The sequence below is a fragment of the Lucilia cuprina genome, chromosome 4, assembly GCF_022045245.1.
Source record: "Lucilia cuprina isolate Lc7/37 chromosome 4, ASM2204524v1, whole genome shotgun sequence".
Classification (NCBI taxonomy): Eukaryota; Metazoa; Arthropoda; class Insecta; order Diptera; family Calliphoridae; genus Lucilia; species Lucilia cuprina.
The window spans coordinates 38,606,388-38,663,887 of record NC_060952.1 but is presented as its reverse complement, the minus strand read 5'-3'; the positions used below and the strand labels follow the sequence as shown (position 1 = coordinate 38,663,887).

Sequence of the window (57,500 nt, the reverse complement as noted above, 5' to 3'; positions counted from 1 at the left end):
TATTACTTAAGTTATATTGGCTGTTTTAAAACTAACCCATTAACGCTTATTAAAAATTATCGATGTTAGTACTCGAGGTAAATTTCGGTGTCTCGAGGGCCACTTCTTTCTATGAATAGAAAAAATAAATTTTTTTTAAGAAGACCTCAGTTCCCTACTTACGATTGAAAATTATGATTTCAATACAATGTATACAAAATTTTAAATGCACCATTAAGTCCTGAAAAAACGTTTCTTTCTCGTATTTAGTACATTAATACATTTTAATTGAAAGGTATTTCTACCAAAAAATGGTCAACGGGTCAAATATAACTTTATCGACCTAGTTGCATTAAACATTTTTGTTTTCGTCAGATTAACGTCGTTTTCTATCCTTCATTTCAGAAATATTTACTCTTTTTAATTATTCCCGCTGGATGCGATGCTCGATTTAAATCTATCAACCAATATTGCCAATCCAATTATTTTTACACACTCTATAAATTATAAATAAATAATTACACGTATTTATCAATCAACTCCAAAATAAAATGGATTTAATTAATAAAACAGTACAAAAATACCTTAAATTTGGTTTCTTTTCTTTGGAGGTAAACAAAATTACTTAGTGTTACTTCCCAGCAAAAATTTTCAATTGTAATTACTTACATAACAACATACATTTCAATGACTACTAGATAACGCCTGGATTACATAGAAGTAGTCTCATAATGTCTTACTAATAATGTATTATATAAATACTTTTTAATTCTGTATACATTTTTTCAGGCGATTTATAATTGCAACTTTTTCTAATTACTTGTAATCGTTTGTGGTAAGTAATTGCCTCCAATGACATCACCGTGTTAAAATAATGACTTAAAATGCTATTGTGTAAGTAAATTTTAGCATTTTAACTCATTACATGTTAATGAAAGTTTTTACTGGGTTATGAATAAAATAAATGTTATTCTTTTGGAAGAATTTCGTTTTAGTTTTGCTGGGTTCATTTCAGTTTTGGTCAATTCACATAAAGATAAGAACCGCTGTGTTACGAGTCTTGTCTGTTAGGAAGATAGGTGTTGGACCCTTTTGCGTAAAAACTCATATTACCCGCTTCACACAGTTTAAATATGTGCATTAATGATATCTCTTAAAGTCTCATTCTAATCAACTTTTTCAAAAAATGTGTAAACATACGAAACTGATTCGAAACTATAACAGTAAATCTGAAATTTGCTAACATATCCATATACAGATGTTTGGAACTAAAAAAGATGCCACCCGTGGTTGGCACAGTCTACTGCTTTTAAAAATTTTAGGGATAATGAAAATATTAACCAAAAATGTTTGACAAATGTAATGTTTTTTTTTTAAACACACTCCTTCATAATTAAGTGCAAACCGAAAACCAGTTTAATGCATTTATTTATTTTGGTTTTGCATTTAAAAAGTGCATATTTTTTTCTGTTTATCCTTTTGTACACGATGACGTTGGTGTTTAGTTTCTAAAATTATAAAAATATATACATACATATATTTTTTTTATAAAATCGTGCATATGTATTAGTTTTTTCAACAAAAAAATATTTTCGCTTTTATTTGCAAAACGTGTGCATACAAGTAAATAAATTTACACACTTTTAAATACAAAAACATCTACAGAATTTTATACAAATATAAAATGCAATAATACTTTATGGCATGACAACCCTTTTCCTGTGTTGATTTTTTCGAAAAAAATATGCATCATTACACATTATAACAATCACATACATAAATATTAGGGAGTTTGCTTTTTTTACGAATTTCAAAGATTATCGGTCGAATTATTATTTTGCTTTGAACTTGGAGATTCGAATTTGATTTTTGTCTGTAAGCATGAATTTGAATTAAGTCTCTGAGCAAAATCAGTTTTATTAGTATTTAATAACAATTAAAGTAGTAGACTCTTTCGGAAATCAATAGATAAGTCAATTTCATGGACCTAATGGTATTTTGCCAAAAATGTTAAACACGTTTAAATAAGATTTACCCTTTGCTTATTAATAGTGGAACTAGGAGCTATTGATGAAACGCAAATGGCCCTAACTATCCAAAAATTCAAAATCGATTTTATTGTTGATTTTAATGTGTTGCATCAAAAGAAATTAGGGCCAATCTTTAGGTGAAGGATTACGGATTAAATTAAAATTAATCTTCGAAAGTTGTTTTTGAATACTCAATCAAATGGTTTAAACTTGAGCAAGAAATGCTCAGCTGATGCCAAAAAAAATAATAAAATTTTTATTAAAATAAACATTCAGTTATAATTCAGGTCTGAGTTGGGGAACAACTCTCGCGTCATCGTTTTTATTTCTTAAGGACGGTCAAGCTTGTGCTTGTTGTTGGGCTTTCGACAGAATTGCTGCTCATCCCGCACTAATTTAAAGCACTACTTCGTAGTGCTTTCGTTTTACCTCAGAGTGAGGTTATGTTTTTAACTGGTGGAGACCATAAAATACTGACGATATAACCAGGTGAAGACCATTAAAACTCAAATGTACTGGCGGAGACCATTAAAACTCTAAAACTTTTTTTGGTGGAGACCATTAATACTTTTGATGAAATTAAGTCCGGATGCTCCAACTTCTTTTGATAATAAACAGTAAAGTTTTCTGTTATTTTGTATGGCAACACTGAGAAGCTTAATCTTGTACTCAAAAACACCAAAGGGATTAACATCAGAATACATTCGTCATTCAGCTCTGGGTGGATAAAGACCAGCGTGCGTCGTTGTCACTATTGTTTAAGGTTAATCAGGCTGTACCGCGTTACGATTCTTCGAAGTTTCATGCATTAACCATATGCATTTTTTTTGAAAACCTAAAAATTTCATTGATACATGGTAGAGTAACAAATAAAACTCGTTTAAGATTTTGGTGGAGACCAGTAAACTCAGGAGCGGAGTTCCAGTTTCCTATACGAAGGTATAGGTCGGATTGGCAGTTCTTGGGCGAGGCGCTTTTAAGCGAAAGTCGTAATTGGTGATGGTGTTATGAATATTTCAAGGCCAAATAATCCCTCCTTAGTGGTTCATACTGTTAAGGGGCAACTTTAAATTAAAACAAACATTAGAATCCATTTATTTTTATATTAACTAATCTAATTATTAATTGGTATTTGATTTTCAACTGAAAAATCGGCTCTTAGACTGCCATAATTATCGATTTTATTAACAAAATACAAAAGGCCTTATCTACAAAACCTTTTTAATATTAAAGGTAAAACGTCGATAGAAACAAACTTTTCAATTAAAATAGTTTATTGCTTCTACTGTAAAATATTGGTCGTTTGCGTTTATAGTGACGATATAGAGATCCTTAAAGCCTTTTAGCAAAACAAACCTCATAGAGAAGCTTTTGCAAATCTGTAAACAGAAAGTACCGTGTCTAATGCAACATATAAGCAGTAAGAGTGCTATATTATATCATATTTGAATTTCAGAAAGTGGACCATACCATATAAATCGTTACTTTTGCTACTTTAATTTAGTGATTTTTTGAATTTATTGTAAACAGTTTTATCATATATAAATAGTAATATATCCTGGATGGTGGTAGTACTTATTTTATCACGTTTTTTAATGATTTGACTTCTTCTGAATTTGCTTATGAACATTTTCGGTCCTATCCGTCTAAGATTTTTCAAAGATCTTGGTTTCAGTAAAAGTTGTTATGTCGCCTTATATGAAGGCTATGATCCAATATAACCCGATGACAGATTTGACGAAACTATAGTTCATATTCTATTGCTATAATTGGCATTTTTGAGTCAGTTATGTTAATGTTATTCTATAAGAAAATCTATTAATATGAGATCAAGCCAATTATGGAACGATTCTTAAAAGATTTGACAGTTAGAATTATTTTCCTAAAAAAACTTGTTTTATAAATTTGTACTATCACTTTCAAGATGTTATTTAGTCAAATTTCGTTGCTATTCGTTAATGCTGAGGAAAGTTATAGTTATCTGCGTTAAAGCCAATGAATTATTGACCGATCTTCTTAATATTTGGGGGAATTATGAATGTTATTCTAGTTTAATGAAATCCTCATAAAATTTGGTAGAGAGACTTTGGTTCATCTAAAACATTTTTATGTAGAATTTGATTGACTGATGCCTTCAAACCAGCCTGTTTTTCAGGAGCCACTTGTACCGGGGCTATGCTAAAACATGAACCGATATGGCCCATTTTCAATACCAAACAAATTGTATCATCCAAAATTTCTGCTTCTTAGCGGATAATAATATCGATGATGCACGACATTACAAAAATCTAAAATAAATATATAAAGAACCTCCCTAAGGCACATACCACTTCAAATTTTAATATGTATGTATGTTTGTACATTTGTGCATTCTCATGTACTTGCTGCACACAAACAAAATCTGCAGCTTGCTCACCGTTTTTTTTATGCTGCATGCATCAAACATGATGCACGTATTACATATAAAACTTTTAGTGCAACAACAATAACATTTGTAAAAAAGAAATGCATTATGTAGACTTTGTTGTTATTATGTTATTGTTTGCTGTTGTTGTACATAGAGGATAATTATGTTTGAAGTATAATGATAATGATCATCAATGTCATCATTAGCAAACATCATTATCAATGTGCAACACATATGCTGGCTACATGTTGAGTTGAATAAAGCTCATACGCGTGTTAAATTAATCTTTTTTGATTATTTTCAATATTTTACTTCTGACATACCCTACACTAGGTGGTATGAGATTTTATAATGTTTGTTCATAATCAGCCAAGATATGTAAAAGACTGAGGCTATTCCTGGAGAAATGGTTATATATAAAATCCCTAGTATGTAAGTATATGTCTTTGTGTTATACCTAGTACCCTTCGAACTTGTCCAGCGTAATGACATCTCCCCGAATTTGAATAATTTTTGTGAAAAATTTCAGAGTCTATTTTTTAGCGTCAAACTTTAACAAAATATAAAAAAACGGATATATAATTATTATAAATTGCATTTAGTATTTTAATTTTATCCTCTTACATATATATTAATACATATAGCCAATAGGTACAAACAATTAGTTTTAGAAAATTTTGTCAATATACATAATTGTAATTATATCGAAAACAAAAATTATATCCATTTTTTTTTACTTAAAATGGTTATATTTTCATAAAATATATTTAAACAAATTTTGCTCAAAAGCGATTTTTTGCAATGATAAAGAAGATTCGGTTTGCTTTCACCAAACTATTTTTATATGAAAAGTTTACGAATTTTTTTGTTCGGATGTGAAAACGAGAACACCAAGAAAATGTGAATACGGTAGCTAGAACATACAATTATACGGATTTAATTGTTCAATTCACAATCAAGTTGTATATTGTACCTACTAAAGTTTAGTAACAGTGATTGTGAACAGATCTTTGCAGCAAGTCATAAGTTTATGTTCTCAATGAAAAAAAAAAAAACAATCAAAACAAATACACATAACAATGTCAAAACAAAAAAAAAATCAAAAAATATTAAATTAATTAAAAATGCGAAATAAACCAAATTAATTTCTTTGAATTTTCATTTCTTTTATTTTCTTTATTCCACATTTTAAACTAATAAATAAACTGTTTTTAATAAAATTTTAGTTTTTTTTGTTTTTGTAAACAGCTGTTTGTTTTTGATTTCAGTGTTACCGCTTTATCGTTTTTTATGCTAAAATCGTTTGAATTTTTGTTTATATGTTGAAATAAACAATTGGCAACACTAAAATATCTTACAACATTCGAAAAACATATGAAAAATTGTCGTATGAGTTGTATAGAGCTTTTGCATAGAAAATACCAACAACATTGTTATGACTATTGTAGCAGCTGCTGACATACAACGCATACCACGCTACAACATCGATTGTGAATTGAACAAATATTTTATTAATACGGGCGTGGTTCCTAGCCCACTTGCAGATTCTAAACAAAAAAAAAAAAACTCTTCCACACATACAGGAAAAAGGCATACTGTGAAAATTTCAAGAAAATCGGTTCAGCCATTTAGTAGTCTATAAACGCTCATTAATTTTTATACGTATAGATAAGAAACACCTTGATATTTATAACGCAACAGGGGTTTTTTATTTTTATATTAATATATAAACCAAACAGATACAATCACTTAGTTCCTTTATCTAGGCGGCAGCTGCTGCCACGGCACCGGCAAGAGAACCAGCCTCAACTACCTTCGTTGCTTTCTCAATTCCACCGGCAACTGTTTTAAGATCGCCAGAAACACTAGTAACATCTTCTGTGACTTTTTCTATTTGTTTCACTCCCTTGTCCTGAAATCAATTTATAAATTAAATAATATCATTTTCTGGAATACTTATGTATCAACAATTATTCATACCAATTCATGTCCAATATTTCCGAAGAAATGATGATGATGGGCTTCAGCAGCTTGTTGACCCAAAACGCACAAGACCAAAATGGCCAAAAATGCAAAATATTTGTTGAAGTTCATGATGTTAAAGAATTGAAAACTTAACTGATACCTTTTCGAAAGCTCAATGTTGTTTATATAGAGAATTTGTACAAAACGTATGTAGTTATTTTGATTTATAATTGATGCAATTAATCACAATTTTTTATGTTTATCACATGGAAAAATTAAAAGAGCAGTAATATAATTTGATTGATGTTATATTTTTTTAAAGAATTATTAAATAAAACCTTAAAACCTTATAAGAAACTTATCAAATTAAAGTATTAGAAGTATAATAACGAGTTGTTACGGTAATGTAAACTTAGTTTCTGAATTATAATAAGAGATATCCTAGCATATTCTGAAATCGATTATTCAAGTTTCAGAGTTGCACAAACTCTAGTCAATTTCTAAATGCTTTGGCAGGACTTAACACAATTTTGCTTCATGGTTCCCTTGAGGAACATGTGATTTCTTTGGCTAATACTTTAATACTTTGCCTGTACAACCACCAACACATATTTCATGTCTTTAAAGGCTTCAATATAATATCCCCGACCTTTTGTTCATATCCTCTGATTACTGCACTATTACTGACTATTTTCTCTGAACTTCACAACGTTTCAAAAACAACAATGAAATGTTTAATATTTCCTATACAATAATGTCGACAACATGGCGAAAATGGTAGAAGTTATAATTATGATGAGAATAAAAACATTCATTCCATTAAAAAATCGTCAATCAGAAGTGCAAAACGGCAAACAAAACCAGAAAGGAAGTTTCAAGAATTTGGCGTAAAACTGATATGCTGCGAAAAAGGTGGGGTCAGAGTGATAAGACGCCAATAAACTCTACATGAGCTGAGCCCTCGCGCTACTCCTAGGGGGTAGCAAAACCCTTTTGTCGTTCGTTAAAGATGTAAGGGATACAAAAATTCACTGACCCGTTTGATAAAGTTAACATTTTAGCCGAGTTATTCGCAAGCAATTCTTGCTTAGCGGTAAGCGAACAACCACTGCGCGAACTCGAACTCGAAACTATGCAAATTATGTTCTTTCGAAAGCGTGCCGTTTTTAACTGATCTTAACATAAACAATAAACTTCCTGCAGAGGTATTCCCTGACACTTTACATATAAAAAAGATTTAAGTTAAATGTCCACAAACACTACTCGCTATCAAAACCTATGAAAATGAAAACCGGGAACAAATATTTATTGTTTAACTCTACATTCGTATTCAAATACCTCAACCTCAAGACTGAACAAATGCAAACCTTTCAAACTTTCGCATTTTTAAGGATAAATTTAATTTTTGAGAATAATTTCTATTATACTTAAAACAAAGTGTGTTTGAAAATGTTAACTTGTTCCCCATAAAAACAACTAACACTTTTGTAGCGTTCGAAAACCATGGTTTTTTGCAAATATCTTTGAAATTAGAAATTACCCAAAATTAAACATAGCAGCTATTATAGGGTTTATTAAAAGCTAAGACTAACGCCTATTGAGAAACATAATAAATATGTTTAATATTTTGTAAATGCCCCTATGTTTAAAAATTTAAAATTTTAAACATTTTCTGTATCGTTTACGTTGGTGAGTATTGTGAATCGAACCTATATGGAACTAATGTGAAAAAGGTCGCTTTAGGATATTTAAACGGTTAAGGTCGTTTGATTGCGGGATACTTATTCTACGAACAGATCAAACTTAGCTATCGTATCTAATAACACTTGTATTTTTTAAAAATAAGAAACACCTTGATATTGATAACGCTACAGTGTTTTTATTTTATATTTATATTAATATATATGAACCAAACAGATACAATCACTTAGTTCATTAATCTAGGCGGCAGCTGCTGCTACGGCACCAGCGAGGGAACCAGCCTCAACTACCTTCGTTGCTTTCTCAATTCCACCGGCAACTGTTTTAATATCACCAGAAACACTAGTAACATCTTCGGTAACTTTTTCTATTTGTTTCACTCCCTTGTCCTGAAATCAATATATAAATTATATAAGATCAGTTTCTGGAACCCTTTTATATATACAATTATTCATACCAATTCATGTCCAATATTTCCGAAAAGATGATGATGATGGGCTTCAGTAGCTTGTTGACCCAAAATGCACAAGACCAAAATGGCCAAAAAAGCAAAATATTTGTTGAAGTTCATGATGTTAAAGAATTGAAAACTTAACTGATACCTTTTCAGAAGCTCAATGTTGTTTATATAGAGAATTTGTAAAAAACATATGTAGTTATTTTCATTCATAATCGATTAAATATAAATAATTTAGCATAATTAAAAAGTACTTTCCAATTAATCATAACTTTTTATATTTGTCATGTGAAAACATCTTCTGACGTTTAAAGAGAAACAAAATATTATGTGATTGATATTATATTTTTTAAGAATAAGACCTTATTGAATTGCATCTTGCCTTAGATATACATACTTAAGCCATTTATTATTGAATAAAATTCTGGACATTTATATAAAAATTTGAAGGGGGCTTTTTCTAGGAGCTTGGGTCAAATGAGACCCTATAGTTATAAATTGTATGGGGTTCATCAATGCTAGTACAGAACTTGGTTTTGCAGCATTTTGTCGAGATACGACTATATTAAACATAATGATGAAATTTAAAGCCCCATTCGGAGGTTAAGTTTTATGGGAACTAGATGAAATAATGGACGGATCTTAAACATTTTCAATAGGCTTCGTCTCTGGACGGACGGGCGGACATAGCTGAATCGAATAGGTATACTTTGAGGTGACCATTCATTACAAACATCAGCCCAAATCCAATATATACTCCATACTTAAGTGGTGTAGGATATACAAATATCGAGTTCTCACGGTACAAACTATGCGTCTCTATTTTGAATATTAGTACTTTGTGAAATTTTTCGAAATTTTTTTCTTTTTGCAAATTACTGGTTGTACTTATGTGCACAGAAGAATTTATTGCTATCTTTATTGGTTCAGGATTTAGCAAAAAGTCCTATGTGTTATTATACCCTACACCACTTTATTGGGAACACTGCCGATTTTTGTAATGATCGGGCTTCATTTGACCCTATCCCCCATACAAACTCCCCATCAGAAAATGACTTAAAGGTCAAAATTCACTTACAAACAGTAATAACACTTTTAAATTCTACATAAATTATATTGAAGAAGACTTAACTCCCCCTACCAACATTTTTAAGGAAAGGGCCATATTTTGCCCTTTTAAAAAATCTCTTTTTTTTGCCAAAAAAAAGTAAAAATATTACGAAATAAAGTTAATATTTGGTCAAATATACCCCATAAAGTCTCTGAAAGAGATCTTCAAATCTGTCATAAAATGGAAAAACTTTTCAATATAGAAACTGTTTTCCAAAATGTCCTATGTGGAGTTTTTTTTTGATTTGCGCTAAAAACTCGATATTGAGTAATTTTTCAAGAAACGCATTAAATATATTAGTTAACGAATCTGAGACATATTTTTTAAAAGTATCGCCATATGTCAAAATAACAGCTAAATTAAAGTGTCTTTTTGTTATTCCGTATCGTTTATATTGGTGAGTATTGCAAAACGTTATTTCGCGAACTTATGGAACTAATGTGGAAAAGGTTGCTCTAGGACATATACCGGCGGATAGAGAGGCAGATAAAAAAATCACCACTACACACACTCTATTGTCATTTTTTCATTGAAATTGCACTGAAAAAAAATATTTGGTTATTTTAAATTTTAAAGATTAAATTGCATTACTGTTAAATGCGAATATTTATAAACAATGTGTAATCAATGTACTTAAGAATGATAATTTCTTCACATAGAAACAACATTTCTAATTAAAATGTACAAAAAAAGTATGAAACAAGATTAACTTATTTACTTTCATTGTTATGCATTCTAGAAAATTATTTAGAGTGTACGTTGTTTTTGTAAATTATGCTCTTGCTTTTGCAAGTTGTTTTTGTTTTTTCAAGTTGTGTTTGCAATTTCTTTAACAAAGCGACATCAACCTGCTTTGTTGAATGCTGTCAAGCAACTAAATAAAATATTTGTATTTTTGATGCTCTTGTTTAGAGGTTCGTATGCGATCGTGTTGTGTACATGTAATTTGCCGAAAATCTTCGTTGTCAGAACAATACTAGCGCCGACGTTTGCTCTAGGATATCTAAACGATTAACGTAGTTTGGTCGCGGGGCACTTATGAACCATTTTATACTTTCATTTAATGTTATTCGATCAAACTTTAGCTATTGCTCCTACAATCCATTAACATAGATCATATTTTAATAATTTCTTAAATTTTGTTCTTATTATAATAATATTTTTTATAATGAGAAACACATTGATATTTATAACGCTACAGTGTTTTTATTTTATTTTTATTTTAAAATATAATCCATAGTTCCATAACATATAATCATTTAGTTCCATAATCTAGGCGGCAGCTGCTGCCACGGCACCGGCAAGAGAACCAGCCTCGACGACCTTCGTTGCTTTTTCAATTCCACCGGCTACTGTTTTAATATCACCAGAAACACTAGTAACATCTTCGGTGACTTTTTCTATCTGTTTCACTCCCTTGTCCTGAAATCAATAAATAAATTATATAAGATCAGTTTTTGGAACACTTATATATAAACAATTATTCATACCAATTCATGTCCAATATTTCCGAAAAGATGATGATGATGGGCTTCTGCAGCTTGTTGACCCAAAACGCACAAGACCAAAATGGCCAAAAAAGCAAAGTATTTGTTGAAGTTCATGATGTTGAACAATTGAAAACTTAACTGATACCTTTTCGGAAGCTCAATGATGTTTATATAGAGAATTTGTAAAAAACATATGTAGTTGTTTTGATTCACAATCGATCAGATATAGATAATTTAGCATAATTAAAAAGTAATTTCCAATTTATCATAACTTTTTATATATGTCATGTGGACAAATCTTCTGACGTTTAAAGAGATACAAAATATTATTTGATTGATATATTTTTTTAAGAATTATGGAGTAATGCAATACGCATAATTGGGACGAGCGATGAATTTTTCGGAACGAATTTTTGTCGTCAGATATAGAACACACTAAATTATATAAAATAATCCCTGCGTCATAAAAACTAAAAAGAAAATTTTCGAAAATTCGAACTTAAGTTCAAAAAATTTTTAAAGCCATTAAAACCAGTTCTGGTGGCCCGAATTGTCTGAAATTTGGCAGTTTGTAGTACACTTGATGACATTGCAATGCTATGTTGGAATATTTAAAATTAAGTTCGAAAATTCGAAGTAATCTTCGAAAAAATTTTGAAGCTGTTGAAATAATCTCAAAATTGGGGATATTCAGAAAAATATAATTTTAGTTCTATTCGAGGTCAATTTCTTGCATTTTCTAATTTTGAAATAATGTTCGAATAAATTTTAAAGCTGTTAAAATTATCTCAAAATCGTGGAGATTCACAAAAATATAATTTTTGTTCCTTTTACTTACTTTTTCCAATTTCGAAAAAACAAATTTTGAAACGAATTCGCAGTACGAATAATTTGATTGTGTTCCATTCGACGAATTTACGCAACAAATTTTTTTCGACTAGTTCGTCGTGCTTTACGAAATTGTGCGTATACCATAAAACTAATCTGAATAAAAATAGTAGAAAAATGTCGAGTTCTCACGGTAACGTATATTACTTAACTTAATTTCAGAATTATTATAAAGTAGTGTTACACAAACTATAATAAACTACTAAATGAGAGATGCCACGAAAATTATTGCAATATAATTAATTCATGTGAGGGCTTTAAATTTCGCCCTTATTTCTCCAAAATGTAGAGATGAATATTAAAGTAATTTGTGCAAAATTTAAAAAATCTTGTTCTGTTAGTTTCTCAGATGAACTAATTTTTTCATTTATAGAGAGTGCCTCTTCCCTCATGGATGTTTAAGTTACTCGTGGAAAATTTTACGATTTTAACTTCAATGGTTTCCAAGAAAAAATAAATTTTGTATTAATTTTATATGGGAGGTGCCTTGCCCCCTAATTCCAGTCCACCTACTTTTTGTCCTTAATTATCATATTGACACTAAACTGTCTCCAACAAAATTTAGAGTCTTTAAATCCCAGCAACAAAAATTATTGATTTGGAAGCAGTAAATATATGTAACTACTGCATCCCTAACTGCTTCCTCAATTAAATTCTTAAATTATTCCCTTAGAAAAAGATTTTCAAAGACATATATTCGGCAATTTTGTGTCGACGATAAAATCAGCACAAATATATAGGAAATTTGTAAAAAACGTATGTAGTTATTTTTATTCATAATCGATTAAATATAAATAATTTAGCATAATTAAAAAGTACTTTCCAATTAATCATAACTTTTTATATTTGTCATGTGAAAACATCTTCTGACGTTTAAAGAGAAACAAAATATTATTTGATTGATATTAAATTTTTTTTAAAAATAAAACCTTATAGGAAACTAATCAAATTAAAGTATTTAAAAACAAGTCCATATAATACCCAGCACCTGTTACAAAATTAAAATGTGTTTAGTTTTTATAATAAAACATTTATATTGAATTGCATCTTGCCTTAGATATACATACTTAAGCCATTTATTATTGAATAAAATTCTGGACATTTATATAAAAATTTGAAGGGGGCTTTTTATAGCAGCTTGGGTCAAATGAGACCCTATAGTTATAAATTTTATGAGGTTCATCAATGCTAGTACAGAATTTGGTTTTGCAGCATTTTGTCGAGATGCGACTATATTAAACATAATGATGAACTTTAAAGCCCCATTCGGAGGTTAAGTTTTATGGGAGCTAGGTGAAATAATGGACGGATCTTAACCATTTTTAATAGGCTTCGTCTCTGGACGGACATAGCTGAATCAAATCAGAAAATAATTGGTATACTTTGAGGTGGCAATAGGACTAATATTACGTACGTTACAAACATCCATACTTAAGTGGTGTAGGATATACAAATATCGAGTTCTCACGGTACAAATTATGTGTCTCTATTTCAAATATTAGTACTTTGTGAAATTTTTCGAAATTTTTTCTTGTTGCAAAATTACTGGTTGTACTTATGTGCACAGAAGAATTTATTGCTATCTTTATTGGTTCAGGATTTAGCAAAAAGTCCTATGTGTTTCAAATTTTATTGATTTAAATAATAAAACACTGTGATATAATTTTATTTGTACTAGTTAATCTGACACCATAAATAATGGATCCTCACTTACCTTTTGGTGCACTTATCAACTTAAAAACAGTTTTTAGGGCGAATAAATCTTATCCGCCCTTCAGTTAATATTTTTATAGGAACTTTTATATTAAAGCACTTGTAGTACTTATATGAAAAAACGAAGTAGGCTATGTTTACCACTCCAATTTTTATGAAATTTGGTGGGAGTAAATTAAGTCCACTAAATTAAATTTCAAAATGAAAGTGAAATTGCAACTTCTCATAACTTTTGACTTTCACTATATCATTGGGACCACGACTTTTAGTTCTTTATTTAGATTTTATGGATAAAGCTGAAATCGAGGTTTAATTTATCTTATCAAATTCTTAATTTAATCCAGTTCTTCTGTTAACTGGCCAGTTATACAGTTAAATAACCCTGAAGTTGTGGATGCAACGCTTACATTCGCTACACGGTATTATAATTGGTCAAATATACCCCATAAAGTCTCTGAAAGAAATCTGTCATAAAATGGAAAAACTTTACAATATAAAACTGTTTTCCAAAATGTCCTATGTGGAGTTTTTTTGATTTGCGCTAAAAACTCGATAATAATTGAGTAATTTTTCAAGAAACTCATTAAATATATTAGTTAACGAATCTGAGACATATTTTTCAAAAGTATCGCCATATGTCAAAATAACAGCTAAATTAAAGCGTTTTTTTGTTATTCTGTATCGTTTATATTGGTGAGTATTGCAAAACGTTATTTCGCGAACTTATAGAACTTATGGAAAATGTTGCTCTAGAATATCTAAACCATTAACGTAGTTTGGTCGCGGGGCACTTATGAACCATTTCATACTTTCATTTAATGTTATTCGATCAAACTTTAGCTATTGCTCCTACAATCCATTCACATAGATCATATTTTAATAATTTCTTAAATTTTGTTCTTATTATAATTATATTCTTTATAATGAAAAACACATTGATATTTATAACGCTACAGTGTTTTTATTTTATTTTTGTATTAACATATAAACCATACAGATATAATCATATAGTTCCTTAATTTAGGCGGCAGCTGCTGCAACAGCACCGGCAAGAGAACCAGCCTCAACTACCTTCGTTGCTTTCTCAATTCCACCGGCAACTGTTTGAATATCACCAGAAACACTAGTAACATCTTCGGTAACTTTTTCTATCTGTTTTACTCCCTTGTCCTGAAATCATTATATAAATTATATAATATCAGTTTTTGGAACACTTATATATAAACAATTATTCATACCAATTCATGTCCAATATTTCCGAAAAGATGATGATGATGGGCTTCAGCAGCTTGTTGACCCAAAACGCACAAGACCAAAATGGCCAAAAAAGCAAAATATTTGTTGAAGTTCATGATGTTAAAGATTTGAAAACTTAACTGATACCTTTTCGGAAGATCAATGTTGTTTATATAGGATAGTTGTACAAAATGTATGATGTTATTTTTTTCATAATCGATCAAAAATAGATAATTTAGCATGATCAAAAAGTAATTTCCAATCTATCATAACTTTTTATATTTGACATATGAAAAAGCAACTAAATATTATTTGATTGATATCTAAGCAGAAAAATAGAATGTAGTGTCATTCTCTCTTTATTTTTAGAAGTTATACATCTTACATGCACGTTGGATTGTGTATGTGATCGATATTATGTTGGTCGTTTATGGGGCTGTGTGAGCACAAATCCACGAGCTCATTTTACAATAGGTATGTCAATAATTTTAAATATTTATATTTTACATTCTGACATAAAATAAAAATTCCTTCAACTATTTTCGAAGTTTGTTTTATAATAAGATTACATACTTTTTCAAACTAACATCTTAAAAATTAAATTTTTCTTGGTATAAAAAATTTTGTACTGAAGGATTGAACCTATTTATTCTAGGTTCTGGAACTAGGAATATTCTAGTTCCAGAGTTGCATAAACTCTGGTCAATTACTAATTTTATTCACGGTACCCTTGGGGATTTATTTAATTTCAAATTGATTGAACTAACACATTCTGTGTTGAAGGGCATCAAAATAATACCTTCGAACTTTTCCTTACATCACATCTTGATTAGTATTAAGTGAATATTCTTGCACCTCTCGGAAATTTGGATAACTGCAACATCTTCTCTTTCTTTTCGCTTTGTTTCCTAGACAATACTGTCAATGCCGTGGTAAAAATAATTTAGAATATCGTTATGCTGGGAATGAAAACATTCATTCCATCAAAAAAAACCGTCGACTAGACCTAGGCAAAAATCTTAGTTTAATCAGAAGTAGAAAAATGCAATCAGGTCCAGTGAGGAAGCTTTCAGAATATCGCGTAATAACAAAAACGTCCAAACTGATACGCTGCAAAAAAGGCGACGCTTTTCAAAGATAACCAAACAAACATCACTGACCTGTTTGATAAAGCTAACCTTTTAGCTGAGTTATTCGCAAGCAATTCTTCCTTGTCGGTATACGATAAACCACTGCCCGAGCTCAAAAGGGTATTAGTAACTATCCCAAATATATTCTTTCGAGCACGTGCCGTTAAAAAGGTTTTAACGTATCTTACCGGTACTGGAATATATGGAATAAACTTCCTGCAGAGATATTCCCTGCCATTTTACATTTAAGACAAATGTAATTCAAATGTCCAAAAACACTACCCCCTATTGAAATCTATGAAAATTAAAAAAAAAAAACATTAAACTAGCATACCGGGAACAGACATTTATTGTATAACTCTACATCCGCATTCAAATACTTCGACAAAGACTGAACATATTTTGAAAAATCTGTCCATTATTTCTCTTGGGTCCCATACAACAGGACACCTAAATAACGTCTTTGAGCTCGTAATTTGGTTAAATATATTACTAGTTCTACAAAAATCAGAATATCTATATCTTATATGATCATCAACCGTACTGCCATTTGACCCCATACAAGGTAATATAAAATATCATGAAGGATTAAAATGTAGCGTTCCAACATAATTAAAAGCCATTTTAGGAAGGCGTGAATTAACAACATTTTAATATACGGCCGAAGGTTTCGCTGAAATCGCCGTCAAAATTGTTTCCCATAAAAACAACTTATACTTTTGCAGCGTTCGAACACTTTGGTTTTTTGCAATTATCTTTGAAATTAGAAATTACCCAAAATTAAACTTAGCAGCTATTATAGGGTTTATTAAAAGCTATAAGTAACGCCTATTGAGAAAAATAAAAATTACTCTAATTTTGAAATTTTCATGATTTTATATATGTTCCACATTTTTCCCTAGTGTTCAAAAATAGAAATTTTAAAACATTTTCTGAATCGCTTATGTTGATGAGTATTGTAAATCAAACCCTTATGGAACTAATGTGGAAAAGGTCGCTCTAGGATATTTGAACGATTAAGGTCGCGGGGTACTTATGAACCAGTTTACACTTTCATTGAATTTTATTCGTTTTATATCATTAATTTTTATGAACAGATCAAATTTCAGCCATCACGCCTATGATCCAATTACATAGATCATATTTTATTGATTTTCTCAATTCTGATTTTATAATACTTGTATTCTTTAAAAGAAACACCTCGATATTGATAACGCTACAGTATTTTTATTTTATATTTATATTAATATATGAACTAAACAGATACAATCACTTAGTTCTTTAATCTAGGCGGCAGCTGCTGCAACAGCACCGGCAAGAGAACCAGCCTCAACTACCTTCGTTGCTTTCTCAATTCCACCGGCAACTGTTTGAATATCACCAGAAACACTAGTAACATCTTCGGTAACTTTTTCTATCTGTTTTACTCCCTTGTCCTGAATTCATTATATAAATTATATAATATCAGTTTTTGGAAACCTATATATCAACAATTATTCATACCAATTCATGACCAATATTTCCGAAAAGATGATGATGATGGGCTTCAGCAGCTTGTTGACCCAAAACACACAAGATCAAAATGGCCAAAAAAGCTAAGTATTTGTTGAAGTTCATGATGTTAAACAATTGAAAACTTAACTGATACCTTTTCGGAAGCTCAATGATGTTTATATAGAGAATTTGTAAAAAACATATGTAGTTATTTTCATTCATAATAGAACAAATATAAATAATTTTCCAATTTATCATAACTTTTTATATTTGTCATGTTGAAAAATCTTCTGACGTTAAAAGAGAAACAAAATATTATGTGATTGATTATATTTTTTTAAGAATAAAACCATGATGTAATAAGTAAGGTGAAAGCGTTTAGGCAACAACCACAACAAACACAATATTTTTTTGTTTGTTTAGAGTATGGGTTTTTTTAAACTGAAACTTCTAAAATTGAAAAATAATAAATATTGGAAAGAAAATTTGTTGTGTATTTCACAATATTACATATAAAACCGTCGTTGCATTTAAATTGTATTCGCAGCAGGACAGCGTCTTATTTTGTGATAGAAAAAATCTATTGGTCAGTATTAGAATGTCAATAATAGTGAACAATAAGACATAATAAAATTTTCGATAATATAATTTGAAGCCCGAAAAAAATTTAAACTAAGCCCCAGAACAACCCGTGGGGCACATGCGCCAAATATATGTAATGCTTGTGATGTAGAACAAAATTTGGTTAAAATATAGAATAAATCAGTAATAATTTGTTTTAATTATACCCTACACCACTATAGTGGGGAGGGTATTATAAGTTTGTGCTGATGTTTGTAACATACAAAAATATTGGTCCAATACCCACCTTAAAGTATACCGATCGATTCAGAATCATTTTTTGAGTCGATTAAGACATGTCCGTCCGTCCGTCTGTCCATGTAAACCTTTTGCGCAAGGTACAGGCCGCAATTTTCAAGATAATTTGATGAAATTTGGACCAAGCATATTTTTTGGCACAGGGACGAAGCCTATTGAAAATGGTTGAAATCGGTCCATTATTTCACCTAGCCCCCATACAACCGTACCTCCCGATTTGAACTTTTTATGCCATAATTTCGTCAAATATTATTTTATCTCTCTAAAAATTGGCAAAAATAAGTCTTATATAAGTATAAATGACACTTCAGATTTTCGTAAGGATCGGCCCTTTTTTTATCCCTAGCCCCCACACAAACCCCTCTTCAAAAAATGTCTTAAACGTCTAAAATTGACTTGTAACCATTTGTATCGTAATGAAACTCAACAAAATTAACTGTTATTTAAAAATATATCCTTTTCCCAAATTTACCGAGGATCGGCCCATATATGACCTATATAAAGACTCATTTAGACATTTTTGCTTAATATTTGCTTAAATATTTTGGAATTATGGAAATATTCAACATAAAAGATTCTTTATAAAAAAAATATAGTCATGGTGTAGGGTATTATATAGTCGGCCATGCCCGACTATACTTTCCTACTTGTTTTTTTTTTTAAGTTTTGTGAAATAAACAATAAATATCTGATTTATTATACTTTGTTTAATCAATTAAGGTATAAAACAGCAAAATAAGTTTATATTTTTGTAATTTTTTCTTTTATTTTACTAATGACAAATCTGCCCCATCCCCTTAGCGCATTTACGGGCGGTATCGCCGTTTTTGGTCAGTGCGGAAAAGTTAAAAAAATATGTACATGAGGATGACTAAAGAAAAATTGAAAGGAATAAAACTAAAGCCAACATATCTAAGTATCCGAAACAAGAAAAAAATGAAGAATATGTATTGTGGTTTTAATTTGAGGCCGCCTCAAAAAAAGTGGCGTATGGTCCCCCTTCTACCTTACCTAAGATCTCAATAAACAACTTCATATGAACTTCTTAGGAATGATATTTAAGTCGAAAAAATGAAAAGTTTCCTGAATTTGATTGAAACCCCTGACCTCAGTTTAATTTTTGAAAAATAAAACATTTTCGATTTTTTTGAAATGGGTCTCGAAAAACGCATAGTTATAGAGGCATTCCTCCTAAAAATTGGCCCACTTGTTGAAGTAAAGAAAAACTAAAAGAAAGTAATTTTAAACGGTTTGATACTTATAAGCCTGAACAAGGAAAAATGTAAAAAAAAACAATTTTTGCGATTCTGATCATGAAAATAATTTTTTGACTTTATATGTTCACAATTCTGGTTCTTTGTGATAAAAGCAATAACATTCCCTCAGAGAGTAAATCAAAATTCCGAACGGTTTGCAAGATGTGAGCCTGAGAAAATTATCACTTTTTTTCAAAAATAACACTGAGGCCCCAAATCTTTGGGGGCCTATAACTAAAAAAGGACATGACTTTGGGCAAAACTGGAAGACACGGGTCTTCTTGTTTTTGGTCTTTTATCATATAGTGGTGTCCGTATATGGTTATTCACTCATGACTAAAAAATTACACACAGTGTAATAAAACATTTAAGTTAAATTGCACCTTGCCTTAGCTATACATATTTAAACCATTTATTGTTGAATAAAATTGTGACATTTATTTCAAATTTTTAATAGGACTTTTTATGGGGACTAGAGTCAAATAAGGCCCTATAATTAATAATTCTATAATAGTCATCAAGGCTAGTATAGAACTTGGTTTTGCAGCATTTTGTCGAGATACGACTATATTAAACATAATGATGAACTTTAAAGCCCCATTCGGATGTTAAGTTTTATGGGAGCTAGGTGAAATAATGGACGGATATCATCCATTTTCAATAGACTTCGTCTCTGGACGGACATAGCTGAATCGAATCAGAAAATAATTGGTATACTTTGAGGTGGCTATAGGACCAATATTATTGTACGTTACAAACATCAGCCCAAATCCAATACATCCTCCATACTTAAGTTGTGCCGGATATACAAATATCGAGTTCTCACGGTACAAACTATGCGTCTCTATTTTGAATATTAGTACTATTTGAAATTTTTCGAAATTTTTTTCTTATTGCAACTTGTGTCTTACTGGTTGTACTTATGTGCACAGAAGAATCTTTATTTATTGCTATCTTTATTGGTTCAGGATTTAGCAAAAAGTCCTATGTGTTTCAAATTTTATTGATTTAAATAATAAAACACTGTAATATTATTTTATTTGTACTAGTTAATCTGACACCATAAATCATGGATCCTCACTCACCTTTTGGTGTACTTATCAACTTAAAATCAGTTTTTAGGGCGAACACATCTTATCCGTCCTTCCGTTAATATTTTTATAGGAACTTCTATGTTAAAGCACTGTGTAAATAAAACAAAGTAGGCTATGATTGGCACTCCAATTTTTATGAAATTTGGTGGGAGTAAATTAGTCCACTAAATCAAATTTTAAAATGAAAGTGAAATTGCAACTTCTCATAACTTTTGACTTGCACTATATCATTGGGACCACGACTCTTAGTTCTTTATTTAGATTTTATGGATAATGCTGAAATCGAGGTTTTATTTTATCATATCAAATTCTTAATTTTAGACAGTTCTTCTGCTAACTGGCCAGTTATACAGTTACATAACCCTGAAGTTATGGATGCAATGCTTACATTCGCTATTCGGAATTATAATTGGTCAAATATACCCCATAAAGTCTCTGATATAAATCTTCAAATCTGTCATAAAATGGAAAAACATTTCAATATAAAAACTGTTTTCCAAAATGTCCTATGTGGAGTGTTTTTTTTTTGATTTGTGCTAAAAACGCGTTAAAAATTGAGTAATTTTTAAGGAAACGTATTTAATATATAAGTTAACGAATCTGAGGCATATTTTTCAAAAGTATCGCCATATGTCAAAATAACAGCTAAGTTAAAGTGTTCATTTGTTATTCTGTATCATTTATATTGGTGAGTATTGCAAAACGTTATTTCGCGATCTTATGGAACTAATGTGGAAAAGGTTGCTCTAGGATATCTAAACGATTAACGTCGTTTGGTCGCAGGACACTTATGAGCCATTTTATACTTTCATTTAATGTTATTGGATCAAACTTTAGCTATTGCTCCTACAATCCATTCACATAGATCATATTTTAATAATTTCTTAAATTTTGTTCTTATTATAATTATATTCTTTATAATGAAAAACACATTGATCTTTATAACGCTACAGTGTTTTTATTTTATTTTTATATTAACATATAAACCATACAGATAGAATCATATAGTTCCTTAATTTAGGCGGCAGCTGCTGCCACGGCACCGGCAAGAGAACCAGCCTCAACTACCTTCGTTGCTTTCTCAATTCCACCGGCAACTGTTTGAATATCACCAGAAACACTAGTAACATCTTCGGTAACTTTTTCTATCTGTTTTACTCCCTTGTCCTGAAATCATTATATAAATTATATAATATTAGTTTCTGGAAACCTTATATATCAACAATTATTCATACCAATTCATGTCCAATATTTCCGAAAAGATGATGATGATGGGCTTCAGCAGCTTGTTGACCCAAAAGACACAAGACCAAAATGGCAAAAAAAGCAAAATATTTGTTGAAGTTCATGATGTTAAAGATTTGAAAACTTAACTGATACCTTTTCGGAAGCTCAATGATGTTTATATAGAAAATTTGTAAAAAACATATGTAGTGATTTTGATTCATAATCAATCAAATATAGATAATTTAGCATAATTAAAAAAGTAATTTCCAATTTATCATAACTTCTTATATTTGTCATATGTGAAAAATCTTCTGACGTTTACAGAGCAACAAAATATTATTTGATTGATATTAGGGTATTTTTTAATCACTGAATTTATTTATTTCCGGAATAACATCACTTCCAAGATACTTGGATCTAACTTCTCTTAATGCCTGGTAGTCTTTCCGATGATTGTGTTTAACCTTTTGTCGAAAGCAGTTCAGCAGATTATTGAAGCATAAGCTACACTTACACTTTTCATGCCTATAGTTTTCCTACATATCGCCCAGCACAGATGTACCTTGTTGATCCTATCCTCTATGTGGTGTCTCCATTTCAATTTAGTCTGTCACCGGTATCTTCGTAGAAATTTTAGTCTTTCTTGTGAAAAGACAAATTTCCGTTTTGCCTGGTTAACATTGAGAACTTTCGGTTGAGCCCAGCTTAAGGCAGTATTCAGAGCCTCCTCAACTCTTCTACACAAGTAATTTCCCTTTAAAAGTATTACGACATCGTCTGCATAGCAGACAGGTCTAAGTCCCTTCTCAGTTAGGATCCTTAGAAGGCTGTTAATCGTTGAACCCAGAGTGTAGGTACCACCCTGTGGTATACCAGGAAATACCTTTTTTCTGATAGTCATATCGTACATCTCGCAGCTTATCTATGCATACAATTTATGTGCTAAAATTAATAATTTTCTATAACTTTTTATGAATTTAGTTCATTCTAATTACTAATAACATTGTATTTATATTATACCATTTAACCAACTTTTATATTTGGTTGAAAATTTGTGGATTTCGGAAAACGGACCTGTATATTGATTCTTAATGAATCAATAGTCCCAGAAGTTACTTACTTATTCGATATAAGCGAATGGTACTACCAGGTATGGATATTATTGTGGACATCAGGGTGATTTTCAGAATACGGCCTTTTATGAGGGATTTGGTCAATTGAGGACCGAGGTCTATAGAATTTAAACGCGTGATTATTTTTGAAAACAAATGTTTTTTGTAGAATTTTTGGATGATTTATTAACTGTAAACTTATTTTCGTTGCTACATTTTCAAAATCATTGTCTTACAGGGCCCATATATGGGTAAAATATTGGCTGACATCTGTCAAACTTTCTAACATAATTTCTAGGTATATATAACCGACTTCTGCATAATTTTATAGCGATTATTACATAAAACAACATATTTATTTATGTTTTAACTATAATCCGGGAGGTACTTGTATGGGGGCTAAGTGAAATCATGAACTGTATATACTTGTATGGGGGCTAAGTGAAATCATGAACCGTATATACTGACATACAGATATCGCTAGATGATTTTAAAATCTTATAAAAAATATTTATTACACTCTCAAATTACAAATTTTATAAAGATATGCACAAAAAATTATTTTTTTTAGACAGAGAATTTAGACCTAACTTCCTCAACATTCTTTATATCGGATATAGCGTCAATATAAAATCGAAACAATCTGCATCCCATACTTTAGATGTAACAATATTTATCAACGTAGTTTTTGAGTTATGTTATGTCCTACTTCGAAGATAATTAAAAAAAGCTCTTCTGTTAAATTTAGTTTTTGTCGGTTGCGTCTTTTATGCGAAACATATTATATAAAAAATTATCAGAAAATTACTAAAATGTGTACAAAATCAAATAATGGTATTGTGGCCGCAAGATTATCTCGAGTTTTAAAGAATTGGTTACTAGCATTGTGAACATCCCCTGAAAATGTTGCTAGCATTGTAAATACGGCTTTACAGAATATTACTTACCAAAGTATAACAAGTAGTCAGACTCTTTGAAAGCAGTACCTAACTCTAGAAAGTGTTAGTGAAAAAGTACCTAACTCTAAATATGTGTTGGTAACATAGATGTATATGTGTTGGTGCATTCTAAACACACAGAGTTTTATAAAAAATTAAACAGAAACGATATGTTTGTATTCAAAAATTTTAAATTTGTAAACATTTTTTGCATCGTTTATATTGGTGAGTAGTGCAAACGTTATTTAGATACACTAATAGAACTAATGTGGAAAAGGTTGCTCTATAATAGCTAAACGATTAACGTCGTTTGGTCGCTGGGCACTTATGAACCACATTTAATTTTATTCGTTTTAGACCATTAATTTCTATGAACAGATCAAACTTTAGCAATTGTTCCTACAATCCATTCACATAGATAATATTTTAATAATTTCTTAAATATCGTTCTTATAATACTTGTATTCTTTATAATAAGAAACACCTTGATATTTATAACGTTGTCTTTATTTTATTTGTATATTAATATATGAACCAAACAGATACAATCACTTAGTTCCTCAAATTTAGGCGGCAGCTGCTGCAACAGCACCGGCAAGAGAACCAGCCTCAACTACCTTCGTTGCTTTCTCAATTCCACCGGCAACTGTTTTAAGATCACCAGAAACACTAGTAACATCTTCGGTAACTTTTTCTATCTGTTTCACTCCCTTGTCCTGTAATCAAAATATAGATTATATAAGATCAGTTTCTGGAACACTTATATATCAGCAATTATTCATACCAATTCATGTCCAATATTTCCGAAAAGATGATGATGATGGGCTTCAGCAGCTTGTTGACCCAAAACGCACAAGACCAAAATGGCCAAAAAAGCAAAGTATTTGTTGAAGTTCATGATGTTAAAGAATTGAAAATTTAACTGATACCTTTTCGGAAGCTCAATGATCTTTATATAGAGAATCTGTAAAAAACATATGTAGTTATTTTGATTCATAATCGATAAAATATAGATAATTTAGCATAATTAAAAAGTCATTACCAATCTATCATAACTTTTTATATTTGTCATGTCGCAAAATTTTCTGACGTCAAATTAACCCTGCAGGAAATGAAGCGATATTTGTCTTAATGCCACTAGTACTATTACTAGAACAACAGACACTATTACAAATTAGGTTAAAGTTTATATGGAAAAATACTAGTGCTAGCAGTAGTTGAATGGCACCACTGTTAGACTGATTTTTAATGAGATAATTTTCACTTGGAATTATGCAGGAGGATTGCAAAAGAGCATAACCACCAATTATCGCGACTTTTTATGAATATTAGAACTAGTATTAAACTGATTCTAAAGAACCAATTGGGTGCAAGTGTACTATTATCAGTCTAGAACTAATGGTACTAGTAATTTTTCAAACACACTCAATGTTAATTTGAGCATTATGATGGTATAGGAAAGTTTACAGTTGGGAACTAGTACTGGTGATTTTGGTACTAGTTAAATACTAGTTTGGTACTAGTTCCATTTCGTTCAGGGAAAGTATTAGAAAACAAGTAAGAAATTATAGTCCATATAATACCCAATACCTGTTACAAAAATGAAATGTGATTTAGTTTTCATAATAAAACATTTAAGTTGAATTGCACCCTGCCTTAGATGTACTACATACTTAAGCCATTTATATAGATTTTTGAAGAAGCTTTTGATAGGGTCTAGGGTTAAATGAGGCCCTATAATTATAAAATTGATCAGGGTCATTAAGGCTAGTAGAAAATTGCTTTTGCAGCATTTTGTCGAGATACGACTATATTAAACATAGTTATGAACTTTAAAGTCCTATCCGGATGTTCTTTTGTATGGGGTCTAGGTGATATAATGGACCGATCTCAACCATTTTCAATAGGCTTTGCCCCTGTACTGGCGAACATAACTGAATCGAATCAGAAAATAATTGGTATACTTTGAGTTGGCTATAGGATGAATATTATTTTACGTTATCAGCACAATTCCCCACTTAAGTGGTGTAGGGTATAAAAATATCGAGTTCTCACGGTAACGTAAATTACTTAACTTAATTTCTGAATAAAGGAGTGTTGCACAAACTATTATTTGAATATTTGTACTATGTGGAAATTTTTTTAAATCATTTTTTAGGGCGAACAAATCTTAACCGTCCTTCCGTTAATAGTTTTATAGGAACTTCTATGTCAAAGCACTTGTGGCTATTTTTACCTTTCCGATTTTTATGATTTTTGGCGGGTGTAAATTAACTCCACAAAATAAAATTTCAAATTGAAAATGAAATTGCAACTTCTTCTAATAATTTGGAATTCTGAGATAAATGATTAAATAAGAAATAAATAAGAATTGTCAGCTTATTTATATTTATTAGTATTCTTTCATAACAATTCTAAGGAAAATGAAATCAAAATAATTCGAAAACAAACGATGATCCGAGAAAATAATCTTTACCAAAATATTGGAATTTGTATTCTCTACAAAAGTTGTTATAACATCTAAAGTCGTACGACGAACAAAAATCGCGATACATGCAAAGATTTGACACTCATAAATTTTGACTTTCACTATATCATTGGGACCACGACTTTTAGTTCTTTGTTTAGATTTTATGGATAAAGTGAAAATGATGTTTTATTTTATCTTGTTCTTAATTTTAGCCAGTTCTTCTGTGAACTGACTAGATACACAGTTAAATAACCCTGAAGTTATGGCTGCAATGCTTACGTTCTTCTAATTTGTGCATAAAATGGGAAAAACTTTTCAATATAAGAACTGTTATCCAAAATTTCCTATGTGGAGCTTTTTGAGTTGCGCTAATAACGCTTTAATAATTGAGTAATTTTTCAAGATACGTATATTTGTCTAAAGCATCGTCATATGTCGAAATAAAAGCTAAATTAAACTGAAAACTTTGTTAAAATTCACATTTCCATTCAAAATGGAAATTTCAAAACATTTTTTGTATCGTTGATATTTGTGAATATTGCAAACCGTTATTGCGAAAACCCTTTTAGATACACTTATGGTACTAATGTGGAAAAGGTTGCTCTAGAATATCTAAACGATTAACGTTGTTTGGTCGCGGGGCACTTATGAACCATTTTATGCTTTCATTTAATGTTATTCGTCCATTTATTTATATGAACAGATCAAACTTCAACTATTGTTCCTACAATCCAATCACATAGATCATATATTAATTTTGTTCTTATAATACATATATTCTTTATAATAAGAAACACCTTGATATTTATAACGTTACAGTGCTTTTATTTTTTTTTTTTTGTATATTAATATATGAACCAAACATTTACAATCACTTAGTTCCTCAAATCTAGGCGGCAGCTGCTGCAACAGCACCGGCAAGAGAACCAGCCTCAACTACCTTCGTTGCTTTCTCAATTCCACCGGCAACTGTTTTAATATCACCAGAAACACTAGTAACATCTTCGGTAACTTTTTCTATCTGTTTCACTCCCTTGTCCTGAAATCAATATATAAATTACATAAGATCAGTTTCTGGAACCCTTATATATCAACAATTATTCATACCAATTCATGTCCAATATTTCCGAAAAGATGATGATGATGGGCTTCAGCAGCTTGTTGACCCAAAACGCACAAGACCAAAATGGCCAAAAAAGCAAAATATTTGTTGAAGTTCATGATGTTAAAGAATTGAAAACTTAACTGATACCTTTGAGAAAGCTCATGATCTTTATATAGAAAATTTGTAAAAAACAAATGTAGTTATTTTGATTTATAATCGATCAAAAATAGATAATTTAGCATAATTAAAAAGTAATTTCCAATTTATCATAACTTTTTGTATTTGTCATGTGTGAAAAATCTTCTGACGTTTAAAGAGCAACAAAATATTATTTGATTAATATTATGGCCTTTTTGAATCACTGAATTTATTTTGGATTTGGTTTATTTTAAGAAAAAAATATCTTTGGAGGCTGCAATTTAGTTTTAGTCATCATTATCTGAAAATACACTGTAATATTCACGATTTGGTTTTTTGTCTATCCCTTTCTTGATCATAACTTTTCATATATTTTCCTTTCACTTTTAGTACAAAAATGTAACTAAGGTCAGGTTAGGTTAGGTTGATAGGAGGATGTATCATACTTGATGTATGATACATCCGAAGAAATACACCTAGGTCACAGTCGGGCCTGTTGTGCTCTCATTATCATGAGAAAAAAGCAGTTCACCGGATTATTGAAACATAAGCTAGTATTGGTCTAATTACACTTTTATAAAGCCAATTTATCATAATAGGACTAAGACCTCATTTCATGCTGATGTGCCTTGTTGATCCTATCCTCTATATGGTGTCTATCTACATTTTAATGTTCGTCGAGGATTACATCTAAGTATTCAACTTTGTAATTCCTGGTATCTTCTTGCCCATGAAGCAAGGTTAGGTATACGTAGAAATTTTTGTCTACCTTCTTCTTGATTTCCGTTTTTGCGATCCTGAGGACGCAATTAATAGTGGTAACCCAGAGTAAAGTTGACAAAATGCCACCTTGATATTTACCACGATTTACCGCGAAATACCTTTTTTCTGATAGGTTTATCGTACATCTCGCAGCTTATCTATCTATTCCTTAGCATGTGTTTGATCCAGTTACAGAGCACCCGGTCAACATAAAACTGGTCTAGGAATTGGATAAGAGTATCAGTGTGCACGTTATTGAAGGCGCCTTCGATGTTAATGCATACCGCCAGTGTATATAGTTCACTATTAAAGGATTCACCTATGTAGTGGACAACTTCGTTTAAGGCGGTTTCCTCCGATCGTTCCTTTATATAAGCATGCTGCTTAAATTTTAGGTCTTTGTCGGGTATACTGCTTTTAACCATACTATCGACTATCCGTTCCAAGGTTTTAAGTAAGGAGGACGTAAAACTCGTTCGATAAGACTTAGCTGTTACATAGCTAGGTTTCCCCGGATTAGGAATGAATATTAACATTGCATCCCGCCATTTAATGGGGGTATACGAAAATTTCATTTCAATTAGCATCATCTCATCTCGTAGCTATAAATTAAATGGTGTCAACTTTACAAGAAAAAGAAAAAAGAGTACATTTTTATGAATTTTGTAACAGCAAGGTGTCGGTTGCGTCTAAGTTTTATTTTAAAATATATTAAATTTGTAAGCAAATTTTGAACAAATTAACGTATTAAATTTGTTTGTGAATGTCACATATCTGAGTATAATTGTAATAAATTCATGTAATTATCAATATGCCATTGCAGTTTATGTGCTAAAATTTATAATTTTCTATAACTTTTTATGAATTTAGTTAATTTTAATTACTAATTACATTGTATTTATATTATTACCATTTAACCAACTCTTGTATTTTGTTGTAAATTTGTCGATTTCGGAAAGCGGACCTGTATATGGTCTCTTAAAGAATTAATTGTTCCAGAATTTACTTACTTATTCGATATAAGGTGAATTGTACTACCATGTATGGATATTATTGCGGACATTATGGTGATTTTTTGAATACGGCCTTTAATGAGTGATTTGGTCAATTGCCTATAGAATTTCAACGCGTGATTATTTTGAAAAGTTCGTCATACTTTCTTAATTTTTGGAAGATTTATAAACTGTAAACTTACTTTCTGTATAAGGGGCATAGGAACCCATTCTAAAACATCATTTTACATCAAATTTCGTTGTTATACTGATATTTTTAAAATCATTGTCTTACAGGGTCCATATATGGGTGCTTGGGTAAAATATTGCCGGACATCTGTCATACTTCCCAAGATAATTTCCAGTATATAAAAAAAATTTTATAACGATTACTTACAACAAATTTGTTTGTTGATGTTTTAAGTATAATCCGGGAGGTACTTTTATGGGGCTAAGTTAAATCATGAACAGACTTTGCCCATTATTAACACAAAACTATATTTGTCATCAATGGAGAATTTCATCCCTCTAGCTCATTCAGAACCTATCCGGTTTTCAACAATAAGACTGACATACAGATATCGCTAGATGATCTTTAAATCTTATAAAAAATATTTATTACACTCTAAAATTACAAATTATATGAAAATATACATAAAAAATTATTTTTTAGACAGAGAATTTAGACGTAACAGCCTCAACATTGTTTATATCATAAAATTTGTCTCTGCAAAAAAGACGTAAGCGGCAAAAAAATCAGATATAGGCGTCAATATAAAATCGAAACAAACTGCATCCCATACTTTAGATGTAATAATATTTATCAACTGAGTTTTTGAGTTATGTTATGTCCTACTTCGAAGATAATTAAAAAAAAGCTCTTCTGTTAAATTTTGTTTTTGTCGGTTGCGTCTTTTGTGCGAAAAGGGCTCGACATATTATATGAAATACTATCAGAAAATTAATGAAAATGTGTACAACATCAAATAGTGATATTGTGGCCACAAGATTATCTCGAGTTTTAAAAAGATTGGTTGCTAGCATTGTGAATCCAACTTTATAGAATATTACTAACCAAAGTATAAAAAGTAGTCCGACTCTTTGACAGTTGTACTTAACTCTAAGCATGTGTTAGTGAAAAAGTACCTAACTCTAAATATGTGTTAAAAGTTGCTCTAGGACAGCTAAACGATTAACGTCGTGTGGTCGCGGGGCACTTATGAACCATTTTATACTTTCATTCAATTTTATTCTTTTTAGTCAATTAATTTCTATGAGCAGATCAATCTTAAGCCATTGCTCCTACAGTCCATCCTCATAGATCATATTTTAATAATTCCTTAAATTTTGTTCTTATAATACTTATATTCTTTATAATAAGAAACACCTTGATATTTATAACGCTACAGTGTTTTTATTTTATTTTTATATTAAGATATGAACCATACAGAAAGAAGCACTTAGTTCCATAATCTAGACGGCAGCTGCTGCCACGGCACCGGCAAGAGAACCAGCCTCAACTACCTTCGTTGCTTTCTCAATTCCACCGGCAACTGTTTTAAGATCGCCAGTAACTTTTTCTATCTGTTTCACTCCCTTGTCCTGAAATCAAAGTATAAATTATATAAGATCAGTTTCAGGAACACTTATACATCAACAATTTTTCATACCAATTCATGTCCAATATTTCCGAAAAGATGATGATAATGGGCTTCCACAATAATATTATAGAAAATTCAAAAAGTACCTTTTGTAGAACGAAAATGTACCAAAAAATCCCCTCTGATGTGTTCTCGTCTAATCCGGACACCACATACTTAATTTCATGTTTATAAGTTTATTATAATAGAAAACCCAAAAAATACCTTTTGAAAAAACGAAGTTACCTTTTATGGGTTCTCATCTAACTCCGAATCAACGAACTAAATTTCATGTCCCTTGGTTTAATATTATAGAATATTCCAAAAGTTTCTTATGAAATTCTCACCTAATTCAGACTCTACATACTTAATATCATATTTCAAGGTTCAATATTAGAAAAAAATCCAAAAGTACCTTTTAAAAACTAAAAAAAGTACCAAAAAAGTTCCCTTTTATGGTTTCTTACTTAAGCCAGGCTCCACATACTTATTTTCATGTTTCTAGCCAATAACAACACACTAGTGCTACTCTCGATCTACCTTGTTTTTATAAACAAGAGTACAATAACAAAATTTACCGTATGATTGTGTATTTTGTTTTTGCTTTTTGCACAGGGATGGAAAAAGAGATTTCGTTTCAGTATCAAAAAATATTTCAGAGAGTACTTTTTTGGATCTCAAAGTACTTAGGTTAGGTTGATAGGAGGATGTGTATTACATCAAATCCGAAAAAATGCACCTAGGCCACAATCGGGCCTGTTGTGCGCTCTTTATCATAAAAAAATAACTGAATGAATTATGCCAATCAGTGTTAGTCAGGAATGTTATTTCCGGAATAACATCACTTTCAAGATACTTGGATCTATCTTCGACGAATGCCAGGCAGTTGCAAAGAAAGTGCTCCAGAGTTTCACTGTCCTCTCCACATGCTCTACATACGTCTGAATCCGCACGTCCAATTTTGCATAAATGTGCTCGTAATCCTGTGTGTCCACTCAGAACACGTACTATTATACTAACTTCAGACTTGTTCATTTTAAGGATTCTTTCACCCATATTTTAGTTCAGCTTTTGTTGCGTCGAATGGTTTGGGTTTGTTTGCCTTGATCTCCCTTCCCTTTAAAGCTATTACATTCGCTCTTTCGTTACAGACTACTTGCGAGTGGGCTGGTACCCATATTATGTGAACCTTGCCTATGGGAGAGTATTCAGTTAAAGCTTTCTTACAATCCAAAGTACAATTTTTTTTTGCTAAAAGTTTGTAACTTCTGAAATATGTTTATACATTTTAAAGTTAGAATGGGCGTTATATGTTGATATAGTGTCCGTCCCTCAATGTTAACACCTTTGATATAATTTGATGAAGTTTTCCCAGGAAATGCATGTTATCTCATAGCTACGATACAAATATTACCACGAAATTGTATTTATATTTATTATATTTTAATGTTATATTTAAAGCACTCATGGCGCGTTTTCTCAAAACTCATAATATCTCAGATTCCAGATGTGATGGAGAATATGAAGTAATATTCATATACCACTAATGTGGTGTAGGTAGAAAAATTATTTTACCAGACAGATTTACTACCGGTTAAACGATAATTGGATATTGAGATTGTAGCCTTGAAAGTATCAAATAAGACTCGGGAGTATCACGCTACTTTTTCACATCAAATAGTTTCAAAAAAAGTACCATCGTACCAATTTTGCCATCCCTGTTTTTGCATTTTCTGTTTGAGCATGAATAAAAAACTCAATTTTTGATGAAATTTTTGCTCATATCTCCGTTATTTATGGACCGATTTTGCTGATATCTGGGGTCCTCTAAAAACTGATTTCAACAAACATACAGACAGACAGATGGACATGGCTTATAAGGATCCAGAATATATATACTTTTTGAGGTTGGAAAATTATATTATAGAAATAACAAACTGAATGACTAACTTATATACACCCTTCTCAAGGAGGTGAAGGGTATATTAAAACATTTAATTTGAACCTTGCACTTAAACCATTTATTGTTGAATAAAATTGTGGACAGTTATTTATGAGATACGACTATATTCAACATAATGATGAACTTTCAAGCTCTATTCGGAGGTTCGGTTGTATGGAAGCTAGGTGATATAATGGACCGATCTTAACCATTTACAAAAAGGCATCGTCCCTGGACTGACGGACGGAAAATAATTGGTATTATTGTACGTTATTTGAAAAAAACAAAGTAGGATATGTTTACCATGCCGATTTTTATGAAATTTGGTGGAAGTAAATTAAGTCCACAAAATTAAACTTCAAAGTGAAAGTGAAATTGCAACTTACATACCAATTTTGAATAAACAGATATTGTGCTAATAAGTCGGAATTCTGACATAAATGATTAAATAAGAATTAATCTTTACCAAAATATTGGAAATTGCTAAGTTTTGACAGTCATAACCTTTGACTTCCATATCTTGGGGACCAAGACTTTTATTTTGGAAGAAATCTTCAAATCTGTTCATAAAATGTGAAAAACTTTTCAATATAAAAATTATTTTCTAAATTGTTCTATGTAGAGTTTTTTCCAATTGTGCTAAAAACGCGTTAATAATTGAGTAATTTTTCAATATACGTAGGTATATTTTTCTAAAGTATCGCCATATGTCAAAATACTTTGTTAAAATTCACATAGTACTAATATGCAAAACAGAGACAATATGTTTGTATTCAAAAATTTGGATTTCTAAACTTTTTTTGTATCGTTTATATTGGTGAGTATTGCAAAACGTTATTTCGCGAACCTATTTAGATACACTTATGGAACTAATGTGGAAAAAGTTGATCTAAAATAACGGTTAAATTCGTTTGGTCGCGGGCACTTATGAACCACTTTATACTTTCATTTACTATTATTCGATCAAACTTTAGCTATTGCTCCTACAATCCATTCACATAGATCATATTTTAATAAATTCCTAAATTTTGTTCTTATAATTTTTATATTTTTTATAATAAGAAACGCCGTGATATTTATAACGCTACAGTGTTTTTATTTTATTTTTATATAAATATATAAACTATACAGATAGAATCACTTAGTTCCTCAAACCTAGGCGGCAGCTGCTGCAACAGCACCGGCAAGAGAACCAGCCTCAACTACCTTCGTTGCTTTCTCAATTCCACCGGCAACTGTTTTAAGATCGCCAGAAACACTAGTAACATCTTATGTAACTTTTTCTATCTGTTTCACTCCCTTGTCCTGTAATGAAAATATAAATTATATAAGATCAGTTTCTGCAGCACTTATATATCAACAATTATTCATACCAATTCATGTCCAATATTTCCGAAAAGATGATGATGATGGGCTTCAGCAGCTTGTTGACCCAAAACGCACAAGACCAAAATGGCCAAAAAAGCAAAATATTTGTTGAAGTTCATGATGTTAAAGAATTGAAAACTTAACTGATACCTTTGAGGAAGTCCAATGATGTTTATATAGGAAATTTGTATAAAACGTATGTAGTTATTTTTATTCATAATATATCAAAATTAGACAATTTAGCATAATTAAAAAGTAATTTCCAATTTATCATAACTTGTTATAATTGTCATATGAATAAGAAACAAAATATATTTGATTGATATCATAGTAGAAAAATAGAAGTAAGTGTCATTCTCTCTTTATTTTTAGAAGTTATATATCTTACATGCTTAAGGATTTTGAAGTTTCCATTAAGCTGGCCATACACCTTGCATTGTGTATGTGATCGACTTCTGTTGCTTCCCAGCAGTTCGACGGGACAGTCCAGAACTGACCACTTAACCTACCACTTGTGACTACCCAGGTGACCGACCATTTTAACATGGGCTTGTCCTACGAGGAAGTCAATCGTCACTCTACACCCTACAAAGAGACCGTAAAGAGACGATTGCCTCCGCTCTCGCTTACAAAGGAGACACTAAGGTGACGACTGTCTTTCGGGAGTACAAAAAACAACTTTTAAGACTATAATCTCTAGTTACTGGAGGACAGTAAACAGACGACTGTCTCCGCCTCCGCTTACAAGGAGGACACTAAAGTAACGACTGTCTTCATTCTCGATTACAAAGAGTACATTCGTGACGAATGACCCAAAACATACGAATTACGATCATCCAGGTGGTTAACTATTAGTGGAAATTACTGTCTTTTTCGTATGCATTGACTCTTTGTCGAACTGCTGGGTTGTTTATGGGACTGTGTGAGCACAAATCCAAAAAATTTTAAATTTGCAATTACTTGCAATATATTATATATATATATATATATATATATATATATATATATATATATATATATTATATTATATATATATATATATATTATATACATAATATATATTATATATATATATTATATATATATATATATATATATATATATATATATATATATATATATATAGAGATAAAAAACACCTTGATATTTTTAACGTTACATTGTTTTTTATTTTATCTTTATATTAATATATGAACAAAGCTCATACAATCAGTTAGTTCTTAAATCTAAGCGGCAGCTGCTGCAACAGCTCCGGCAAGAGAGCCAGCCTCAACTACCTTCGTTGCTTTCTCAATTCCACCGGCAACTGTTTTAATATCACCAGAAACACTAGTAACATCTTCGGTAACTTTTTCTATCTGTTTCACTCCCTTGTCCTGAAATCATTAAGATCAGTTTTTGGAACACTTATATATCAACAACTATTCATACCAATTCATGTCCAATATTTCCGAAAATATGATGATGATGATGGGCTTCAGCAGCTTGTTGACCCAAAACGCACAAGACCAAAATGGCCAAAAAAGCAAAATATTTGTTGAAGTTCATGATGTTAAAGAATTGAAAATTTAACTGATACTTTTCGGAAGATCAATGTTGTTTATATAGAGTAGTTGTACAAAACGGATGAAGTTATTTTTATTCATAATCGATCAAAAATAGATAATTTAGCATAATTAAAAAGTAATTTCCAATTTATCATAACCTTTTGTATTTGTCATATGAAAAAATCTTCTGACTTTTAAAGAGCAACAAAATATTTGATTGATTTTTTTATTAATAACTCCCATATTCATAAATGACTAATAAAGTTGTTGATGGTTTATTGTAGGAATTTTGCGTGAAAAATGTGCGTAATAAACCTATAATATCCTTATGAGTACGGGGATTATATAAATAACCTCAATAAAATCTTATAAGAAACTAATCGAATAAGAGTATAAGAAGAATAAAATCGAGTCGTTATGGTGGCATAAACTTAATTTCTGAATATAATAAGAGAAATTGTAGTATATTCCGAAATTGACTATTCTAGTTCTAGAGTTGCACAAACTCAGGTCAATTACTAAACAATTTTAAAATAATTTTGCTTCACGGTTCCCTGGGAGATTTATTTAATTTTACGGATCCAAAAGATAAGAACATGTAAAACAGTAATGACATTCTCGAAGAAAAGACTTAAGTTCCACTAATTTTATGTTATAAAGACTTATTTTCCGTGCACAACCAAAATATCATGTGTTGATGTGCACCAAAATAATACCTTCGAACTTTTCTTAGAAAATAATGTTAATTCCATGGTAAAAGTAGTTTAAAATATAGTTATTTTGAGAATGAAAACATTCATTCCATCGAAAAATTGTCGATTCGACCTAAGCAAAAGTCTTGTTTTAATCAGAAGTGCAAAATTGCAATCAGATCCAGAGAGGTAGCTTTCCGAATATGGCGTAACAACAAAAACGTCCAAACTGATACGTTAAAAAGAGGGATCTTTTTGTGCGCAGGACTACGAAGATGTCAATAAAAGCTTTTGCTTCACCTAGGATCAGCAAAAGCTTTTAGTCGTTAGTTAAAATTTTAAAAAATACTTCTAAGTCTTCAATTCCGACGTTTTTCAAAGACGACCAAACAAACATTCACAGACCCGTTTGATAAAACTTAACTAACCTTTAACTTTTAACTGAGTTAAGCTACGTTCACACCTATCAGAAATTTGATGAAAAAGATGTAACCAATAATTTTTGTAAATTTATTTTTGATTCTGCATGATTTTTGTAATTGCAAATATTGTCGAAACAAATAATAAAGACGTTTTGAACTAATGTCGTCAAAGATATATTATGTTTGTGCGAATAAATATATATTTTAAAGAAATCAAAATGTAGATTTTTTAGGGGTCACATCATTTTCGTCAAAGATTTGATAGGTGTGAACGTAGCTTTACTCTATTTACTTTACAACAACGTACCAAATAGGTTTTAGCTGATCTCAACATAAACAAGGCTCCTGGAGCAGGTGACACACCAGCACTGGAATATGTGGAAAAAACTTCCTGCAGAGGTATTCCCTACCACTTTACTTATAAGAAAAATTTAAATCAAATGACCACAAACACTGCTCCCTATTAAAATCTATGAAAATTGAAAAGACTTTAAACTAGCCTACCGAAAACAAAAATTTATTGTTTAACTCTACATCCGTATTCAAATTCATCAACAAAGACTGAACATATAAACAATTTTCAAACTTTCGCATTTTTGAGGATAATTTAATAATTTGTGTCGTTTATATTGATGAATATTGCAAAACGTTATTTCGCGAACCCTTTTAGATACACTTATGGAACTAATGTGGAAAAGGTTGCTCTAGGATATCTAAACGATTAACGTCGTTTGATCGCGGGGCACTTATGAACCATTTTATACTTTTATTAATTTTTGGACCATTAATGTCTACGAACAGATCAAATTTTAGCTATTGCTCCTACAATATATTCACATATATCCTATTTAATAATTTCTTAAATTTTGTTCTTATAATACTTATATTCTTTATAATAAGAAACACCTTGATATTTATAACGCTACAGTGTTTGTTTTTTTATTTTTATATTAATATATGAACCATACAGAGAGAATCACATAGTTCCTTAATCTAGGCAGCAGCTGCTGCCACGGCACCGGCAAGAGAACCAGCCTCAATTACACTCGTTGCTTTCTCAATTCCACCGGCAACTGTTTTAATATCACCAGAAACATTAGTAACATCTTCGGTGACTTTTGCTATCTGTTTTACTCCCTTGTCCTTCAAAATATAAATTATATATGATTAGTTTCTGGAACACTTATATATCAACAATTATTCATACCAATTCATGTCCAATATTTCCGAAAAGATGATGATGATGGGCTTCAGCAGCTTGTTGACCCAAAAGGCACAAGACCAAAATGGCCAAAAAAGCAAAATATTTGTTGAAGTTCATGATGTTAAAGAATTAAAAACTTAACTGATACCTTTTCGGAAGCTCAATGATGTTTATATAGAGAATTTGTAAAAAAAACATATGTAGTGATTTTGATTCATAATCGATCAAATATAGATAATTTAGCATAATTAAAAAAGTAATTTCCAATTTATCATAACTTTTTATATTTGTCATGTGTGAAAAATCTTTTGACGTTTACAGAGCAACAAAATATTATTTGATTGATATTATGGTCTTTTTTAATCACTGAATTTATTTATTTCCGGAATAACATCACTTCCAAGATACTTAAATCTAACTTTTACTAATGCCTTGCAGTCTGGTCCGATGACCAGATGTACCTTGTTGATCCTATCCTCTATGTGGTGTCTCCATTTTAATTTTCGGTCGAGAATTACACCTAAGTACTTAACTTTGTCTGTCACTGGTATCTTCTTGCCCAGGAAGCAAGGCTAGTTATACGTAGAAATGTTTGTCTTTCTTGTGAAAAAGACATATTTCCGTTTTTGCCGGGTTAACATTGAGGCCTTTCGGTTGAGCCCAGCTTAAGGCCGTATTCAAAGCCTCCTCAATTTGGATCCTTTCGCTTTAAAAGTATTACGACATAGTCTGCATAGCAGATAGGTCGAAGTCCCTTCTCGGATCTTTAGGAGGCTGTTAATCGTTGAACACAGAGTATAGGTGATAAAATGCCACCCTGTGATATACCGCGAAATACCTTTTTATTGATAGTAATATCGTACATCTCGCAGCTTATCTATCTATGCATGCAATTTATGTGCTAAAATTTATAATTTCCATACCTTTTTAAACCTAATAGAGGGAAAATTTTATGAACTCTGTCAAACAAGATGGCGTAATGAACCAACTTGCATCAGCACAAGGAAGATATGGCCATGTTTGGACAGTAAACGTACGTCATATCTTCTGCAACTAAACCGTCCTCACATCAGTAACTTTGTTGCTGTCATCACGGGACATAGCTTATTTGGAAACCATGCAAGAAGACTTGGTATTCTCCATAACGACTTCTGTAGAAGTTGTCAAGATGAAGAGGAGGAGGAATCTATTGAACACCTTCCCTGTCAATGCCCTGCGCTAGCAAACACACGATTCGAATATGTAGGGAAGCGAGTATTCGATAATTTGTCTGAACTATCCAGATTAAGACTGGATAATATTAATGCCTTCGTCAGACACAGTAACTGGTTTTAGGACCACTGAGCCATACTCAATCAGGGTACTTATCTGTCCACAAGGACAGACTTTTCTATTTTCTCTTCCATCTATATATCAACTCTTCACTGTTCTCAGCATTTCATTTTATACCTTCTCCCTACCTCTTCTCGATCCTAAAACTCCTACTCTTTTTCTTTTATCTTCTATTATCTTTACAGGTATCACAAAGGACCAATAGGACCCAAGTGTGCGTCTTTGCAGCCTGAATCACATACCTTTTCATGAATTTAGTTCATTCTAATTACAAATTACATTGCATTTATATTATTACCATTTAACCAACTCTTATATTTGGTTATACATTTGTGAATTTCGGAAGACGAACCTGTATACTTACTTACTTATTCGATATAAGGCTAATTGTACTACCATGTATTATAGTGGATATCAGGGTGATTTTCAGAATAATGCTTTTAATGAGGAATTTGGTAAATTGTGGACCGAGGTCTATAGAATTTAAACGCGTAATTATTTTTGAAAACAAATGTTTTTTGTAAAAATTTTGGAAGATTTATTAACTGTAAACTTATTTTCTGTATGAGGGGCATATCAACCCATCCTTAAAATTTCGGAAAAATAGACGTAAGCCACAAAATAATCGGATATAGCGTCAATATAAAATCAAAACAAATAGCATCCCATACTTTAGATGTAACAATATTTATCAACGGAGTTTTTGAGTTATGTTATGTCCTACTTCGAAGATAATTAAAAAAGCTTTTCTGTTAAATTTAGTTTTTGTGGGTTGCGTCTTTTGTGCGAAAAGGGCTCGACATATTATACAAAAAATTATCAGAAAATTACTAAAAATGTGTACAAAATCAAACAATGATATTGTGGCCGCAAGATTATCTCGAGTTTTAAAAAGAGTTGGTTGCTAGCATTGTAAATACGGCTTTACAGAATATTACTTACCAAAGTATAACAAGTAGTCAGACTCCTTGACAGCAGTACCTAATTCTAGAAAGTGTTAGTGAAAAAGTACCTAACTCTAAATATGTGTTGGTAACAAAGATGTATATGTGTTAGTGCATTCTAAACACACAGAGTTTTATAAAAAAATAAACTGAAACGATATGTTTGTATTCAAAAATTTAAATTTCTAAACATTTTTTGTATCGTTTATATTGGTGAGTAGTGCAAACGTTATTTAGATGCACTAATAGAACTAATGTGGAAAAGGTTGCTCTATAATAGCAAAACGATTAACGTCGTTACCACATTTAATTTTATTCGTTTTAGACCATTAATTTCTATGAACAGATCAAACTTTAGCAATTGTTCCTACTATCCATTTAAATAGATCATATTTTAATAATTTCTTAAATATCGTTCTTATAATACTTGTATTATTTATAATAAGAAACACTTTGATATTTATAGCATTATAGTGTTTTTATTTTAGTTGTATATTAATATATATACCAAACAGATACATTCACTTAGTTCCTCAAATCTATGCGGCAGCTGCTGCAACAGCACCGGCAAGAGAACCAGCCTCAACTACCTTCGTTGCTTTCTCAATTCCACCGGCAACTGTTTTAAGATCACCAGAAACACTAGTAACATCTTCGGTAACTTTTTCTATCTGTTTCACTCCCTTGTCCTGTAATCAAAATATAGATTATATATGATCAGTTTCTGGAACACTTATATATCAGCAATTATTCATACCAATTCATGTCCAATATTTCCGAAAAGATGATGATGATGGGCTTCCACAGCTTGTTGACCCAAAACGCACAAGACCAAAATGGCCAAAAAAGCAAAATATTTGTTGAAGTTCATGATGTTAAAGAATTGAAAACTTAACTGATACCTTTTCGGAAGCTCCATGATGTTTATATAGAGTAGTTGTACAAAACGTATGAAGTTATTTTTATTCATAATCGATCAAAAATATATCATTTAACATAATTAAAAAGTAATTTCCAATTTATCATAACTTTTTACATTTGTTATATGGAAAAATCTTCTGACGTTTAAAGAGAAACAAAATATTATTTTATTGATATTATATTTTTTTAAGATTTATGGAACAGTCTTAATTCAGGTCTGAGTTGGGGAACAACTCTCGCGTCATCGCGATTATTTCTTAAACGCGTTCAGGCTTGGGTTTGTTGCCTGACTTTCGACAGTTTTGCTGTCACTTTTCACTCTGTTCAAAGTTATATGTAGTCTACATTAACCTCGTGCTTTCGTATCACCTCAAGTGAGGTTATGTTTTATTGGTGGAGACCATAGAATACTCAAACGTTTTTAACTGGTGGAGACCAGTACCCTCCTTAAAGTATACCGATCGATTCAGAATCATTTTGATTCTGAATCGATCAAAAGACATATCTGTCCGTCCGTCTGTCCGGCTGGCTGGCTGTCCATGTAAACCTTGTGCGCAAGGTACGGGCCGCATATTTCAAAATAATTTGATGAAATTTGGACCAAGCAGGGACGAAGCCTATTGAAAATGGTTGGTCCATTTTTTCACCTAGCCCCCATACAACCGTACCTCCCGATTTATGCTATAATTAAGTCAAATATTCTATTATCTCTCTACAAATTGGCACAAATAAGTTTTATATAAGTATAAATGACACTGCAGAATTTCGTAATGATGGGCCCTTATTTGAGCCTAGCCCCCTCAAAAAATGTCTTAAACGTCTAAAATTGACTTGTAACCATTTGTATCACAATTAAAAATTGAAGTTTCCTTATGAAAAATAAAAATTTTAAAAATATACTAATGGTGTAGGGTATTATATGGTCGACTATGTCCGGCTATACTTTCCTACTTGTTTTTAAATAGAAAGAAGAAATCTAGTACAACCACATATAGTCTTAAAATATAGGTATTAATACTTTTATCTGTACTCATTTTATAATCAGAATTTTTATTTAATTTCGATTAGGAAAGCGGAGCTATTTTTATGTACTTTAGTATTTTATTAATCATCAAGGTATTGAGTCAATTATAGAAGGACTTCAAAGTTTAAAGGACTTACAATTTCAGACGAATATTTAAAATATTTATATGTATTTTATGATGCTAATATTGGTATCAAATGGAAGCTGGGAATTTGTACATTTTATGTATATTATCTACTTAACTCACTTAGAGAAAAATAATACGAAAAATTAATTGAATTTAAGAAGGTCTTTTAACTGTTTTTTTGTAAAATATTTTCTTTAAGATTTCCATTACATTTTTAATCCTGATAAATCATATTATTTTGAAGGAAAAGTTCTCAGCTTCATTTGATATTAATATTAATATTAACTTTTTTATATAAATTTGGAAGTCCATCTTTATATAATGATTATAAAGTCCTTTAGACTTTATGATTTTAAAGTCCTTTAGACTTTATAATCATTATACAGGAGCATAAGAGCAGATTATGAAAAACTGAGTACATAGAGTTAATACTAAGGGTCCACAGTTTCCTGTACACATAGATTTTTTTCACGTGTGAAAATAACTGTTGCACGGTGTAATAAAAAGCACCATGATATTTATAACGCTACAGAATAGTTATCTGAACATTATGGAGGAAAAAGAACGGACTTTTATTTGGGGGGCTTATATAAATAATAATATAAACTAGAGTACATAAAGGAAGCTCCGCTTCCGAAATCGAAATTTAATTAAAAATTCAGATTTTAAAAATATGTATGCATATGTAGAATGAGTACACTCTACACCCTACAAAGAGACAGTCAAAAGACGGTCAAAGATAGTCAAAGGATGGTAATCTCCAAATGGGTTCTTGGAAGACAGTCACTTTACTAGCTATTTAACTGACGCTACTATTCTTGCTATAAACCTAGGACATGGACGTGATCTAGGATAGTGACGATTTACTTTTATTCTTGATGAATGGCCCAAAACATACGAATTGGAGTCAGCCAGGTGGTAAGATATTAATAAAACTCAAATTTAAAAATTTCAAGTGTCTACTATCTAGAATACTATGGGACAATAATGTGACAATTGACCCGAAAGATATAAATTTGAGTCAACCAGATGTTGGCATATTACTAGAAAGTAATAATCATTTCTCCAAAAGATGGGTAATATAACTACTTTCGGAAGTACAACAAAAAAACAACTATTAAGAGTATAATCTCTAGGTTATTTGAAGACAGTATAGTAACGACTGTCTCCGCTTACAAAGAGGACACTAAAGTGACGACTGTCTTCATTCTCGATTACAAAGGGTACATTCGTGACGAATGACCCAAAACATACGAATTATTATCATCCAGGTGGTAAACCATTAGTGGAAATTACTGCCTTTTCGTATGCATTGACTCTTTGTCGAACTGCTGGGTGCTTATAGCTCCTAAAACAATCTTATTAATAAATATATTCTACACATCTGCGAAGAAATACCTTTAAAATGATATATTTTTCGCCAAAATCGGATGTATACGGTAAGAGTAAAAGGGGTCACAAAAAATCGCTTTGCTTTTTAATTATATAGATATGAATAAAAAAGAAAAATTCGTATATTTGAGAAACTATTTGAGCCAGAATCTTTAAAGTTTACTTAAAGAATTTTGACGTTCATGTGAACACTTACAGAATAACGGACGGACTTTCAAACTCATATTGTAAATTTGGAAGAATATTGTAGAAAAATTGGCACCAAATATTTCAATAACATACATTGTCAAGTATCAATATAAATTTTATACACATCCGTTGTCTAAAAGTTAACAAACGTGGTAAGCCCCCAATCGTCCAGATAATTATCTAGACTATAATATCAAGAAAATTCTACATTTAAAATGGAAATGATTGGATTTCGCACAAAAAGCTAATTAATTAACAGCACACATTCATATATTTCTATAAATAAAATAAAAAAAATATTTAGTATTTTATTTTAACCTTAAATGTCATAACATTAATATACATATTTATAACCATCTAGATTCTAGACACTTAAGCTGCAGCTGCTGCCACAGCTCCGGCAATGGAACCAGCCTCAATTACATTCTTAGCTTTCACAATACCATTGGCAACCTGTTTAACACCGTTGGTAACTTTATTAACATCGCTGGTCACTTTTTCTACACTTTTGACTCCCTTGTGCTAAAAATTACAATTATTATTACATCAGTTACTAAAAAATTAACTTTATATTACCAAATCATGACCGATTCTACCGAAATGATGATGAGCTTCAGTAGCTTGTTGACCCAATATGCACAAGACCAAAATGGCCAGGAAAGCAAAATATTTGTTGAAGTTCATGTTGGTTTGTGCTCGTTATGAAATTGAAAATTTAACTGACACTTTTTCTAAGGTATAACCGAGTTTATATGGAAAATTGTGTTTTTAAATATAAATAATTTTGTTTTATTAATATTTTATAGCTATTTTTTATAAATTTTAAAGTAATCGATCACTTATTAAACTGTATTCACTCAAAGGTTTAAAAAGTAATTAACGATTTTATGATAATAGCCATCGAATTATATGTTTACAATTTAATGTTATTTTTAAATATCTAATAATAACAAAATATAAAATATGTTTTGTTATTCTTAAGCTACGTTCACACCTTTCAAATATTTGACAACATTGATGTGACCCCTAATAAAATCTAAATCAATGCCGTAACAAGCGGCTGGTCCTAGGAGTAAGGGGAAATTTCAACAAAAGCAAACAGATTTTGGTAAAATAGTCCAGTCTATAGTTAAGTATGTAGTCTAAAATTTACTTTATAATATAGTTTAGTCTAGTCTAGTCTATATTCTAGTTTCTAGTCTACTAAATAGTGTTGTCAATAGTCTAGTCTATTGTCTAGTCTATATTCATTCTAGTCTATGGTCTTTTCTATAGTCCAGTCCATAATTTAGTATATAGTCTATTCCGTAGTCTACAGTCTAGTGTTAATTTGTCAATGAAATATGCATAGTCTTTTCCGAAAGTGGACCTTATATAAAAGTTATGAACAATAATGGACCGATTTATAACCAGGAAAGTGATGTGAATTCTATTGATATTATATATTTTGTGGTAATATCAATGTTTTGAGACTATAAAAAATTTTTCATAGATTTATAATTATTAATTCAAGGTTGTCTGAAAATGTTTAGCAATTAATCAATTATGAAATGTAATAAATAGGTGCAAATAATATTTGTCTGATGAAATTAGAGGGCGAATGACAGGAATATTTTATAAAAAATTTAATTTAAATTTAGTTGCAACACATCGCATAAAAAATTTACGTTGAAAATAATTTATTGTTTTAACACGGTGATGACTAGGGATGCCAATCGGGGCTGATTTTTAAAAGTCCCGGGATTCAGTATTTTTAAATGAATCCCGGAATCCCGATATCGGGATACCGGGATTTTCGGGTTTTCTAAATCCCGAAAAATATAAATAAATTTTCAAAAAATCTTAATAATTTACCAACAAAAATAACATTTTCTATTTCATATCCCAATAAGAAGACATTAAGTGTGTTTAATACAGAAAACTTTTCCACAAGTATTTTGTGAAATTTTTGGAAAACAAAAAGACAGAGCTTTCTAGATACACAACTCATGTCTTAATATTTAAAATTTTATGATCCTGCTTATTTTTTAATCAAAAATTATTAAAATTCTCTTATTTCGGGATTTTAAAATCCCGAAAATTTCCGGTGTTTCATTTTTAAAAATCCCGGTTTTCGGCAATCTGGAATTGCCGTTTGGCATCCCTAGTGATGACATTGGAGGAAAATTTCGCCACATTTGACCATACAAACTCCCATTCAGAAAATAACTTGAATATCAAAAATCAATTATAATAACATTATTAAATTCTACATGAATAACTTTAAAGTAGACAAAAATTACTCTACCAACATTTATAAGAATATGTCCATATTTACACCCACTCTCCTATGAGCCCTATTGTAGAAAAACTCTTTTTATGTCAACAATAAGTAAAAATATTTACAAATAAAAGACAAATTAAATGCTTAAATATTAAAAATAATCCACACTTTTAACATACTGACTGGTGTAGGGTTTCATATGGTCGGCTATGCCCGCTTTACATTCATACATGTTTGCTTTCTTTTTTGTAAAACAAAATTCTTAATTCGTAATTAAATAAAATATACAAAGCCTAAAATAAAGTACTTCTATATTAGATTAAAAGAAAGTCATTACTTGAGTACTTCAAAGTAACACAAATTTAATTTAATTCAAAAAATTTAATTTAACAATCTAGCCTTTTCCATCCTCCTGTCCACATATATTATTCATTGTAAATTTGAAACCCGCAAAGCCCCAATACAAACGGATCTTCCGATGTGTTCATGAAAGTTGGTGAAAGATGAGCAGCCATGCCAACTATAATTTTTCGACTTATTAAACCCAACTATACTAAAGTGTCTTGTCTTAAAGTACACAGTAGAGTTGATTTTTTGTCAACTCAACTTTGTCAACTTGCTTAATTTGGAGCTCTAATGATAAGTTTTTATTAAAAAATGAATCTTTGTTATTTATCTCTAATATAATTAATATTAAACACATATTGCATTTAAAATCATTTTATTTTAATTGTAAATTTGTACTCATAGGAAATTAATAGATTATATACACATTTTGTCCTTTAAGCTGCAGCTGCTGCTACAGCACCGGCAATGGAACCAGCCTCAATTACAGTTTTAGCTTTTGCAATACCATTGGCAACTTGCTTAACACCGTTGGTAACTTTATTAACATCGCTAGTCACTTTTTCTACACTTTTGACTCCCTTGTGCTAAAAATTACAATTATTAGTATATGAGTTACTAAAATATTAACTTTATTTATTACCAGTTCATGTCCGATTCTACCGAAATGATGATGAGCTTCAGTAGCTTGTTGACCCAATATGCACAAGACCAAAATGGTCAGGAAAGCAAAATATTTGTTGAAGTTCATGTTGGTTTGTGCTCGTTAAGATATTGAAAATTTAACTGATACTTTTTCCAAGGTATTAACGAGTTTATATAGAAAATTGTGTTTTTAAAAATAAATGATTTTCATTTACTTATTAATATTTTATTGCTATTTTTTAATTTTCAAAATAATCGATCACTTTTCAAACAATATTCACTCATAGGTTTAAAAAGTAATTAACGGTTTTGTGACAGTAGCCATCGAATTATATGTTTATAATTTAATGTTATTTTTTAATATCTAATAATAACAAAATGCTTTGTCATTCTTAAGCTCTTATCAAATACTTGACAAAATTGATGTGACCCCTAAAAAATATATAATTCTATAGTCTAGTCTATAGTCTAGTCTATAGTCTAGTCTATAGTCTTGTCTATAGTCTAGTCTATAGTCTAGTCTATAGTCTAGTCTATAGTCTAGTCTATAGTCTAGTCTATAGTCTAGTCTATAGTCTAGTATATAGTCTAGTCTATAGTCTAGTCTATAGTCTAGTCTATAGTCTAGTCTATAGTCTAGTCTATAGTCTAGTCTATAGTCTAGTCTATAGTCTAGTCTATAGTCTAGTCTATAGTCTAGTCTATAGTCTAGTGTAAAAGTATGTAAGTACAAAGTATGTAAGTACAACCCGTACGCTCGTTTTTGTGTGAAATTATTCTCCGACATTTGAATCTGGATAAATTTTTTATATCCGTTTCTCCGTTTTTTTTTTTTTTTAATTTTTAAATTTAAATAAGCCAGTCTTTAAATAAAAAAGCGATTTAGATTATTTTATACAATCTTGCTATTTCCATCCTCCTGTCCGTATACATTCTTCATTGAAAATTTGAACACCAGGAAGCCCCTATACAGACGGATCTTCCGATGCACTCATTGGAAGTTTGTGAAAGATATCACCGTACAACAAATTGGGAAAAATTGTTGCACACATGAGCAAAACCTTATACGTTGGAAACTACATACCTTATATAGTTAAACTACATTTTTGGCTTTTTATTTTCTGATTGTTTCTTCCTTTAAAAGGACTTTAAAATTTAAAAGAAAGAGTAAGTATAATTATATTTAGCTTAAATTTGGTTTGGTCTGGTAGGTCAATATAGGTATCGATTGAAAGAGGAGAATAACAGTATTTTTACAAATAAAATAGTTTTAAAATTTTAGAATAAAAAAACTAAAAAAATGTCGTTTTAAATTTTAATCTTTTAATATCCTTATTTACTATAGTCAGTTTTTTTAGAAAAAAATATATGTTATATTTACAAATATGAAGTTCCAGACTCCCAAATTTCATGTCTTTATCTTTATTAGTTCTTTGTAAAAAAATTAAAAGTTAAGATGTATTCAAATTAAAAAAAATTTGTTGAGAATATTTTGTTTAATTTAATTTATTATTTATAACAATGGGGGTAGGTACCCATTATCCCAATGTCTGTTAATTTTTTATCCTAACGTTAAATTGACAGTTTTCAGACAAGATATCTACCTTAAAATATATAACATAAATAATTTATTTGATAAAATAAATCACATTTGACAGAAATTCACAACTGGTATGATATGCTCGGCCCAGTCCAGCTATACTTCCCTAACTTGTTTAAATATTTATGTATATCGTGGTTTACTAAGTGCACATGATATACATTCGCCCTGTACTATTTTTTAATGAAAACTATATAATAAACTACTTTGATAGCATTATTTTTAAAAGATATATAGAATTTAGAATAACTATAGAGTTCGGAATAATTGTGTTAAACTAAAAAGAAAGATATACTTTCCCAGAATGGAGTTTTAACATGAAAAGATAAAAAATGCAAGATATCCTTAATCGTTTCATATTCTTCAAAGTTTCAACTTTTTTAACTTTTTATCATAATATTTTAACAAAAAAAGGACTTTGAAATTTTTAGAAGGGAAAATTTTATTAATTAACTTATTGAGATATTTAAAAAATATTATAAAAATTAAACAAATGGAGCTACGAAGACCAAATTTCAGACTTTTGTACTCCATTCTAATGTCTTTATTATGAATATTTTTTGTTGAACAATTTTGTATTAAATTTAAAGGATAATAAAGGATAAACTTTTATAAGGATATTTTTTACATCTTTTTATTCTTAAAAAATAAAACAAAATACGAGATAAAAATACTGCAATTGTCCTCTTTAGTTTGATACCCATATTGTTATAATAGGGTGGCTTAAAATATTTTATAAAAATTTTTGAAAATTGTATGCACCTCAAATTTTAAAGTCCTTTAAAACGATCAGAAAATGAAAAACTGAGTACGCAGTTATACCATATAAATTATGTGCTTTCGTATGTATATGGTTTGGTTTGTGGGCGGCCATGACGACTATAATTTTTCGACTTATTACACCCAACTATACTATAGTGGGTTGTCTTAAAGTTACTGTATACTTAAAGTTGATTCTTAAACGACTCAATAAAAAGTTTTTACTAAAAATATGAGTCTCTGTTATTTTAGTCCTGATTTAATTAATATAAAACACATATTGCATTTAAAATCATTTTATTTTAATTATAAATTTGTACTCATAGGAAATTAATAGATCATATACACATTTTGTCCTTTAAGCTGCAGCTGCTGCTACAGCACCGGCAATGGAACCAGCCTCAATTACAGTTTTAGCTTTTGCAATACCATTGGCAACTTGCTTAACACCGTTGGTAACTTTATTAACATCGCTAGTCACTTTTTCTACACTTTTGACTCCCTTGTGCTAAAAATTACAATTATTAGTATATTAGTTACTAAAATATTAACTTTATTTATTACCAGTTCATGTCCGATTCTACCGAAATGATGATGAGCTTCAGTAGCTTGTTGACCCAAAATGCACAAGACCAAAATGGCTAAGAAAGCAAAATATTTGTTGAAGTTCATATTTGTTTGTTCTCGTTATGAAATTTAAAATATAACTGATATTATTTCTAAGGTATAACCAAGTTTATATAGAAAAATGTGTTTTGTAAGATAAACGCTTTTGTATTTATTAATATTTCAAAGTTTTTTTCTATAAATTTAAAAGTAATCGATCACTCATCAATTTATATTGAATCTAAGGTTAAAAATGTAATTAACGGTTTTGTGATAATAATTTTATATTTAACATGTAATTTTTAAATATCTAATAATTAAAGAATATTAAAAGTATTTTGTCATTCATTCAAATATTTGACATGATTTATGATTCTTGTTTCTTGTTAGTGACAAAAAAATTGTGCAATAGTCTAGTCTATAGTATTGTCTACTCTAGTCCTTTGTGTAGTCTTTATTGTAGTCAATAGTCCAGTCAGTAGTTAAGTCTATAGTCTAGTATATAGTCTATTCTGAAGTCTAGTCACAGTCTAGTTTAGTATTTAATCTAGTCTATAGTCTAGAGTATGGTCTAGTCTATACTCTATTCTATAGTTTGGTCTATAGTTTAGTCTATAGTCTAGTCTATAGTCTAATCTATAGTTTAGTCAATAGTCTGATCTATAGTTTTTTTTTATAGTCTAGTCTATTCCATAGTCTATAGTCTAGTCTATAGTTTAGTCTTTATTAAAGTCTAGTCTACAGTCTAGCTCACAGGGAAATTAAGCAAAATGTTAGCATTATGGAGAAAGGTAAATGAAAATTAAATAACAGCAGTCTCTAAGCACATATAGCAAGGGATTGAAAGTCACCGAAAATATGTTAATAAGAAACAAGGTAGAGTGCTATATTCGGCTGAGCAGATTCTTAAATACCCGCCACCAACTACTTTTATATTAATACTTTTCTAATTGATCACATATTTGTAGAAACGAGATTTCATGGTAAAAGCGTTTTTTGGGGCTGGACCTAGTCTATGGCCAATTATAGACTGATTGTAAAATATTCTTTAAGGTAAATTTCTGTACATAAAAACGATATTTCAATAAAATGTATGGGACCGACCGCACCCGTGTTATGAACCGATCGTGAAAAAATCTTGAAATTGATTTCTTGTATGCAAAACTAATATTTGTGCCAAATTTTGTATCAATGGCTTTATTTGGTAAAGAGTAATGTGGGTTTAAGAGATTTTCGCAAAAGGACTTTGTGTGGGAGCTATGTCCAATTATGTGTATAAAGACAAAATTTCAAAATTCTGTATATATATCATTATTTGTTAATAAATATTGTGAGTCTAAGTGATTTTCATAGTATGAGAGCTATAGTATGGAGCTATGAACAAATATGGACCGATTTTAAAACAACTTTATAATGAATTTATGTATATAAGAGCAATATTTTTGCTAAATGTATGGATATGAATATTTGGTTATGAGTTATGTGTGTTTTTTCTGATTTTCGGGAGGAATCCATTTATGTGTACAAAAATAGTATTTATGACAAATATTTTATGGGTATCACTATTTGGTAATGAGTTATGTGCCTTTAAGTGCTTTTCTAAAAGGGACCTTTTATGGGAGCTATGAGCAATTATGGACCGGTCGGAAAAAATTTAAAATATTATTTCTCTACATATGAGCAACACTTGTGCCAAACTGTATATGGATACCTTAATTTAGTAATGAGTTATGTGCGTTTAAGTGATTTTCGGAAGGGGACCTTGTATGGGATCTATGACCAATTTTGGACCGATCGGAAGAACCCATCATGGTTATATTTATATTCATATGGGCAATACTTATACGAAATTTTATATCGATATATTAATTTAGTAATGAGTTATGCGCGTTTAAGTTATTTTTGGGATGGGACCTTGTATGAGAGCCATGACCAATTATGGACCGATTGGGAGCTATGTCCAATTATGGACCGATCCAGAAATTTTTTCTTTGAATGAATTCTATTAACACAAAATTTTAATCCGTAAAATTTTGCGAACATACCGACGTTGCGACGGAAGTTTTTAACAAAAAAACAATTTTCCGGGAATATATACTTTTGTATGGAAGCTGTATGAAATTGGAAAATCCTGGCGATTTTCCGCAAAGATCAAGTTCTTGTGTTGAATCGAATCAAGTTCTTGTGTTGAATCGAATGTGCGGTGATTTTTATAGAATTATCTTGCATACTTTTTGAGAAAATTACATCAGATTGTGTAAAAAAATGCTTTTTTCGAGGTTGTTTCAAATGTTGATTCCTAACTTTTCACGATGTGAACCGATTTTGCGAAAGATAAACGAAAAGTGAAGTAGTGTTTTTGAAATTCGTTTATAATCTAAAAATTTACTTGTTAAAAACATATTTTGTTTTTTCTGTTGCAGCAGTTGACGTTGTTGTACATACATATGTTTGGCACAATCACGTTGTTTGTGCATGATGCATTTGCAATTTGTTTTGCGCTCTTGTTTTTCGTCTTCCCCATTTTCAAATATTTTCCTGTTTATAATTTTTTCATGCTGCTGGCTGTCAGACATTTTTGCGTACCTACATATATTAGAAGTGTTCCAAAAATACTGACTTTGTTTTTAAAAATCAGTTGGCAACTGACGACGTTATTCATTTTTTCCTTAATACAAAATTTTTTAAAATCTTAAAATCGGTTGAGATTTGACTATACTACTAACTCATGTGCTTGAAAGTACCAAAGCTCGGTTTATACCCGTATCTCAAGATTTTAGATGTATTTGGGAAATTTCAAAAACTAATTCTTTCAGAAAAATATTTTCACTTTCTATGTATACATTTATTTATTGCACCGGTTCTTGTTATCCGATTTTACTAAAATATTATACCAGTAAGTTTTAGACAAAAATGAAGGAAATAAGTCCCCTACAGACAAAAACTATATATTTTAGACACCTCTAATGCACATCTTTTATTTGTTCAATTCACAATCAGTGTTGTATCGTTGTATGCATATTATGTCAGCAGCTGTTACAACAGTCATAACACCTACGACAATGTTTCAATGTCGCTTACAAAGAGGGAGTTAAAAAAGTATATTTCGCTTACAAAGAAGTTGTTGAGTTGTTTTGTTTTTTTTTAAGAAGGTTATTATCCGAGTACTTCAAAATAATGCAGACGGTAAGTAGTAATCATTGAAAAGTGATTATAGAAATACAACCTATTACAGAGTTTTTCCTGTTTTTTTCGAATATTTTTTTTCTTTTTTTTCATTTAGAACATAAACTTATGACTGCTGCAATCACCTGTTTACAATCCCTGTTACTACACTTTAGTAGATACAATATACAACTTGATTGTGAATTAAACAATTAAGTGCGGTTTCATTCAGTGTTTTGTTGTTTTGTTATTGTCATGCAGTAAATATGTATGTATGTCGATAATAATGTGTTTTGAGTTTTTTCCTGTTTGCATTTTTATTATGTACATAAATGTTCTATAGTTTCTTTTTCTTCTTTTTTATGCTGTCTGCTCCTTAGACCTTGACCACTAACATAGAAACACAGCAAAAATGGCAAAAAAAATATATAAAATATAATATAAAACAAGTAAGAAATTACAGCCGGGCGAGGACGACCATATAATACCGTACACCTTTTACAAAAATATAATGTGATTTAGTTGCCATAATAAAGCATTTAAGTTGAATTGTACCTTGTCTCAGATGTACATACTTACCTAAGCTGTTTATTGTTGAATAAAATTGTGGACATTTAAGTGAAATTTTGATGGGGACTTTTTATAGCTGCCAGGGTCATATGAGGACCTATTATTATGGAATTCGAGAGGGTCATCAAGTCTAGTATAGAACTTGGTTTTGCAGATTTTGTCGAGATATGAGTATATTAAACATAATAATGAACTTAAAAGCCCTATTCGGCGGGTTCAGTTATATGGGGCTGGGTGAAATAATGGACCGATGTAAAGCATTTTCAACAGGCGATTATGTGTCAAATTTTATTGAAATATCTCCAAAATTGCGACCTGTAGATTGATTAAAAAGTTTACAAGACCTATTCGGGGGTTCAGTTGTATGGAGGCTAGGTGAAATTATAGACCGATCTTAACCATTTATAATAGGCTTTGTCCCTAGGACAATAGAAGATCATGTGTCAAATTTCATTGAATTTGATTACAAGGTTTACATGGACGGACAGACGGATATAGCTTAATCGTCTCAGAAAATGATTCTGAGCCGATTGTTAAACTTTAAGATGGGTATAGCAATATTATTGTAAATTACAAACATCAGCACAAATCTAATATACCCTCCCCACTAAAGTGGTGTAGGGTATAATAACAACTAATGGTGGTAGTATAATGTGTTAACAGCGAAAAAGATTTATTCATAAATATTTAAATGGAATCTAAATAATTATCAGAATAATTAGCCTTAAATTATAACATATATATTTGTGTAGAATAAGAATCCTTGGTCTAAGAATGAAAATTGCAATAATTTTATTAACATCGCCAAACAATCTCTTAACTACGTAAAGATTTTATGACTCCACCACACACTTTATTTTAAAGTAAATAGATAATTTTTGATGAAAAATGGAAAAAGTGTTTTCGAAGGATATCGCAGTATATATTTCTTTTTAGCATGTGGTGACATCGAATTCTAAAAAAATAACATATTGACTTTAACAATAACTGTTCACTGTAGTTGTGAACTCAAAATTACGCTTTATATAGAGAAAAATGTGAAAAAATCCTGGTACACCGGTGTCCCGTATACGTAAAAAAGTTAAAGGACAATGGACATTTTTTTATTTAATTTTTCTTGATGTAAAACGAATTAGAAGTTCAAAGCTAAAATATATGTGAATGTATTTCAAAAAAAACTAAGTTCTTTTTAGTATTTGTTTAAACTATTGGTATAATCATTAGTCAAAAATGAAAGGTTAGATCGTATTAAAAATTAATTGCCTTTTTTCCGATAACTTCTCCTAACGTTTATATACATAATGCTATTATCTATTTATAAAAACATAATTAATTGAATAGAAAGTGCAATAAACTTATAATGGGCGAATTGAAAATTAAATGCCACTTTCCGATAACTTCTCCTAACGTTTCTATACATAATGCTATTATCAATTTGAAAGAACATAATTAATTGAATAGAAAGTGCAATGAACTTATAATGGGCACAGAAGCCTTTGAATATAATAAACTATTCATTTATCTTTCTGTGTATATAACTTATCGAAATTGTTCGGATCGCTTGCACTTGAAAATAACAATAATATATTGCCAATTTTTTTGTTTAACCTCAACATTAATATTTGATTGATTTTACTCAGATAGTGTTAGTAAAAAAAAACTTACCAGGTGGCGGTAAATGACATCAGAAAATACCTCATTTACTGCAAGTCTAGCACAATCGCAAAAATTACTGTTTCGGGAAACAAGAATTTTAAAGTTTTACGACAAACGTCAAAGGAAACAAGTAAGAGTGTTATATTCACTATGCTGAATCCTAAATACCCACTATTAAACAATAATTCAGAAATTAGTTTTCTAAAGGGGGCCTTTTATAAAAAGAAAGGGTCAATTATGGAACGATGCTCATAAAACATGGTAGTGAGATTTGTGCCGAATTCTAGCGATATACTTGTGCTTTTAAGTAAGTAGTGAGCGTTAAAGTCATTTTCTGAGAGAGACCTTATATGGGCGGTTGGGTTAATTATGAACCGATCTTTATAATATTATTATTAAAAATTGATTTTTGCTCTTAAGACACGTATTTATATAGAATATCAGAGCTAACTCGAATTTTTAAATCAGTAATGGGCGTTAAAGAATTTTTTGTAGGGGACCATATATGAGGGTTGGTCAATTATGGACCAATCGAGTAGAATCAATTGTTAACCGATCCTTATAAAATTTATTAGATAGATTTTGACTCATAAGAAACTTTCTTGTGCAAAACTTTTGTTCCGGCTCTATCGTGTTTTCAACAGACAAAGGAGGGACTGACATGGACTGCCTTAGAATTTTACAAGACTGTAGACTATGGACTAGACTATAGACTAGATCAAGACTAGACTATAGACTAGACTATAGACTAGACTATAGACTAGACTATAGACTATAGACTAGACTATAGACTAGACTATAGACTAGACTATAGACTAGACTATAGACTAGACTATAGACTAGACTATAGACTAGACTATAGACTAGACTATCGACTAGACTATAGACTAGATTATAGACTAGACTACAGACTAGACTATAGACTAGACTAGACTATAGACTAGATTATAGACTAGACTATAGACTGGACTATAGACTAGACTATATATTAGACTATAGACTAGACTTTAGACTAGACTATAGACTAGACTATAGACTAGACTATAGACTAGACTATAGACTAGACTATAGACTAGACTATAGACTAGACTATAGACTAGACTATAGACTAGACTATAGACTAGACTATAGACTAGACTATAGACTAGACTATAGACTAGACTATAGACTAGACTATAGACTAGACTATAGACTAGACTATAGACTAGACTATAGACTAGACTATAGACTAGACTATAGACTAGACTATCGACCAGACTATAGACTAGATTATAGACTAGACTACAGACTAGACTATAGACTAGACTATAGACTAGACTAGACTATAGACTAGACTATAGACTAGACTATAGACTGGACTATAGACTTGACTATAGATTAGACTATAGACTAGACTATAGACTAGACTATAGACTAGACTATAGACTAGACTATAGACTAGACTATAGGTACAGTGAAATAGCTCCCAAATGAAATAACTTCCAACGAGTAAAATGAAATAAACCCCAATTTCATCAAAAATTAACTTTTAAAATGAAATAACTCCCAAAGTTTAAAATGAAATAATTCCCAG

At 30.5% G+C, this 57,500-nt stretch overlaps 11 protein-coding genes and 1 pseudogene across 12 annotated transcripts; all 12 read right to left on the bottom strand.

Moving 5' to 3' along the window:
* Nucleotides 1-6,102: 6,102 nt before the first annotated feature.
* Nucleotides 6,103-6,548, bottom strand: LOC111689638. Its single transcript, XM_046950416.1, has 2 exons — nt 6,397-6,548; nt 6,103-6,328 (listed from the first exon to the last, which is right to left on the bottom strand). The coding sequence occupies exons 1-2, from the start codon at nt 6,508-6,510 to the stop codon at nt 6,179-6,181; spliced, it is 264 nt and encodes an 87-aa protein (XP_046806372.1). The 5' UTR covers nt 6,511-6,548; the 3' UTR covers nt 6,103-6,178.
* Nucleotides 6,549-8,240: 1,692 nt separating this feature from the next.
* Nucleotides 8,241-8,679, bottom strand: LOC111690443. The gene is made up of 2 exons (XM_023452920.2): nt 8,540-8,679; nt 8,241-8,471 (listed from the first exon to the last, which is right to left on the bottom strand). Exons 1-2 carry the CDS (start codon nt 8,651-8,653, stop codon nt 8,322-8,324), a joined length of 264 nt encoding a protein of 87 aa, XP_023308688.2. The 5' UTR covers nt 8,654-8,679; the 3' UTR covers nt 8,241-8,321.
* A 2,234-nt stretch (nt 8,680-10,913) lies between these two features.
* Nucleotides 10,914-11,331, bottom strand: LOC124419587. The gene is made up of 2 exons (XM_046949671.1): nt 11,141-11,331; nt 10,914-11,072 (listed from the first exon to the last, which is right to left on the bottom strand). The coding sequence occupies exons 1-2, from the start codon at nt 11,252-11,254 to the stop codon at nt 10,923-10,925; spliced, it is 264 nt and encodes an 87-aa protein (XP_046805627.1). The 5' UTR covers nt 11,255-11,331; the 3' UTR covers nt 10,914-10,922.
* A 3,393-nt stretch (nt 11,332-14,724) lies between these two features.
* On the bottom strand, nt 14,725-15,200 carry LOC111690463. Its single transcript, XM_023452943.2, has 2 exons — nt 14,980-15,200; nt 14,725-14,911 (listed from the first exon to the last, which is right to left on the bottom strand). The coding sequence occupies exons 1-2, from the start codon at nt 15,091-15,093 to the stop codon at nt 14,762-14,764; spliced, it is 264 nt and encodes an 87-aa protein (XP_023308711.2). The 5' UTR covers nt 15,094-15,200; the 3' UTR covers nt 14,725-14,761.
* Nucleotides 15,201-17,314: 2,114 nt separating this feature from the next.
* On the bottom strand, nt 17,315-17,840 carry LOC111689640. The gene is made up of 2 exons (XM_023452112.2): nt 17,611-17,840; nt 17,315-17,543 (listed from the first exon to the last, which is right to left on the bottom strand). Exons 1-2 carry the CDS (start codon nt 17,821-17,823, stop codon nt 17,394-17,396), a joined length of 363 nt encoding a protein of 120 aa, XP_023307880.2. The 5' UTR covers nt 17,824-17,840; the 3' UTR covers nt 17,315-17,393.
* A 6,777-nt stretch (nt 17,841-24,617) lies between these two features.
* On the bottom strand, nt 24,618-25,017 carry LOC111690469. The gene is made up of 2 exons (XM_023452949.2): nt 24,892-25,017; nt 24,618-24,823 (listed from the first exon to the last, which is right to left on the bottom strand). Exons 1-2 carry the CDS (start codon nt 25,003-25,005, stop codon nt 24,674-24,676), a joined length of 264 nt encoding a protein of 87 aa, XP_023308717.2. The 5' UTR covers nt 25,006-25,017; the 3' UTR covers nt 24,618-24,673.
* A 2,364-nt stretch (nt 25,018-27,381) lies between these two features.
* LOC124419832 lies at nt 27,382-27,826 on the bottom strand. Its single transcript, XM_046950609.1, has 2 exons — nt 27,685-27,826; nt 27,382-27,616 (listed from the first exon to the last, which is right to left on the bottom strand). Exons 1-2 carry the CDS (start codon nt 27,796-27,798, stop codon nt 27,467-27,469), a joined length of 264 nt encoding a protein of 87 aa, XP_046806565.1. The 5' UTR covers nt 27,799-27,826; the 3' UTR covers nt 27,382-27,466.
* Nucleotides 27,827-30,986: 3,160 nt separating this feature from the next.
* LOC111690456 lies at nt 30,987-41,579 on the bottom strand. 2 transcript variants are annotated; one of them, XM_046949940.1, is made up of 3 exons: nt 41,423-41,579; nt 41,300-41,354; nt 30,987-31,142 (listed from the first exon to the last, which is right to left on the bottom strand). In XM_046949940.1, the coding sequence occupies exons 1-3, from the start codon at nt 41,534-41,536 to the stop codon at nt 31,048-31,050; spliced, it is 264 nt and encodes an 87-aa protein (XP_046805896.1). In that variant the 5' UTR covers nt 41,537-41,579; the 3' UTR covers nt 30,987-31,047. The 2 variants fall into 2 exon arrangements, with proteins under 2 accessions (XP_046805896.1, XP_023308703.1); XM_023452935.2 differs by lacking the exon at nt 30,987-31,142 and having other exon boundaries at nt 41,186-41,354.
* LOC111690446 lies at nt 34,230-34,686 on the bottom strand (annotated as a pseudogene).
* On the bottom strand, nt 35,671-36,114 carry LOC111690445. The gene is made up of 2 exons (XM_023452923.2): nt 35,956-36,114; nt 35,671-35,900 (listed from the first exon to the last, which is right to left on the bottom strand). Exons 1-2 carry the CDS (start codon nt 36,070-36,072, stop codon nt 35,751-35,753), a joined length of 267 nt encoding a protein of 88 aa, XP_023308691.2. The 5' UTR covers nt 36,073-36,114; the 3' UTR covers nt 35,671-35,750.
* On the bottom strand, nt 38,139-38,530 carry LOC124418460. Its single transcript, XM_046949941.1, has 2 exons — nt 38,393-38,530; nt 38,139-38,328 (listed from the first exon to the last, which is right to left on the bottom strand). Exons 1-2 carry the CDS (start codon nt 38,504-38,506, stop codon nt 38,179-38,181), a joined length of 264 nt encoding a protein of 87 aa, XP_046805897.1. The 5' UTR covers nt 38,507-38,530; the 3' UTR covers nt 38,139-38,178.
* A 3,073-nt stretch (nt 41,580-44,652) lies between the features above and the next one.
* LOC111690458 lies at nt 44,653-45,030 on the bottom strand. The gene is made up of 2 exons (XM_023452937.2): nt 44,895-45,030; nt 44,653-44,840 (listed from the first exon to the last, which is right to left on the bottom strand). The coding sequence occupies exons 1-2, from the start codon at nt 45,000-45,002 to the stop codon at nt 44,691-44,693; spliced, it is 258 nt and encodes an 85-aa protein (XP_023308705.1). The 5' UTR covers nt 45,003-45,030; the 3' UTR covers nt 44,653-44,690.
* Between the last annotated feature and the right edge of the window lie 12,470 nt (nt 45,031-57,500).

Bases quoted from the DNA above. Each gene is read 5' to 3' on its own strand.
- LOC111689638 (XM_046950416.1), bottom strand. From the start codon at position 6,510: ATGAACTTCAACAAATATTTTGCATTTTTGGCCATTTTGGTCTTGTGC. The intron at 6,329-6,396 runs GTATGAATAATT...AATTGATTTCAG, and splicing joins GAAATATTGGACATGAATTG to GACAAGGGAGTGAAACAAAT.
- LOC111690443 (XM_023452920.2), bottom strand. From the start codon at position 8,653: ATGAACTTCAACAAATATTTTGCTTTTTTGGCCATTTTGGTCTTGTGC. The intron at 8,472-8,539 runs GTATGAATAATT...TATTGATTTCAG, and splicing joins GAAATATTGGACATGAATTG to GACAAGGGAGTGAAACAAAT.
- LOC124419587 (XM_046949671.1), bottom strand. From the start codon at position 11,254: ATGAACTTCAACAAATACTTTGCTTTTTTGGCCATTTTGGTCTTGTGC. The intron at 11,073-11,140 runs GTATGAATAATT...TATTGATTTCAG, and splicing joins GAAATATTGGACATGAATTG to GACAAGGGAGTGAAACAGAT.
- LOC111690463 (XM_023452943.2), bottom strand. From the start codon at position 15,093: ATGAACTTCAACAAATATTTTGCTTTTTTGGCCATTTTGGTCTTGTGC. The intron at 14,912-14,979 runs GTATGAATAATT...TAATGATTTCAG, and splicing joins GAAATATTGGACATGAATTG to GACAAGGGAGTAAAACAGAT.
- LOC111689640 (XM_023452112.2), bottom strand. From the start codon at position 17,823: ATGAATGAAAATAACTACATATGTTTTTTACAAATTCTCTATATAAAC. The intron at 17,544-17,610 runs GTATGAATAATT...TAATGAATTCAG, and splicing joins GAAATATTGGTCATGAATTG to GACAAGGGAGTAAAACAGAT.
- LOC111690469 (XM_023452949.2), bottom strand. From the start codon at position 25,005: ATGAACTTCAACAAATACTTTGCTTTTTTGGCCATTTTGGTCTTGTGC. The intron at 24,824-24,891 runs GTATGAATAATT...TTTTGATTACAG, and splicing joins GAAATATTGGACATGAATTG to GACAAGGGAGTGAAACAGAT.
- LOC124419832 (XM_046950609.1), bottom strand. From the start codon at position 27,798: ATGAACTTCAACAAATATTTTGCTTTTTTGGCCATTTTGGTCTTGTGC. The intron at 27,617-27,684 runs GTATGAATAATT...TATTGATTTCAG, and splicing joins GAAATATTGGACATGAATTG to GACAAGGGAGTGAAACAGAT.
- LOC111690445 (XM_023452923.2), bottom strand. From the start codon at position 36,072: ATGAACTTCAACAAATATTTTGCTTTTTTGGCCATTTTGGTCTTGTGC. The intron at 35,901-35,955 runs GTATGAATAGTT...TAATGATTTCAG, and splicing joins GAAATATTGGACATGAATTG to GACAAGGGAGTGAAACAGAT.
- LOC124418460 (XM_046949941.1), bottom strand. From the start codon at position 38,506: ATGAACTTCAACAAATATTTTGCTTTTTTGGCCATTTTGGTCTTGTGC. The intron at 38,329-38,392 runs GTATGAATAATT...TATATTTTGAAG, and splicing joins GAAATATTGGACATGAATTG to GACAAGGGAGTAAAACAGAT.
- LOC111690456 (XM_046949940.1), bottom strand. From the start codon at position 41,536: ATGAACTTCAACAAATATTTTGCTTTTTTGGCCATTTTGGTCTTGTGC. The intron at 41,355-41,422 runs GTATGAATAATT...TTTTGATTACAG, and splicing joins GAAATATTGGACATGAATTG to GACAAGGGAGTGAAACAGAT. The intron at 31,143-41,299 runs GTGATCTTAAAA...AAAAAGTTACTG, and splicing joins AGATGTTACTAGTGTTTCTG to GCGATCTTAAAACAGTTGCC.
- LOC111690458 (XM_023452937.2), bottom strand. From the start codon at position 45,002: ATGAACTTCAACAAATATTTTGCTTTCCTGGCCATTTTGGTCTTGTGC. The intron at 44,841-44,894 runs GTAATATAAAGT...TGTAATTTTTAG, and splicing joins GTAGAATCGGTCATGATTTG to CACAAGGGAGTCAAAAGTGT.